At 43.4% G+C, this 72,089-nt stretch overlaps 1 protein-coding gene across 2 annotated transcripts; it reads left to right on the plus strand.

The window, feature by feature from the left end:
- Nucleotides 1–21,927: 21,927 nt before the first annotated feature.
- Nucleotides 21,928–49,534, plus strand: efr3a (EFR3 homolog A; the record flags this gene model as incomplete). 2 transcript variants are annotated; one of them, XM_079231734.1, is made up of 22 exons in its annotated part: nt 21,928–22,049; nt 22,504–22,654; nt 23,114–23,235; nt 24,313–24,462; nt 29,782–29,922; nt 30,080–30,158; nt 31,254–31,389; nt 33,959–34,126; nt 34,833–34,947; nt 35,586–35,637; nt 38,537–38,709; nt 38,805–38,880; nt 41,123–41,284; nt 42,780–42,911; nt 43,845–43,912; nt 44,641–44,768; nt 45,461–45,511; nt 47,592–47,671; nt 47,936–47,984; nt 48,305–48,408; nt 48,733–48,782; nt 49,429–49,534. In XM_079231734.1, exons 1-22 carry the CDS (start codon nt 21,943–21,945, stop codon nt 49,532–49,534), a joined length of 2,400 nt encoding a protein of 799 aa, XP_079087860.1. In that variant the 5' UTR covers nt 21,928–21,942. The 2 variants fall into 2 exon arrangements, with proteins under 2 accessions (XP_079087860.1, XP_079087861.1); XM_079231735.1 differs by lacking the exon at nt 45,461–45,511 and having other exon boundaries at nt 47,586–47,671.
- Nucleotides 49,535–72,089: the final 22,555 nt, after the last annotated feature.

The following is a 72,089-nucleotide window of genomic DNA, read 5'->3' on the forward strand; positions in this document are numbered from 1 at the left end:
AGGTCTATAGAGGACCAGGACTACACTGATGTCTATAGAGGACCAGGACTACACTGAGGTATATAGGGACCAGGACTACACTGAAGTCTATAGAGGACCAGGACTACACTGAAGTCTATAGAGGACCAGGACTAGTCTGAGGTCTAGAGAGGACCAGGACTAGACTGAGGTCTAGAGAGGACCAGGACTAGACTGAGGTCTATAGAGGACCAGGACTACACTGAGGTCTATAGAGGACCAGGACTACACTGAGGTATATAGGGACCAGGACTACACTGAGGTCTATAGAGGACCAGGACTACACTGATGTCTATAGAGGACCAGGACTACACTGAGGTCTATAGAGGACCAGGACTACACTGATGTCTATAGAGGACCAGGACTACACTGAGGTATATAGGGACCAGGACTACACTGAGGTCTATAGAGGACCAGGACTAGACAGACTGGTTCGGGACCAGTTAAAGCTCCCCCCAGTCCCTCTGTTGACTGGTGTCTGGACTCTTATGACTCATGTGTGTCACCACATTAGAGTATACACACAAATAGGATCTTCCATTCGGGCGTGGTGCCGCCGTCTGTCAGTCATCACGGTCATGTGACCGTCTGTCAGTCATCACGGTCATGTGACCGTCTGTCAGGCATCATGGTCATGTGACCAGCGGGCGCTTGGCACGCCATCTGAGGGCCAAAGCTGTTAATCAGTTCTCAGGCCGCAGCAAAGGTCCTTAAGAGCTTTAAAAAGCACAACCGCACACTTTCACACACTTTCATACACACACACATTCATTCTTCGGCCTCTTTGGGGAACTAAATGACAACATGTTCCCTCGTGTCGTCATTAGTGGTGTCACATGCCAATTTGTTTACTTCATTAAACTCATTGTGTGTGTGTGTGTGTGTGTGTGTGCGTGTGTGTGTGTGTGTGTGTTTGTGTGTGTGTGTGTGTGATGCAATCCGGTGGCCTTAACGAGATTAAGTGCAGCACGAGTGAAGCGTCAACTCGCTGAACTACACGTTAACCATTTGACCCTCCATTCAATAAAGGAAAGACACTGACATGAAATCATTATAATCCAATTAATATTAAAAATCCATGCATATGTTTTTGATTAAGAAGAAGATGAAGAAGAATGGTAATTGTTCATAATAATATTTTTATAATAATACATGTAATATTAATGATCATAAGAATACATGAAATAATCCTCATGATTCTAATAATAATGCTAATAATAATACATATGTTGATATATAATGTATTATATTTATTCATTTATGTTTAACTAAGTACATTTACTTAAGTACTGTACTTACAACTTGAAATACTTTTACCTAACTTCAGTATTTTCCATTGTATACTTTTTTATACTTCTACTGAACTACATCTCACAGGTTTCACACACACACACACACACACACACACACACACACACACACACACACACACACACACACACACAAATATATAATACAAATAAAGTAAAATCAAATAAATGGATATGAAAATAATGAATGATTTTTTATTAATTTTGTATCTGTAACCTGTGGTACTCTCGTGTACTCTACATGTACAAGTACATGTTGCGACGGATAAAACACACTATCCGCAGTTCATGAGCCTCACTGCGGCTGCTATAATTAGCCGTCTCTCGGCTCCTCCGCGGTCCTTGAACGCACCGCCGCCGCCGCCGCAGCAGCAGCACACACACAAACACACACGCACACGTACACACACTTCCGCGTTGTCTGTCACCGTAAAGCAGGAAGCACTGTAGTAATGTGTAGGAGTTAATCTGCCCTGCTGTTGTTTCCAGGTATGTCCCCGGCGAATGTCTCACTTTAATGTCGTGTCCCCTCTGGACACACGCGCACACTAGCGCACACACACACACACACACACACACACACACACACACACACACACACACACACACACACACACACACACACACACACACAGCTTTAACCGTAAACGAGGCGTTTCGCGGGTCTCGGCTGTGACGTAAAGGCGGAGGTTCGGCGGTTTGAAACGAGTGTCGCTAACGGGGTTTCTCGAGAGTGTTTTAACGAGTTCGTCAATTCCGATGCCAGGTGTGACGTCATAGCAGCGGAGAAGCTACATGGCGGCTAACTGAAGCCCCTGGACCAATCAGCGCACAGAAGAACTGCGGCACATTAGCGCCAGGATGCCAGCCGGTAAGCTGTGTGTGCGTGTGTGTGTGTGCGTGTGCTGTGCATGTGTGTGTTGTGTTCATTGTCGTTTTTTTTTGGGGGGGGGGGGGGGGCATTTTTTGAGGCTCATTGAAACAAAGACACGGATGAAGTTGGGCAGTGATGCGTTCAAGGTCTTCTGTAAAAAAATAACCTACTTTTGAGAATAGCCTCCTGATCTCTTGGTCCAGAGGTGGAAGAGAGGGGTACTTGAGTAGAAGTAGAAGTACTACGTCCTAGATATTACAAGTATTGCTTCGGTCAAATGTACTTGAAGCGTCAACGTTTATAAGTTAACGTTGAGCCTTTTATTATAAAATATTGTATTATTCTGTTTTTTTCATCACTAATAAATACACATACGTCCATTTTTATGTTTTAGTTGCTCAGTCATTTTTTTTGTTATAGTGGAGTTTAAAGTATCATAAAATGGAAATACTCGCGTAAAGTACAAGTATGTCAAAGTAGTCCTTGAGGAGTAGTACTTGGTTACAATAGTGCCAATATCATTACTAATCAAGAATGTGTTGATGATTGCTTGTTGAAGGATTTTAGCAAGAACATGTTCTGTCATTACTGTGTGTGTGTGTGTGTGTGTGTGTGTGTGTGTGTGTGTGTGTGTGTGTGTGTGTGTGTGTAAATTACATTGAACTTGAACTAGAGGTCAGTCTAGGTCGGTACAATCAGTTTGAAATAAAAAATAAAAAGTGACTCACTTGGTTCATGTTGAGAGGGAAGGAAATCCAGGTGTGTGTGTGTGTGTGTGTGTGTGTGTGTGTGTGTGTGTGTGTGTGTGTGTGTGTGTGTGTGTGTGTGTACTTTTAACTAAATGAAGCCAATCATATATGTGCACTTTTATTACTGATTCTCTTTTTCACATGAAGCCGATAATACTTTTGTACTTTTACTACCAATATTTTAACGACATAAAGCTTATTATAATTGTGCACTTTTACAACATGAAGCCCATAATACTTGTGTACTTTTACTGCTGGTACTTCAGCTCCGTGAATGAGAATACAACGTTCCTGATGAAGTTTTCAGCTTAGTTTCGGGTTCTCTGTTGTTCGTCACACATGATGTGTTCAAAGACCATCGGAAAAATGATAATCTGTAAAACAGTTTTAACAGCGGCTCTGAAAACATGCTTTTTCATTCGTGCCGGCAGATTTTGGGGGTTCACAGGGTTTTAACCCTTTATTCTTGTACACACGCCCAGTGGAGCGCAGGGCAAAGACACGAGAAAAGAGGCTTCAAAAAGTGTGTGTGTGTGTGTGTGTGTGTGTGTGTGTGTGTGTGTGTGTGTGTGTGTGTGTGTGTGTGTGTGTTCTATTTGGGGTAACCAGTTGCTGCTTACTGAGTTCATAGGATGAGAAAAGACATAGTGTATCATTGTCATTTTTAGAATATTTGTGGGCGGGGCTTCAAGAACCCTGCAGCCCGCTAGGCCTCGTGTCCGCTCTTTAATTACTCCCAGTGGTAAACTGCTGATTACATTAGCGGTAATGTGACACGTTCAGCATCGATCCCTGATGGGCCGATGCATCACTGTGTGTGTGTGTGTGTGTGTGTGGTGGACAAACACACTGCAGACGCTATGAACTGACTGTGATCTGGGAGCCACAGTTATCTAAGGAAAATTGTCTACTTGGGAACATTGTGTTCAAATAATAACGTAACAACGTACTGCAGCAACGTAGGCAGTGTGTAAAAATAAATAAATAAAAATTTAAAAAAGTACCGTGTAAAAACAAAAAAAGCAAAAGCACATTGTAAAAAGAAAAAAAAAGGTAGCTTGTTAAAAAAGGTAGCGTGTAAAAAAAAAAAAAAAAAAAAAAGAATGTTTAACTTTTTTAAATAGCCTACAAAACAAACGTGTAACAAAACAAACAGAACAAAGTATTGTGCTAAATAAAAAATTCATGCACATTTTTGATTCGCTGTGATTTTGCTTTCGATAGCCCGACATCTCTTGTATACATTTTAAAGAAAAGAACACAAACTGATGTAAAATACGACGAGCGCGTTTCTGTTACTTCGGCTCTCCGTTGACTCGCTGAGCGCATTAATCCGATTTCAATGTCGTGCTTCATCTTTATTTCTTGTTGCTGTATTTTGATCATGTGCTTTGATCAGATCACGCGACGATTCTGAATTTACTTTTTTTTTTGTCTTGTTTATTATGGGCACCATGAATGTAGACGTCATGATTTCCTTTTTTCTTTTGCACTTAACATACTTCTTTATAAATGTTTCCTTAAACAACTCAACTGAAAATACATTTTTGATCCCATTTAAAAATAAAAATAAAAAAAAAAGAAACCTTTTCGTTGAGTTCACTGATACTAAGACACTAATGTTACCTGGGTAACTGATTAAAACAGGGTTTAGCACACACTGATTGAGGTGTGTGTGTGTGTGTGTGTGTGTGTGTGTGTGTGTGTGTGTGTGTGTGTGGTGCTCACTCCTGGGTCTGTTGTGGTCTGGTGGCTCTCATTATCCTCAAAGTGTTCACCACCTTAATTAAGTCATTACGGAGACAAACCCGCCGCTCGGCTGCCGCTCCTCTTTCCTCAGACTGAGTGAAGCTCTGATGAGCTCACGGTTCGATGTGCAAAGATAAACGGGATGGAAGGACGCCTGCTGGGAACCCCTTTATTGTTTTCCTCATTGGGAACAAGTTGTCTTCATCTCCATCTGGAAGCGGTGTCTCTGTTTCCCCCGGTGGGACACTGCAGAACTGTCTAATGGGCAGTTAAAGTGACACTTCATTTATAGTGCAGGCCAAATGTCTGAGATAACCTCCAGTTCTTCATGTGTTAAAGCTGCATTCTCTCTCCTGACCACCAGGGGGTGACTCCTGGTTGTATAGAAGTCTATAGAAATGACTCTACTTCTCTCTTGATTTATTCCCTCAGTAAAATGATTGACAGGTCAACACCAGAGACGTATACAGCTTCTCTACGTCGCTCCTCCTCAGTCCATATATGGTCACTTCCTGTTCACCGGTTGCAATAAAACCAAGATGGCGACGGCCGTAACCCAAGATTTTCACGTTTCAAAATGTGTAGCGAGGCCGTAGCTCAAAGAGCCGATGAGAGCCCCAGTCCCCCAGCATGCATCTGTCTCCCAGTGGCAGATTCACTGTGAATGTTGATAACATGAACATTGAGCTCCAGATTCGACTTCCTGATGTTTTGCAGCTGCAACAATTCGTCCAGTAGATTGTCGGAGAAGTACTCGGCAGAAAAGTCCATTTCAGCCCCTCGATTATTGATAAATATGACGCTAATCCATAGAAATATTTCCCAGCTGTACATGTTGGTTAATTGAGTCACTTATGAAGCCTTTTCTTAGTGTTGTGTTCAGGTGAGCTGATCAAACGTAGGGCTTCTGAAGACGTCACGACATGCATCTCCACTACAGCTTTACTAACTATAATACAAATGCTTGCACATTGTCGTGGTTGGAATAGTAGTGGAAGATGAGTGAAGGACACATACCTGAACCCCTGGACCCTGGACCCTGGACCCAGAACCCCTGGACCCTGGACCTCTGGACCCTGAACCCCTGGACCCTGAACCCACCTCCTCATGAAACGAACCGTCCTCACTGTTCTAGAAACTCTCCTCACTTGCTAAAAATGTCCTCACGTCCGAGGTCTAAAAGCCCCAAACTGGTCCTCGCAGAGATAGAAGCTCAAGCATGAACACACACACCCACACACACACACACACACACACACACACACACACACACACACACACACACACACACACTCAGAGAGAGCTTTTTTTAATTCCTAAATTCCTTCAACAGCTCTCAGTCAATCTGCATAATTGCACTCCAATCAGGACGATTATAACACATTCAACCCAACACAGTTGTGTGTGTGTGTGTGTGTGTGTGTGTGTGTGTGTGTGTGTGTGTGTGTGTGTGTGTGTGTGTGTGTGACCTCATACCGAGGAGGTTTTCCGCCGCTTGGACTCGGCGGTGCATCTGCAGCCTCCAGCAGATCTGCTGCCGGCGAGGGGAAACATAAACACTGCAAGGTCAGAGGAGAGAGAGAGAGAGAGGGAGAGAGAAAGGGGGAGAGAGGGAGGGAGGTAGAGGGAGAGAGAGAGTCTGTCCTCAACTATCGCCTCCGACAAGATGGATTCAGAGAACAACGAGTCGGGTAGGAGGCTTTAAGTTGTTACTTTCCTGTGTGCGAGTGATGAGTGTGTGACACAGAGTAAGGCCGGGCAAACAGAGTCCAGGTCTGTGCCATTGATCCGCTCTCCGTCCAATCAGCTGCCTGCACCTCGAGAGCCAAACGGCACACATTGATTCTCACGTTGCCGTAACCGGTGGGGGGGAGAGACGGCTCATTGCTCCTGTTGTTGTTGTTGTTGTTGCTTTTATGAGTCGCAGGGCATGCTGAGTCTCCTCAGCAGCTGTTGCAGCTCATCATCCCCTACTGTCTTCAGGATGTGTAACGCGGTCAAGGTGTAACGGGCCGCTGTCCGTCCGTACAGACGTAGCGTTAGCACCACGGCTAACGGCTAACAGGCGGAGGTGGTTCCATTCGGTTACATTATGATGCGTTCGGGCTCCGCTTTGTGAAAATGAGTACTGGTTGAAGGTCAATTGTAATGTTCTCATGATGCGTTCACATGTAATCTAGTAAAATCCAGTGTGTTTTTTGCACCTCTGATCGCCAAATGTAGGAGAATAACTCTGGTCCACCTTAAGTGCGCCTAATTTTAAATTCAACATTGAAGTAGTGTTGAAGTATTATAAACGTTACTGCGGGCACAAAAGTTAAAGCTGCACTGTCGGAGACTCGGGCGCCGTCCGCAGGTGAACCCGAGCATGAAGGAGCGCCCGCGCTCGTTTTGGACTTTTGCATATTTTTGTGCATTCGTCCTTGAGCCTCAAACCGGCAGATGTTTTGATTGGCGGCAGCGCAGAAGGTCATCTGTTGCCTTTCACGCTCAATTAAGTCAAACACACACACATACTTGTGTTTGTACTTCTACACTTGTGAGGACTGACTAAATGTGTAACCCTTTAACTTTAACTTGAGGAGTGGAAACGCAGAAGTATGATGCATGAAACAAACACACTCGGACACACACACACACACACACACACACACACACACACACACACACACACACACACACACTTTCTCTGTTTGCATGCTTCTCTGACGTCTAATGTTTTTAAAGCCGAGTCCTGATCTTGAGATCGGGATTACTTGTTTCTGAAGTCTCTCTGAACTAATCGATCCACTCCGTCTCCTTCAGATCCAGAAGAGTTGATCGTCAATCCCCGTTAAATGGATTCACTCCGGTTTTAAAGACACAAGCTGTTTTATGATGCAATGACTTATTAAAGCAGATTGTGTCAAAATCTGATCCTCAGAAAGACAGAACAGGTTATTATTGAAACTTGATGAGGTATTGATCAGGTATCGATCGAGCAGGCCGAGATCCAGCAAAGACACCATAAACAATCAGGGTTTATTCCACGAAATATTGATTGCAGATTTTATGATTCGTCATACTTGTTTAGTTTGTGGTATTTAGGGAGAACGTGTGTTTTGGTTCTTTTAACCCTTTGGGGGCGGGGCCCGCGTCGATGCGTTAAACCAGGTGTTTATGTTTTTAATGAAATTATATCTTAGCAATAATACGTCACAGAGATATGGTTTCAAATCTGGCGGATATGGTTTCCACTTCTGCGTCTGAGCATCTAAACATGGACGTGTCTTACGACGTGTGCAAAGCTTCAGTGTGAGTCAGAAGATGCCAAGCAAAGAGTCCTGAGCAAAGCTATATTGGAGGGGACAGACGGCGCAGCTTCAGTGCCTGAAGGATTCGCTAACAAGGAGCTAGCCGGAGCTAACGGGCCAGATAGCTGGCTACAGCGTTTCTGTGAGACTGAACGGTGAGTAATCAACTGTTGTCCCTATCACCGTTAACTTTCTTACAGTGAACTTAGTACGACTAGTCGTGTTGGACCTCCATTATGTGTTTGTAAGACCGTAACCAACATGCGTTTGTTGACGATAGCTTAGCGTTTGCACGTCACTACAAAGCGCCATTTTGGATGTCTCTTACATGTCTACGACTGAACGGTGCATACTCAATTGTTGTCCCTATCACCGTTAACTTTCTTACAGTGAACTTAGTAAGCCTAGTAGCGTTGGATCTCCGTTAATCGTTACTACAGTAGTGTTTATGTCTATATATGTATGTATGTATATTTGTTTATGCTAACACGGCGCGAGCTAACGAGAGCTAACGAGAGCTAACGGAGATAGTTGACTACAGCTATGAACGGTGGGTAATCAACTGTTGTCTCTATCACCGTTAACTTTATTTCAGTGAACTCTTACTGACTTGTATTAATGTATTTTACAGAGTGGATTCAGAGCTGCGAGGGTCCAGAGGACAACATGCAGCTGCAGCAGTCTCCCTGTCCGTCTGCCTGCCAACACATCACCATAGCAGGCCTCAAAGCCAGCCACAGCTCATCATCCCCACCATATAATAATACGTTTGGTTTTAGACATTTATTTACATGTGTCTATCATTGTATTCATATATTCCACTGCTTTTGTGAACCTAAGACCTTTGGTAAACCAATTTCATCACCAAAACCGCTATACCACCGATATAAAGTTATGTTTTCACAACAAATATGAACAATTTCCAAAATCAAGATTACATTTTTCAGCCTTAGTCATATTTTCTCTTTACTCTTGTGCCTTGGGACAATGGTGCCTCATTATAGATAGCTGAGATTCTTCTTTAATTTTTGATATACAACACATGTATGTATCATATGCAAGTGACTTTAAAACGGGAAATTTAAAAATGATGTAAAATCAAGAAAATGACCCCAGACCCCAGAGTGTTAAGTCAAATGTGGTGAATAAATTGCAAAATCAAAAACTGTGAATTGTTTCTTCGCCTTTCAGCAGTTTAATTTAATTTAACCAGATCATTTGTGCGTTGTTGTTGTTTTTGATTAATCTTTACATAGTTTTCTTATATTTCATCTGCGCTATAAAAGGATGAAACAAGTTGTTTTGTGTACAACTTTCAGAAAGAAAATATTCAAATTTTAAAAAGCTGGAATCTGAGAAACCTTTTACAGATTAATTTTGATGGATCATAGATGGAACGTCTCAGCGATCAATTCACGACTTTTACAGAAACGGAAAGTTTCTCTCTGAACAACTTCGTAAATGTGAGAACTTTGGTTCTAAATCTGTGACTTTGGGTTGTAAATCGTTGGGCTTTGGGAACTTTACAGATCTTCTGTAGTAAAAGAATTCTCTAAATAACAAGAACATACCTCCAGCCAAAGCTTCCACTCAGCTGGTTCACAATGAGCACAATGTTCAGGTGTCCAACGGTCCTTGAACCTGACCTCACACATACGCTCCCTCAGGAAAAGAAAACAACCAAATCGAAGCTTGAAATCTGGACATTTCATTCTTCATGTCTCAAATAAACCGTTTGTTTTTGCCACATCCGGTTTAATAAAACATGAACTTCTTTGCTCTTCAGTGCAACCGTGAAGCCGCGATAAGAGATGACCCGAGTAGTAAAATATACAATTCTCCATCTGCTGAAGGTCCCTGAGCTCTCTGAGGATTTATGAAGAGGAATCTTCAGATAAATCCTCTCCTTCCTTCCTTCCCTCCCCCCCATTGATGAAAAGGCTTAGACAGGTAATTGTGTCTCCTCCCCCCTCGACGCCCACCAGCTTCAGGTTTTATCAGTCTAAGCTCTGAGCTTTTTCTTAATTCCTCTTCCGGCATTGAAAGGTTTTAACGATCCTCTTGAAACCGTCTCAGTGAAAAAAATCTTGGTCGATAAATCTGAAATCATATCGTCTTCGTAGTGGACTCCATCGTTTGGAGGACCGGCCTCGTCTCCTCCATCCATCCCTCCTTTCCTGCTTCCCTTCCCAACTCCCTCTTGGTCCTCCTACCCTTCTTCTTCTTCTTCTTCTTCTTCTTCTTCTTCTTCTTCTTCTTCTTCTTCTTCTTCTTCTTCTACCTTTTCCTGCCACTCTTATACCATCTCTCCCACCCACGTTCTCCTCTACCTCCTACATGCCCTTCTATTTTCATGGATCTCCCGGGTCGGCGGTTGGTCATTCTTCGGTGTTAGCTCCGCAACGGTGGCAGGCTGATGAAGAGAGAGCTTCTGTTTTAATGTGTTTCTAAAGGCCCAAATGTCACCGGATACACTCTCATGGTCCCTCCATGTGTTAAAGCTGCATTCTCTCTCCTGACCACCAGGGGGCGACTCCTCTGGTTGTATAGAAGTCCATGCTTCATGTGTTAAAGCTGCATTCTCTCTACTGACCACCAGGGGGTGACTCCTCTGGTTGTATAGAAGTCTATATAAATGACTCTACTTCCCTCTTGATTTGTTCCCTCAGTAAACATTGTAAACATGAGTTTATGTCTCAATCTCTAGTTTCAAGTCTTCTTCAATACAGCATGATGTTAATTTAGAGTCAAACAGACCATTAAGCAGGAGATGCTTTAGGGCGGGGCTACAAGGTGATTGACAGGTCTCTACGAGCGACGTATACGTCACTCCTCCTCAGTCCTAATATGGTCACTTCCTGCAGTCAACCTTTTTGCTCCATCCAGGCATCACAATGAATCAGGAAAACGCAAATGCAAAAAAACCCTGGAAAAAGGTTTTCAGTAAGTGTTACGTCTTCTTGTCTGAACGCAGTCGAATGAAGACGTCGAGGAGGAGAAACAATCATTAAGTCTGTTTTCAGACTCCTCTCACCTTCCCACCTGAGCGTTCCCAGAGAGCTTGAGTTTCTCGTGACGTCTTCCTCCTCCGAAACCCGAACCCTGGGATTTCATCCGACGTGGTTTCCATTTCCTCCCTTTGTCTCCCCGTCATGAATATTTAAATGAGAACCACCGAGCGTCCACCGCCTCCGCAACAAATCCACTATCTACCCTGGAATCTTCCTTCTGTTTGAGCTCGTTTATCACGGAGCGGCAGAGCGCCTCCCGGCCACCGGTCGGGTGTTTACAAGGCGGCGCTACCGGGAAGGTGAACGTGCTGAACGTGAATAATGGGACGCGTCAAAGAGTAACCTCTGTGAGGCTCACAGGGAAACAACCACATCCCCAGACCAGAATTCTTCTGTATATTTTTATAAAAGGGGGTATATTTGCCCCTCATTAGAGCACCAGCATAGTAAAAGGATCCGTGGGTGGGAAAAGAGACTACAAAGGGCCAGATGTATTTATTTACGTGCTTTTTTTATTAACAATGAGTATGAGGTTCAATATAAAAAAAAAACATCCGAATACAGATTTTAAAAAGGGTTTCATTAGACCTGAGCAATATATTAATCTAACAATATGCTATGAGACTAGATATCGTCTTTGATTCAGCTTAAGATCTTTCGTAAATTATGGTCCATTTAGGGTCAAACAGATCATGAAGCAGGGGATAATTTAGGGGGCGGGGCTACAAGGTGATTGACAGGTCGATGGCTTTGTGGAAACGTTGTCCTTTGAGAAATTCTGCAGACTCAGATATCAGACTCAGGTATTTCAAGGCGTTGAAGGTAGTTTAAGGCGTTGAAGGTAGTTTAAGGCGTTGAAGGTAGTTTAAGGCGCTAAAGGTAGTTTAAGGGGTTGAAGGTAGTTTAAGGCGCTAAAGGTAGTTTAAGGCGCTAAAGGTAGTTTAAGGGGTTGAAGGTAGTTTAAGGCGTTGAAGGTAGTTTAAGGCGTTGAAGGTAGTTTAAGGCGTTGAAGGTATTTTAAGGCGCTAAAGGTAGTTTAAGGGGTTGAAGGTAGTTTAAGGCGTTGAAGGTATTTTAAGGCGCTAAAGGTAGTTTAAGGGGTTGAAGGTAGTTTAAGGGGTTGAAGGTAGTTTAAGGGGTTGAAGGTAGTTTAAGGCGCTAAAGGTAGTTTAAGGCGCTAAAGGTAGTTTAAGGGGTTGAAGGTAGTTTAAGGCGCTAAAGGTAGTTTAAGGCGCTAAAGGTAGTTTAAGGGGTTGAAGGTAGTTTAAGGGGTTGAAGGTATTTTAAGGCGCTAAAGGTAGTTTAAGGCGCTAAAGGTAGTTTAAGGGGTTGAAGGTAGTTTAAGGTCGCCATAACAAGCAAGACTCCTGATTAAATGGAAGTTTTAGTCAGATGTACTCATAAAGAGAGTAAAAAAGGGTCCAGGTCGTGTTACTGTGAAAGAGCGACAACCTTCTGCAGAGTTAAATAAAGACACAAGAAAAGCCTTGTTCTTGGTTTCCTTGAGAGAACCCTCGTGCTCCGTCAGTTGACCTGCTGACCCCGGTCCAGAACTCCAGGCCACAGAGCGAACCAAACACACATTTTATTTTTCAAGCAGTATAAATTTAGACGTCCGTCTGGCAGGGAGAGCGGGGGGAGGGGTACGTTTATGGGTCATCGTCTGTTTTTCTGCCCTTCAAGGTTCAGAGGGGACGTGATGAAGCAAGTCGATGAGCCCCAGCAGACGTTCACAGCCACGGCTTTTTAAAACCTCCAAAACACTTCTAAATCTGAATGTATTATTATTATTATTTATTGGCCAGGTACGTTGCACATACAAGGAATTTGACTTGGTGGAAGGTGCATAAAAATAAACATAAAACACTTTTTTTTAAAATGTAATACAATTTAATAAAATTGTATTAGAGTCACATAGGCCATTTTTCAGATACATGTAGAAAGTGGGATGTTTCTTGTGGTTGTTTTTTCTAAATCTGGAGTCCTGTGTGGGTTTAGTCTGGGTCCGGTGTATTTATAGACTGAACATCACTTAATGTGTCTCGCTGGCTTCCTCAACCGTGATAACACCCAGCATTGAGCTGAAATGATTAATCTTTTTATTCGATCGGCTCATTGACAGCAAAGATGATGGCAAACTATATTCACATCAATTAGGTCGCGGAAGCTAAACTGCAAACAAAATTCTTCCGTCTGGAGACATGTCCCCTTTAAGCCCTTAAACCGTCCTCACGCCATTTAAATTTAAACCTTAAAGGGATAGTTAGCATGTTTGGGTGTTTTAGTTTTGTTTTAGGGGTTTTTGTTGCCTTACCTTGACGTCAGATGGCAAAACTCGTAACAGTTGAGATGAGATTCAGTTTAGTTCTGGACATGACCTCTATTGTATACGCTAATAACCTAACGTATGATTTATGGACATGACCTCTATTGTATACGCTAATAACCTAATGTACGATTTATGGACATGACCTCTATTGTATACGCTAATAACCTAACGTATGATTTATGGACATGACCTCTATTGTATACGCTAATAACCTAACGTATGATTTATGGACATGACCTCTATTGTATACGCTAATAACCTAATGTACGATTTATGGACATGACCTCTATTGTATACGCTAATAACCTAATGTACGATTTATGGACATGACCTCTATTGTATACACTAATAACCTAATGTACGATTTATGGACATGACCTCTATTGTATACGCTAATAACCTAACGTATGATTTATGGACATGACCTCTATTGTATACGCTAATAACCTAACGTATGATTTATGGACATGACCTCTATTGTATACGCTAATAACCTAATGTACGATTTATGGACGTGACCTCTATTGTATACGCTAATAATCTAACATACGATGTATAGACATGACCTCTCTAATAATCTAACGTATGATTTATGGGCATGACCTCTATTGGATACGCTAAGAACCTAACATACGATTTATGGAAATGACCTCTATTTTTTACGCTAATAACCAAACGTACGATTTATGGACATGACCTCTATTTTTTACACTAATAACATAACCTTTGATTTATGGACATGACCTTTTATTATTATTTCATACGATAATAATCTAATGTACGATTTATGAATACGACCTCTAATTCTTACGATTTAACGTCCCATTCATGGTCGCGACCTTGTTTTATGACGTGTTCTGGTTTCATCTCACAATTTCTAGAGATGAGCACCCCTTTTAACTTCATCGACTTATTGTAGGATTTTTGGACATGACCTAATTTTTACGTTTAAGGACTTATCGTAAAATTCATGGACAATATTTTTCTGAATATTCTTAAGAAGTTCATTCCTCTTTGAAAGTGTGCACTACTATTAATTTATCATCATATCAGGATCAATGATCATAAATTGACAATTCTTTTGTTTATTTCAACTATTGCAACTATTTCGGGGGACGACAAAAGTATCCATTGTGACGGCCGGATGTTTCCTTCAGTCCGCTCTCCCTGCACAGCCTTTCCTGTGTGAAGTCTTCCTCTTGCACTCGTTCACTTGGCAGAACCGAGCCGCGCTCACCGGGTTCTTCTTGCTCTGCTCCCTGGACAAAGGGAACCCGGTTTCCGAAAGAGATCCGATTGCCGCAAGAAGAGCCGACGGCGGCGGGTCCTCTCCGAGTCTCTTGAGCTCGTTGCCGTGTGAAGTCACGGAGACGTGGGAGGCTTCTCTGGCTTCTCTGTGTGCCGGATCACGTTTTGCTCTGAACACAGAGGCCGGTAACCCGAGCCCCTGCAGACCGGCCCGAATGCGCCCCGGTCGTCTTCTCTGTTCCCGGCTGATGACGGACACGTTGGCCCAACGCGTTGCTCGCCGGACAGATGATGTTTCCGTAGAGCGGTGCAGCCGCGATGCCGCCGGCCCGACCGGTAGAACTCGTCCCGTCGTGTCCTCGGTTTAGATGAGTGTCCGTCCTCTCCCCGTCATGCCGCCGTGTTGTGTCCAGCTGAGCCGGGGGATCCTGAGGAGGTACCGGCCGGTTCCTCCCGCCGAGGCCTGCGCCGCCCTCAGCTACAGCCGAGCCTCGGACCGGAGCGGCCTGCTGAACTCCGGTAGGTCGGACACCGGCGCCCTCGACTAAGCGTTTTAAAACATGCTAAATGTTTTAAATGTTCTTTATTTCTTTTTCTTTTGTTGTCTATCTTATGCATATTTCATTTTATGTTTGTAATTTTGTGGAATTTTAAAAATTATATAGGTGGAGGCTTCAAATAAGCCCAGTTGGCTTTTTGTCTCTTCCTGCACTGAATGAGTGATACTCATTTATCTCTGTTACGAGTTTTATTTTATTGTTTGAACTGTGCAAATAAATAAATAAAATGCATTCAAATTTAATAGAAATATGTAAAGAAAGGTGTTAAGCTATATAGACAATCAAAGTTTTCAGAGCCAGAAAACATAACTTTTGAAGAACTTATTTTTTTGTGTCTATCAAACCTCGGTACTTTTTGAGAACCAACAACAAACAATATGCCGGTTGCTCCAAATATTGGGACGCGTCAGTGAATGCTTGATCACATTTCATTTAGCTTTTTAATAATTTAGACCTAGTGTTGCAAACTTGAAGATTGTCATTTTAAATAAATGTCTTTTAAGGCGTCATTTGTCGCCGAAGGAGGAGAACACGATGATGGTTCATTAATATGAAAGTATTGCAATATTTACATATCTGCAGTATAACGACCTGGAGCTCTGTGTTGCTGTAAAAACATTTTACACAGCATAAAAAAAGAACTCTGCACATGATTCTGATCACTTGAATGTTTTCAGAGTCGCGTGCAGAGGTCTGGGCACAGAACTCCAGATTAATGAATCAATTCTATTGTGTTAAACATCAGTGTTTTGTGAAAGAACAGGTTAATATTCAACAAATATCAAAGTATTGTTTTGGTTTGCGTCCTGAAATGAAACTCAGTTATCGTGTAAACAAGGACGTGTTGGCGACCATAAAGAAGTGTTTCCCTTTCCAAGATTGTTCTGCGACGCATTTCAAATTGAAGCTTAAGAGAAAAAAACGTTTCCCCCAGCATGCAACTCTCTGATGAAAGCACGTGCGAAAGGTTGAATGTAGGTTTTAAAACGTTTCGCCTCATTGTCTGAACCAACACGCTCCAGGTCGCGGTGTGAGCGCTTTACATTTCATTCATCTCTCTCTGCCTCTCTCAGCCGGATGATGGATCTGATGCTCGGTAATGGCCTCTCAGCCGAGCTGAGTTGGTTTCATCGCGGTGTAATTCATCAGTCCGTGTGACCGCCGCAATCTCTCCATCTGAAGCGCTCTCTGCGCCGCGATTATGCAGCGCCTCTCTGCAGATCTACAGCCAGACGCGCGAGTTGATGCATCGCCTCGATTACAGTTCTGGAGCCACGCTGGTCTTAGCCAGAATGGGTTTTAATGTCATTTGGAGCTGCTGTCATTCATTTTAGTTTTCTGCACAAACAAACAAACAAGGCGACCACGAGGAGGGGGGGAGGGGGGAAACGCAGTCAGGAAGCATGTTTAGTTGTCAGAAGGATTATGGAGTCCCAACAGCTCGAAGAGATGTCTTCGTATTCGCTTGTTTTATCCAACTAACGGGACAGAATGTAGAATTTGCGATGATAACAACAACAAAAACTGGCGGTATATGCTTCATATGTTAAAGCTGCATTATCTCTCCTGACCACCAGGGGGCGACTCCTCTGGTTGTATAGAAGTATATGCTTCATATGTTAAAGCTGCATTATCTCTCCTGACCACCAGGGGGCGACTCCTCTGGTTGTATAGAAGTCTATGCTTCATGTGTTAAACCTGCTTTCTCTCTCCTGACCACCACGGGGCGACTCCTCTGGTTGTATAGAAGTATATGCTTCATATGTTAAAGCTGCATTCTCTCTCCTGACCACCAAGGGGCGACTCCTCTGGTTGTATAGAAGTATATGCTTCATATGTTAAAGCTGCATTCTCTCTCCTGACCACCAAGGGGCGACTCCTCTGGTTGTATAGAAGTATATGCTTCATATGTTAAAGCTGCATTCTCTCTCCTGACCACCACGGGGCGACTCCTCTGATTGTATAGAAGTCTATGCTTCATGGGTTAAAGCTGCATTCTCTCTACTGACCACCAGGGGGCGACTCCTCTGGTTGTATAGAAGTCTATGCTTCATGGGTTAAAGCTGCATTTTCTCAATTTTTTTATGTTTTTATTTGTTATAATACGTTTTATAACAAGCGAATAATCAGGATGGAAATAGAAAAAAAAGCCGTCGTATCCCCTCGTCCTTCGGGCCGATCCATCTGCTGTCCCTGAACGCCTCGCGCAGGAGGAGCCGCGGCCTCTAAGGGTTTTTCACTTCTGTGTGTGTGTGTGTGTGTGTGTGTGTGTGTGTGTTTATGCATCTTCACCCTTTTCCAGTGTGAAGGTTGAAACTTGTCAAGCTGTCATGATGCTGCTGTCGTGGGGAAATGAGCCAAAAGGGCCCGAATAAGACGTTCAAAGCTGTTTTTATTTTACTGCACGACATATTTACCGTCTTCTGTTCTCTGAAGCCTTTACCCACTGATACAGTGACGCTGGTTTGATTCCCAAAGCAACAAGCTGACACCCTTCTTTTTGGCATATGCTCATTACTTTTGCAGACTTTCCTTAATTTCTTGACAAAATCAATAATGGAATTTCTAAACCATGGCTGTGAAACCTTGAATAACCTTGAAATAACCAGATAGAACAATGATTTTGTTTCAGATTTTTTTTTTTTTTTTTTTGCATGTTTTAGTTCTGTTTTGCTTCCATCACACGTCTTCTCTCAGACTACAAGAGCAATAGTGCACATTCTGAACTTGTGGACAAAATGGCCGACGTGGAAGCATTCATGTTTTTATTCACGGCAGATTAGTACCCTTTCAAAATAAATGTCTCTGCAAAGCACAGACATGACGGTAATGTTACATAACTCGTTGGAAAAATTAAAATTCACCTGAAATCTTTGATGCTTTGAACGCCAAAAGTTGTCTCTTTTTCTCTCACTTAGACTTTTACAAAAAAAAGCCCAAGTTTGAATGATAAGTCAGTGAACGCACCACGGTCAGACTCTCCTTGGGGAGTCTAACTTATTCGCCTCACGCCGCCGATGAGGACTCGTCACTTCTGATGTGGTCTGTTTGGTCTTTGTGGTCTTTATGGTCTGTTTGGTCTTTATGGTCTTTGCAGGAGTGTGTGGCTGCTGTGGGCCGCTGAGGCCGCGGTACAAACGCCTGGTGGACAACATCTTCCCCGAGGATCCCAAAGTAAGTCCCTGCAGGATGTGATCTACCATTTCTGAGACAGACTGTACCTCGTGTGGCCTCAGGGAATTCTCCTTCCGGAGGTCTCCATGTCTTTATGTGTTTATATGTTCCATGAATTAATACCTGACCTATTGATGTTTAAAACACAATTTAGCCATAAATATTAACATAAACCATGAAGTAAGGCTTGCGAGAACTCGAAAACGACTCAGAGAGAGCTCAAGTTATGGAAATTATAAATTTTCGTTGCACTAGCTTGATGCTACACGCGATTAGCGTATCTTTCTGTAAAGCTTACAGCCTACAGATTCCGCCAAATCTCTTCTCAGGCAAAGCCTCAGCAACATTTCAACCACAAAGCCAAACATTGTTTTCCAGCGAAAAAACTGAAATATTACATAACTTTAGATTAAAACGATATTCCACACGACCTTGCTTGCATTCTAAATGACCAGCGAGAAAGTTGGGACATTTAGAGTCTCAGCAGATCTAATACTATGGATCACAACATGTGGAACTTGACTCATTTGAGTGGCTATAAGGACGGTCGGTCTCATTTGGATGTCTTTAGACGGCTCCCATAGGCTCGCACGGTTCAAAGGAGGGGTTTTGACTGGAATCGGCCTCAGAATGGCAGAGTTAGCGGCAGTTGATTGGAAAATCCAATATTTTATGATTTTGAGGGCACAAAAGCATCATTTTGGTGGATTTAGTGGATATTACTGCTGTATGTGGATGTATTGAACACCACTAGTGATATGAAGTGAAATAAATAGCGTTTAACATAAGAAAATGCCAATATCACACACTAATCATATATGCTCCATTTTAGAGATTGGCCTAAACTTCTGTTCTAAATTAATAACTACAAATATTTTACTTACGTCAAACTTTTCATAATAGTGTGCTATATTGTGCTATTTTATAGTAGAATAAAAAGCTTTCATATGCGTCATTTGAAAGAGGAAATTCATCCTGGAAGTCTTTTTTTTGTGTTCTATCATCAACCAATAAACCAGTAACACATATACTGCTATATACTGTACACTTCTTTCTAAGGCTGGGCGGTATGGCCAAAAATTCATATCACGGTATTTTGTAAGATTCTGGCAGTTTCACGGTATATCACGGTATTCTTTTTCCAAATAAACACATTCATTTATTGACGCCGAAAAGGATCGCCATCTTTATTCACCACTCGCTCGCAACTGGCCAGCAGCTGTTTTGATTGGTACATAGGGAGCTAAACCTGGAGGGATTTAGGACCCAGGGGAATCCCTTGACACTAGTCGCACATGCGCTGTTGTAAGGACTATTGTCATTCTTCAGCCAGCAGCAACATTTAATGTTTACAGTCACAGATACATATACAGTGGTCTGAGCTACTTGTGTCTCGCGGATAGAAGTTGACTCATGGTGTGCAAGAAATGACATCGCCAAAATGCATGATGGGTAAAGCCCGCCCACTTTGCTGCACAGGAAAAGACTTCTTCCTGCACAAGAAAAGTCTTCCTGTGTGGGCGGTGTCATTTACCCAGCATGCCTTTTGGCGATGTCATTTCTTGCACACCAATAGTCAAGTGAGTTAACATGAGACGTAAGTAGCTCGGTCCGCTGCTCCTTCAGCTTCCAGCTGTGAACATTAAATGTTGTTGCTTGCTTAACAGTGGTGACCGGTATGAAGGTATATAAAAAATTCATACCGTATGGAAAACTGAACCGGTATAACACAGAGCCCTACTTCTTACCTAGTCTCACAAGTGTTTTTTATATATTATACCTTTTGAAAATATTCAAATAGCCCTTGTGGTTGAGGAGATAATCTGGATTTAGTTTGGTTATGCAAACCATTCAGAATATTTTATAAAACACGGCAGAGGCTGAACGAGTTACCACTCAACTGCTCTTTATTTGTATTCTTCTTCTGGCAAAATGATCTTATGAATAGACAAACCTCACATGTACCTCATGGCCCAAACTAGATTCAAATATAATTACAGAATGCAATCTGTGCTCCGCAGACTCTTTAATCCTCTGAACCCCAAAGCAGTTTGGGGGCGTTTTGTTGTTGTTGCTCCAGTCACATTTTTATTCCTCTGTGGCCTCGTTATTCTTTTTCAAAATAAAAGTCCTGCTCCTCTCTGGAACTAGACCTATGATGACTAGAACAGCAGAGAACTAGAACACGTCTTTAGTGCAGAATAACTCAGTTGTGATGACATTAATCATTAAATAGAACAGAAAAAAAAAATATTCCCAAAATTTAGGAAAGTATTTTCCAAAAGTTGACGGAATTGACGGAATCTATAAATCCAACATTTGCCTGCAGTTCAGTCAGTTTCTCTGATTTGTGGTCTCAGGTGAATAAATCATGACGTCATAGTTTCTCTGAGGAGCTCAGAGTTTAATGTTTTTTACACAATCTGGTGAAAGTAAACGTTTTATCAGAGGAGATATTTATAATGAGAAGAAATTCATGAATATTTGGGTCGTTTTTTTTCTGACGGAAGCATTACACATGATGCGTTCAAGGACCGTCTGAAAGGAGGAAAATGTGACGGTAGTTTTCTTGAGGAACTTCTTCAACGTGACGAGTCATCAGCATCCGTTAGATTCCTCCAGCCGCGAATTAATCCGCTAATCGTGTGTGTTTTGTTCTCGTATTCACGAGGGAGCACACACACACACACACACACACACACACACACACACACACACACACATATATGTATATATATCTACTCGAGGGTTTCTAGTGGGAGCTAATGGGTGCAGTGGGAAATCGAAAAGCTTGAACGGTCGAGACCTCGTCAATTTAATGATCGCTTGCTGAGAGAAGAGAATGGAACTCTTCATGCACGACACCTGGTGGGAATGTGGTGATGTCATACGTTAATGAATGGAAAACACAACATATATCTCATATTTATTATTAAAAATAGTTCTAGTAGTTAAAAATAACTACTAGAACTCTTATGAATTCTCTGATCGATTTTTATTGTTTTGTGAGTAGAAAAAACATACATTTAATTAAGGAATTAATCTGCTTTTCTTTATTTTTCTTGTATGTAAATAAGTAGATTTTGTAGAGCAGCAAATACAATAAGTTGTAGAACCGTTTACCTCCGTTCTCAGTGATTATCTTCCATTGATCATCCTGTTCTTCCGATGTATGACATCACCACCGGAGTACCGATAGCAGAACCGGTGACTCTCAGTCTATACGGGGCATTGACTGTTTATTTTACATGTTCAATTTGGTCTAGTTTTCTTCATTTAAACTTCAGAATCTACTTAGATTTGACTTTGTCTCCATCAAAACAACCTGAATCCAGACCAGAGAAGATAAAATGAGATCCAGCTCGGTGGTTGACGCCTAAACTCGATGTCGCGAAACGGATAGGATTAGATATTTTTCTCCAGTTATAGTCGAACAAAACCCTCAATACTTCCCCTCGGTGTCTTTCAGCTCAGAGCCCATTGGTTCCTCCTGAAGGCGTAAATTAAATACAAATGGAAATAGTGGATTAGTTTTGGGGACTACTTTCAGCGGCGTGTTACTCCTCATGTGTTGCTGAGCAGTGAAGTCCGTCTGCTTCCCCTCAGGACGGCCTCAGTAAGTCGGACATGGAGAAGCTGACCTTCTACGCCGTGTCGGCGCCGGAGAAGCTGGACCGGATCGGAGCGTACCTCGCCGAGAGGCTGAGCCGAGACGTGGTCCGCCACCGCTATGGGTGAGCCACGCCCCTCACCCCTCAGAGCCACGCCCCTCATCTATCAAAGCCACACCCCTCATCTATCAGAGCCACACCCTTCACCTCTTAGAGCTACGCCCTTCACCTCTTATAGTCACGCCCCTCACCATCAGAGCCACACCCTTCACCTCTTAGAGCTACGCCCTTCACCTCTCAGAGTCACGCCCTTCACCTCTTATAGCCGTGCCCCTCACCTCTTAGAGCCACGCCCCTCACCTCTTAGAGCCACGCCCCTCACCTCTTAGAGCCACACCCTTCACCTCTTAGAGCCACACCCTTCACCTCTTAGAGCCACATCCTTCACAGCAGCATTTATCATTTAATATCAGAAAGAATAATCACAATAAAACATTGGACCTGTTGTTCAGACCAGTCTGTGCTGACCTTTTGACCCCGTTGACGTACGTGTGTGTGTGTGTGTGTGTGTGTGCAGCAATGTAGTGATCGCCATGGAGGCCCTGGACCAGCTGCTCATGGCGTGTCACTCTCAGAGCATCAAACCCTTCGTGGAGAGTTTCCTGCAAATGGTGGCCAAGCTGCTGGAGTCCAGGGAACCGGACCTGCAGGTCCTGGGGACCAACTCGGTAACCGTTAAAAACAACGTCAAATAATATCTGAACTAAGACAACAAAGAATTCTACAATAATAAAATATAAGTAAATCAATTAAATATAAAAAATTATAAATATGAATAAATACAAAAAGTATAATATATTAATAAATAAATAATACATTGATGAGAGAGAGTGCGAGAGAGAGAGGCTGACTGACTGGAGTTTATTTAGAGCCCAGAACATTTCAATTTGTCTGTTCAATCTTCTTCTCGTTTTCCTTTTTGACGTTGTGTGTTTGAGTCCCGGCTTCAGTGACGTTAACCCTCTTCTCTCTCTGCAGTATAATGCAGTCATTATGCCATAAGTCATGGAAAAAGTAATATAGGCAGGTTAAATTTCTTCCAACAAATGGATACTTTCTAAATCATTATAATATGTCATTCTTACATCTTCCTCCTCCTCCTCCTCCTCCTCCTGTGCTCGCTCTAGTTTGTGAAGTTTGCCAACATCGAGGAGGACACGCCTTCTTACCACCGCCGCTACGACTTCTTCGTGTCCCAGTTCAGCGCCATGTGCCACTCGACCCACGACGAGCCCGAGACCAGAACCAGGTGAGAGGACGAGCCGCTCACCTTTTATCCACTCGACCAGAAACACTACTCCAAATAGTCCCTTTTTCTAGTCTTTTTTTCTTTTTTTTCAAAGAATACAGAAACCTTTTTAGACTTATTCTTAACAGTTTTAAGTTAACATGAAGAACCCTAAACCCTAATCCTATTTATTGTTTGAGTTGTGTTTAGAGGTGTTACATGGGGATTATATATTATTGATTGGGGGGAGGGGATTTATACCATGATTTTCTCTTGATTTTTCCTGATATAAAAGTCCCTCTAACCAGGGTTCCTCCAAAACATATTCGTGTGTTAGAATGGCCCAGTCAAAGTCCAGACCCAAATCCCATCGAGAATCTGTGGCAAGATCTGAAAACCGCCGTTCACAAACGCTCTCCATCTAATCTGACTGACCTTGAGCTGTTTTGCAAAGAAGAATGGGCAAAAATCTCAGTCTCTAGATGTGCAAAGCTGGTAGAGACATACCCCAAAAGACTTGCAGCTGAAATTGCAGCAAAAAGGCGGTTCCACAAAGTATTGACTCAGGGGGGCTGAATAATTTTGCACACTGCACTTTTCTGTTTTTTTATTTGTGAATTTTTTTTAAAATCATGTATAATTTTCTTTGTACTTCACAATTGTGTGACACTTTGTGTTGGTCTTTCACAAATAAAAAAATAAAAAAATAAATAAATAAAATAAATAAATAAAAATAAAATATATTAATGTTTTTGTCGTGTAATGTGGAAATGTTCAAGGAGTATGAATACTTTTGCAAGCCACTGTGTGTATGTGTGTGTATATATATATATATATATATATATATGTATGTATGTATGTATGTATATATGTATGTATGTATGTATGTTTATTTATTTATTTATTTATTTATTAGCAGCATGGCTGAAAGAATAGCGATGGCCGTCACTAGTTTGGTCCAGAGAGAATATCTGGACCACTACTGCTAAATGTCACAACTGTTGTCCTGGAGAACTCCGGGTGAATGTAAAGCTCTGGAGTCAGTCCAGAACCAGGGTCTCGGTGTTGGTTCTGACGGTTCTGTGTCGTCCTGGTCAGGATCCGCGTGGCCGGCATCAAAGGGCTGCAGGGCGTCGTGAGGAAGACGGTGAACGACGAGCTGCAGGCGATCATCTGGGAGCCGCAGCACATGGACAAGCTGATCCCCTCCATGCTGTTCAACATGCAGGACAGCGAGGACCTGGACAGGTACATGCACACATGCACAAGTTATTGATCCTGATCAGGTCTGACCCCTTAGTCCAGGGGTCAGCAACCTTTTTTATCCAAAGAGCCATTTTGCCCTTTTTTTCCACCAAAAAAAAGTGTCTGGAGCCGCAAAAGCTATTTGATATCAAAGCTTATGAAGTTGTATATATAGTTATATTATATGTACAACAAACTATAGTTTGTTGTATTTATGAAATTATAGAACAAGAATAAAGACAATTGTTGACATTGTATTGCTATTTGACCTGTTTATAACTATCAAACTCTTATGAAGAGGAGAAAAAAATAGTCATGTATCGGCTACATTAAGGTCCATTAAATACACAACTAAGCAGACCTTGAGTCCTATCTATATATGTGGCTCATGTGGTAGAGTGTTCATCCTGTAACCACAAGGTAGCAAGTTCAATACCTGTTATCCTCACGTGAGGTTTACATTTTAAACGCATATCTTTTGCTACGTTTACACTGAGCGTCCTCACTACGCCGGACTTTTAGAGCACTGCAAACGTAAAAAAAAAAAAAAAAAAGTATATCTACTTTGCTCAGTTTGCTGCAGCAGTTGAGAAATCGCTCTTCTGCAGCTTGATTCTGTTCATCAGAAGCTGTGTGCTTGTTCTGGAAGAGTCTTTCAACATTAAATGTGTTGTTGTTTGCTAGCTCCTCGCCACATATCAAGCATACAGGTCAGCAGCATCGTTGGCAGTGAAAGCTAATTAATACATCCACGCAGAATTAAACTACCTTTCTCCGTTGATAGTTTAGCGAGGGCGGAGCTCTGTGAATCACGAGTAGCACCTGCAGGGGAAGCTGCTTGACAGCGACGTGACGGGATGTGATGCACATTTTAGTTAAAGAAATATTTAAACATTTATTTTTATTTTCAGTGACTCAATATTACCTCAAACGCCAAGATGAGAGGAATTCCCTTTGAAAGATTTTACACTGGGCAAAAAAAAAAGAAGAAGAAAATAAAAACGTTTTTTTTTTTTCAAAGCCTCAGGGAGCCGCAACAGACGGGCTAAAGGTTGCCGACCCCTGCCTTGGTCTAATGCTGTGTTCACACCAAAAGCGTTGCAAACATTTTCGCGCGAGTAGAATGATGTGAACGATGCGTTGCGAAAAATTCGCCTCATTCGCGCAAGTTTACATTTTATAATATTATATACATATATATAAATAAAATAATATTATGAACCCAAGGTCATTTGATGTTCCAACGTTTGTGGGACTTCCACAACAAGTATAAAGCATAACTAGTGGTTATTTCCATGGTGGATGGCGGAAATAGTAACTGTTTTTATGGAGATAAGTCACGAATATTTGCAAAGCTTTTGGTGTGAACGCAACATAAGGTTAACATCAGAGTAAATAAAGGTTCTCCTCCAGTATCCAGTAGAACATGTGATCATGTGACCAGTAGAACATGTGATCATGTGACCAGTAGAACATGTGATCAAACAACCAATCAGGAGGAACGCTAGTAAAGTTTGCTCATCTTTCCGTTCTGCTCTCCTCTCCTCTCCTCTTCCTCTCTACTCTCTCCTCATCTTCTCTCACTCTCTCCTCTCCTCTTATCTCCTCTCCTCTCTCTCGTCTTCTCCTTTCCTCTCCTTACCTCCTCTTCTCCTCTCTCCTTTCCTTTCCTCTCTCCTCTCTCCTCCTCCTCTCCTTCCTCATTCCGGTGGTTTCCATGTGAACAAAAAGATATTTTTGGACCCGTTTTTTTTTTTTTTTCCATTCTTTAAATCCTCCTTGTGTGTTTCTCTTCCTCCTGCTGCTTACATCTCTCTACCTCCTCTTCATCACATGTGAAGGAAGGAAGGAAGGAAGGAAAAGAGGCTCGGATCATTGTAAAAAGACTGAAGACTCATTCATTGTTATATTTTAACCTAAACCTTTGTCAAAAAGACAAATTAAAGTTAAAATTATCAGCTGTTTTTTGTAGTTTTCTTGACAAAATTCTGTTTGGCGGTTTTAGCATTTAAAAGATATACTAAGTATATGCTAAGTAATTAATTATTTGAGAATTTGAATTGGAAATCAAAAGTCCTAAATATACATCTTAATGTTTTTATTAAAATGTACGATGAGCCATATTTCATATATATATATACACACACTTATTTTAACTTATTTATATATATGATATATCATATAGGAAATATGGCTCATCGTACATTTTAATAAAAACATTAAGATGTATATTTAGGACTTTTAAGGGTCTGAAGGTCTGATGGGTAATAGAAACACAGATATTGGTCCACACATCCCTCCTGTCCTTTGTGAGCTGTGTGTTTGCCTCTCTGTTGGAGAGCCGCCTCACCATCAAAGCGTTCACCTTGAGGACGACCTTCACCGTTAAGAGCTCAATGAAAAAGGATTTTCGTCTTTCACACGGCGCCAGCTTTCCTTTGCACTAAGTCTGAACCCAGCGGGCTTAAATCAGTTTAACTGGAGATGCGTGAGGGCCCAGCGGGGCCACGGGCCAGACCTGGTTCAGGGTGAAGTCCACCAAATAGGGTCCTTCAGAAGACCTCTGAACCAGAAACCGCCACGAGGAACTTGGCCATCTGATCGACGCATGACAATAAACGACACACCGAACAATCGTAAAAGGAATCATACAAAAATTGAAATTGAAAATAAAAATTGACAGTAAAATATGATAAACAAACAAAGAAATTTAGATGAAGTTTACAGTTGACCTGAAATGATAATTAATAATAAATGTATCCGGTATAAGTATTAACTATCATCTTACTTCTGGCAGTGGGATTATTGTACGATTATTGCGATTATTTAGCAAAATTAAAAACAACGTTTTAAAGCTTTAAAAAAAAGCCTCGGACCTCTTTTGTACCTCGTGAGCACATCTCCTGCAGGTCGGTCCAGTCAGCTTGTCCGGTCCTCCGTGATTTTAAATGTGCAGCCCTCGCATAATCTAATAATAATCATAAAGTAGCTGAGGCGCATACGTCCCTTCAGCGCCTCAGGGACCGTCTCTGCATTAATGGGTTCTAATGGTTCTCCTGCAGCTTAATGAGCTGATAACTCCACCAGGTCTGTTGAGTCCAGAATATTAATATCTGACTTCAACTTCAAATCCGGCCTCCTCTGTATTTGGTATGAAGTCTTTCCAGTCATTCCTCTGGCGCCACATCGGGTTCTTCGGCTTATCCTCAAAGGAGAACCCTATATGGTAGAATCTTTTTTTAAATGTCCCATTTGGAACCCTGTCAGAGGGTCGCACCCAGAACCCAATATACAATTCATACCTCGAACCGTCTAAGAACCCTTCTAATGGTTCCAACCCAAATCCTCTCTGTGGGCTCAATCCAGAACATTTCCACCTTCTAAGGGTGCTAACACAGAACTCCACCAAGGGGGTTCTACCACCAACCCTTTTCATCTAGAACCAAACAAAAACAAACAAAAAAACTGAAAATAATGAAATGAAAAAAAACTCCTCACAGCTCCATTTTATTATTCTGACAGTGAAGCACTTTTAGAACAATAAAGGTCACTCTTATTAATATTTAATCAAACATTCTTCTTTTTTTACTTTGCCAGCCGTTGCATTAAATTAACCCTGCAGCCCTTGAACACAACCTGCTGTTATGGAGAGCAACAAGCATTTCATTTCACCTGAACCCTGTGGGTTCTCCCCGGAGTCCTGAAGGCCTCCAGGCCATCTGGGACCGGACTCGAGTCTCTCACCCGTAGAACATGTGACCCGTAGAACTACATGAGACCCGTAGAACTACATGTGACACGTAGAACATGTGACACGTAGAACATGTGACCCGTAGAACTACATGTGACACGTAGAACATGTGACACGTAGAACATGTGACCCGTAGAACTACATGTGACCCGTAGAACATGTGACCCGTAGAACTACATGAGACCCGTAGAACTACATGTGACACGTAGAACATGTGACACGTAGAACATGTGACCCGTAGAACTACATGAGACCCGTAGAACATGTGACCCGTAGAACTACATGTGACACGTAGAACATGTGACACGTAGAACTACATGTGACACGTAGAACATGTGACCCGTAGAACTACATGAGACCCGTAGAACATGTGACCCGTAGAACTACATGTGACACGTAGAACATGTGACCCGTAGAACTACATGAGACCCGTAGAACTACATGTGACACGTAGAACATGTGACACGTAGAACATGTGACCCGTAGAACTACATGAGACCCGTAGAACATGTGACCCGTAGAACTACATGAGACCCGTAGAACTACATGTGACACGTAGAACATGTGACACGTAGAACATGTGACCCGTAGAACTACATGAGACCCGTAGAACATGTGACCCGTAGAACTACATGAGACACGTAGAACATGTGACCCGTAGAACTACATGTGACACGTAGAACATGTGACCCGTAGAACTACATGAGACACGTAGAACATGTGACCCGTAGAACTACATGAGACCCGTAGAACATGTGACTCGTAGAACTACATGAGACACGTAGAACATGTGACCCGTAGAACTACATGAGACCTGTAGAACATGTGACCCGTAGAACTACATGAGACCCGTAGAACATGTGACCCGTAGAACTACATGAGACCCGTAGAACATGTGACCCGTAGAACATGTGACACGTAGAACATGTGACCAGTAGAACTACATGAGACCCGTAGAACATGTGACCCGTAGAACTACATGAGACCCGTAGAACATGTGACACATAGAACATGTGACCCGTAGAACATGTGACCCGTAGAACATGTGACACGAGAACTCCATGTAGTACAGGGTTAACCTCCTGTTGTACACCTTTATACCTCCTGGAGTAGACACACACAGACAGACAGACACACACACACGCACGCGCGCACACACACATACACACATAGACACACATAGACACACAGTCAGTCGCACACGCACACAGTCAGTTAGTCATACACACACACACACACACACACACACACACCTATCTGATTGAAGCTGGTCGATACTCTTTCATCTGATTTCTCTCCCTTTTAGTTTTTCAGCTGCTCTGATTGATTTATTTTCAGTCTTTAGTCCTTCGTTCTTCTCTCTCTCTCTCTCTCCCTCTCTCTCTCTCTTTCTCTCTCTCTCTCTCTCTCTCTCTCTCTCTCTCCCCCCTTATTTAAACATCTTCAGATGTGTATCACGGCAGCGATTCTGCTTTTATTAACGACCTGAAGCTCATTGTATTTTTCTTTGTCCTGCATGAGTCTCCCAGTATTGTGTTGTTGTTGTTTACGCTCTCTCACCTGTCCGTCAGGGCGGGGCATCCCGGCACGCCTTCGGTGGCGGGTCAGGACGGCGAGGAAAACCCGGCGGCGCTGGCAGAGAGCTGCTTCAGAGAGCTGCTGGGCCGGGCGGCCTACGGCAACATGAACAACGCCGTGCGGCCCGTGCTGGTGTGAGTGCACACACACACACACACACACACACACAGTCAGTGTGGACTTTGTCCATTAATGGATCTGACGAAACAAAGATCGACAAAGGAAACCATCCGTTGATGTTTTATTCGGTGAGAATATTGATGATGATCGTTGCTTTTCTTCTGTCTTCAGACACCTGGACAACCACCACCTGTGGGACCCCAATGAGTTCGCTGTGTCCTGCTTCAGAATCATCATGTACTCCATCCAGGTACAGTACACCATGTACTTACATATATCTGGAGCAGATGCACTTTCTACTTGATCTACTTTGTACTACGCCAGCGTGACTTTGGAGGTGCGTCATGCTCCTTTTAACATTGGAGCACACGTTTCACTATTAGCCCCGCCCTCTCTTGGATCTTGCTCCAGAACCTGTCAATCATCTTGACAAGCTGTCATCCGGCCTCAGGCGTCCCTGAAGCCACCGCAGGCAGATGGAGAACACGGCTGATCGCCGTGTTTCTCAGATCTACTCATATATTCTTGCTCAACTCCATTGTTAAAGTAATTTCAGGCTGGTAAGAATTCTGCCACAGGAAGTTCTTTATGTCCCCAAACCTGTCAACATCGCTGAAAAGCCTTTGATATCAATTTTAAACCAACTGTTTCATCCTTAATGTGAGCAAGTTCTCAGCAATCAGAAAATATACAATAGGATACAATAAGATACAATATGACAAGATAGAGAATATAACTTTATTAATGCTGAAATAAATTATTTTGTCAGAGTTTGATCAACGATAACAGAAGACTAACAAAGTCGAACATTCTGCTGTCAGGAGGAAACTAAGACGTTCGGACCATTTAAAATAAAGGAAAGAAAAGAAATCCCAAAAAGCAGCTGCCGATTTTTGGGATCTCAAACATGACGTGTTTGAGGGACATTAGGATTTGGTTTCTCAAGCAAAAATCTGTATCTCCCACATTCACAGGAGCAAGAAATGGACCCAGCATGCTTTGCTATTTGAAAAAAAAAGTACCTCAGTACCTGAGTATTCTCACCAGAGATGTGGTTAGTTTTTGTTTCTTTTAAAAAATGGACTGATTGCAACAGTTTGTCTAATTTGCAGAATTTTCACCCAATAGTATGAGAACATTTCCCCTTGTTAAAGTCCGCTGTCCAACATTTTCTGACTAAATAAAGTGAGTTGTGGTAGTTTGTTCCTTCTCAATATAAATATCTGGATTTACTTTCAGCGGACAAAGTGAGCTCTCACAATTTAGCTCCGTTGTTGTTTCCAACATGGCCTTAAATCCTCCTTTGTCTCTTTGTCGTCGTCTCTTTGTCGTTGTCGTCGTCCAGGCTCAGCACTCCCACCACGTCATCCAGCAGGTCCTGAACCACCTGGACACCAACAACAAGAACACGCCGCGGGTCAGAGCCGGCATCGTGCAGGTCCTCCTGGAGACGGTGGCCATCGCCGCTAAAGGCTCAGTGGGTGAGTTTACAGGACGGTTCCTGCTTTTGGACCAGTAAGAAAATACCTAAATATCATCCGTCTAACTTGCTTTGAAAGGTATTTATCTTCTGAAAACAAATCTCCCAACAATTCCATCGTTCCGGTGGAATCGATACACTTTTATTAGAAACTGGTCCAGAAAAAGAATACCTTCTTTCTGAATATATTAAGATATGAAAAAATACATGAGGTCCCAACTTTTAGCAATGCACAGTAATCGCAAGGAAGGCCCCAAGGAGGCTTTCTCCAAAGGAAGGCCCCGAGGAGGCTTTCTCCAAAGGAAGGCCCCGAGGAGGCTTTCTCCAAAGGAAGGCCCCAAGGAGGCTTTCTCCAAAGGAAGGCCCCAAGGAGGCTTTCTCCAAAGGAAGGCCCCAAGGAGGCTTTCTCCAAAGGAAGGCCCCAAGGAGGCTTTCTCCAAAGGAAGGCCCCAAGGGGAAGGAAGGCCCCAAGGAGGCTTTCTCCAAAGGAAGGCCCCAAGGAGGCTTTCTCCAAAGGAAGGCCCCAAGGAGGCTTTCTCCAAAGGAAGGCCCCAAGGAGGCTTTCTCCAAAGGAAGGCCCCAAGGAGGCTTTCTCCAAAGGAAGGCCCCAAGGAGGCTTCTTTCAAAGGAAGGCCCCAAGGAGGCTTCTTTCAAAGGAAGGCCCCAAGGAGGCTTCTTTCAAAGGAAGGCCCCAAGGAGGCTTCTTTCAAAGGAAGGCCCCAAGGAGGCTTGTTTCAAAGGAGGGACCAAGGAAAACCAAAAACCTCCACTGGAAGGCACCAAAGTAGCTGTGGTTCCTTCCCTGTCAGATAGATGACGTTCCCTAGTCCCTAGAACCGGTCCGCGATGCCGGGGTGTGTCTGCGATGTGTCTGCGACGTGGCAGCCCGTGTGGGGGCTACATTCTTGTCTGTGAATCGGAGTCTGGACCCCGATGCCTCTGAAACCCTTACCCGGAGCTTTTATCCCTTCCAGCTCAGCTCCCAGGGTCACGGGGTCATACACCACGATACGGGAGATCAGAATTACACTATCAAAAAACATGGGAGTTAATATACTTTATCTAAATTTGAGAAAGAATTAAACAACGTTATAGCTTTAGATCATTCTGGGTTTGTATGTAATTCCTCCAACCTGTGTTTTACTGCCTCTGCCTGGGGAAACAACAATAACAACAACAACAACAACAACCTTCCCTCTGGATAGGAATGATTCAAGAGTCCAAAAGAAGTGACTTGTACACCTTTGAAAGTGAAATCACGACTCCGCCCAATCTGTGGCTCGGTACAGTATGACATCTAAAGTGAATGTTTAGAGCAGTTTCCACAGACCCCCCCTCTCTCTCTCACACACACACACACACACACACACACACACACACACACACACACACACACACACACACACACACACACACACACACACACACACTGGAATTAACAAGCATCCTGGGTAATCATAGCATCTATGTTTTTACAGCAGAAACACAAATCCCAAAATGATGATCGTATTACCTAGACATGCTAAGATACACTACAAAATGCAAAGGTTATTTAATTAAATTCATGTATATATGTATATATATACACAATTTTATATTTATTTCTCAGACCTTAAACAGGATCCTCTCTTCTCTGGAGAGTCTTCAGATTGAAAATGTATTTTTAGCCGTAGACATGATTGAAAGTTGAGGTGGAAATGATGAAGGAAGGAGAATCCTCATTCATATTCCAGCTGCATCAGATTGTGACACAATGTTGGATATGAGATGCCTGTTGACGTCAACAGATCGTATATATTATTATTTCATTTTAGAAACACTGATGGACCACAGTCTGTGGGGGAGCTCTCTGGTTTAGGTGTGTGGTGCTGTAGATTAGTCGTGTGGTGCCGCGTTTCCTCAGTAGACTCTTTGTCGTGTTGCATTTTAATTTGTGTAAATGCTACGTATAAATGTTTACATTTCGTATAGATCTTTTAAATTCATTCAAAGCAATTACAATTAAAATACATGATCAATAATTATTTAATTAAGTTATTAATAATATACATGCATTGTATATTAATTATATTATATACAAAGTACACATATATATTTATATATATATAAATGAATATACATATCTATTATAAATATAAATTTATATATATATATATATATATATATATATATATATATATATATATATATATATATATATATATATATATATATATATATAAATAAATAAATTAAACGATTCCTTTAGTGTTTTTCAATCTTTTTTGAGCCGCAGCACGTTTTCCACATTCTAGCATAATACAGCATATATGGTAGGTAAGTATTGCGCTACCTACTGGCATGGAAGATTATTTCATTACTAGGCCAGCCACTATATTGCAGGCTCAGACGCTCAACAATGGAAAATTATTTACCGCAACTAAATAATATATTTGACTGAATCCTGCGGTTCAGTCTGACGTCATTGATCCCAACTTGTGGAAACCTTGAAGCTACTTCAGTGGAGAAAACCACATGTTCGTGTTTAATGACACAGAATCATAAAATAATAATGTGTGTGTGGTCTGCAGGTCCCACGGTGCTGGAGGTGTTCAACACTCTGCTCAAACACCTGAGGATGAGCGTGGACTTTGAGCTGGGAGAGAACTCCCGGAGGAACTCCAGCACCAGTGTTTCCTCCGGCCGCAGCAAAGAGAGCGAGGAGAGGATCGTCCAGAACGCCATCATCCAGACCATCGGTACGGCGGGCTCTCTACTTCCTGTGTCTCTACTTCCTATGTCTCTACTTCCTCTCTATCTACTTCCTGTGTCTCTACTTCCTCTCTATCTACTTCCTGTATCTCTACTTTCTGTCTCTTTACTTCCTGTGTCTCTTATTCCTGTATCTCTACTTCCTGTCTCACCACTTCCTGTCTTACCACTTCATGTGTCTCTACTTCCTGTCTCACCACCTCCTGTCTCTCTAATTATTTTCTCTCTACTTTCTGTCTCACCATGTCCTGTCACTCTACTTCCTTTCTCTTTATTTCCTGTGTCTCTTCTCCATGTCTCACCAGTTCCTGTCACTCTACTTCCTGTCTCTCCACTTCCTTTTCTCACTACTTCCTGTCTCTAATTACTGTCTCTCTACTTCCTGACTCTCTACTTCCTGTCTTTCTAATTCCTGTCTCTCTACTTCCTGTCTCTCTATTTCTTGTCTCACACTTCCTATCTCACCAATTCCTTTATCTCTACTTCCTGTCTCACCACATCATGTCTCTCTACTTCCTGTCTCTCTACTTCTTGTCTCACACTTCCTGTTCCACCACTTCCTTTATCTCTACTTCCTGTCCCACCACGTCCTGGCTCTCCACTTCCTGTTTCACCACTTCCTGTCTCTCTACTTCCTGTCTCACCATGATCTCTGATGTTGTTGAAATGAAAGCTGACTCATGGTCTCTCCAGGCTTCTTTGGAGGCAACCTTCCAGACTACCAGCGGGCAGAGGTCATGATGTTCGTCATGGGCAAGGTTCCGGTGTACGGGACGCCGTGCCACACGCTGGACACCGTGAAGATCGGGTGAGTCAGCGCCTCCGTTAGCCGCTAGCCGCACAGACGGCGGCCAATGAGAGCGCACGGCTCCCAGAAGCCCGTTCTCTCCAGACTGTGGAGACACACACACACACACACCCTCCTTCTTCTCCTTCTCCTCCCCCTTCTTCTCCTCCCCTTCTTCTTCTCCTCCTTCTTCTTCTCCTTCTCCTCCTCCAAAGTGAACTGTGTCCTCTCTTCACCTCCTTCGTCCTTCGTGAGTTCAGCTGCCGGTTCACCAGACGACCAAAAGAAAGAAAAACTCTCTTAATCCCCTCAGGCCTCAGGAGGGCGAGAACAGATAATCCCAAATCAAACGAGCACCCTCCTCCTCTTCTTCCTCCTCCTCCTCCTCTTCCTCTCTCTCTTTCTCCTTTTCGAGTAGTTGCCGGAGGAGAGAGATTTGTCTCTGTGGTCTTTACTCTTCCTCCCCACTTTATTATAACACATCCTCTTCCTCTGTGACGTCCTCTTCCTCTGTTCCTCTGTGACATCCTCTTCCTCTTTAACATCCTCTTCCTCTTTGACATCCTCTTCCTCTGTTCCTCTGTGACATCCTCTTCCTCTTTGACATCCTCTTCCTCTTTGACATCCTCTTCCTCTGTGACGTCCTCTTCCTCTCTCAGGCATCAGGGCACCAAGCGGATCCAGACCATGCTGCTCAGCTCGCTCATCATGGTGAGTCCCAAACATTTATATTTGATTATTATCGACATTTATATTGTGAGAAGTCATTTTTTGTGTCATGACATTTTTCCCCACTTCAATTATTTCTGAGAGCATTTAACAGTTCTTAAACACTTCAACGCTTCCTTCTCTCTCATTACCTTCTTCTGTGAGAGGCCCTCATCTCTCCGACACAAGGAGGCACAGGTGGCACCAACACACCCGGCACTGATGCGCACACACACACACACACACACACACACACACACACACACACTTGTATTCCTGCAGCATCCTCAGAGCGATCTATTACGGCGCTCGTCTGTCCTCGCCACCACCTGGCCTCTCAGATGGAGTATGGTGCAGCTGGAGGAGGGGTGAAAGGTCAAAATATTTACAACGCAGTGCAGATGGGGCTGAGCATAGAGGGGGGTGTGTGTGTGTGTGTGTGTGTGTGTTATGGTTCACATGGAATCCTGCAGACGGCTATCGTTTTAGTGGATGAGAGCAGAATGGTAAAGTTATTTGAGGCCTTTTGAGAACAGATAAAGCCTCAACTAAAGATATTGAAACATTTTGTCAGTGGCGGACGGTATCGTCATGCGTGTTTCATTTGTTGACCCCGTGCTGCCAGAAGGTGTTGATCGTACACCGTCTGCCTCGTTCCAGCTTTATTCAGGTCCATTCCAGTTGTTTCTCCTATTCCCCATCATATTATTAAATCATATATTGCTTCATCTCCGTCATCACATCCTCTAAAATATCACTATTCTAGACCTAGACCTGGTGGGGGTCCAGGCGTCGCATTGTTGCTTTACGTCATGAATGTCAAACTCAAGGCAATTATCTTTAGCCCGCAGGACAATATCTTATTACTATTATACTTGTTGTGGAAGTCCCAAACATGTCAGAACATCAAGCACCCTCATGTTTGGGTTCATAACATCATCCGTAGCCGCACACAGATCAGTGAATTTCACCGACTCCTCCAGGAACTGCGTCTGGCTTATCTCCGTAAAACGGATACCGTTTCCTTCATCCACCATGGAAATAACTAGTTCTGCTTTATACTTGTTGTGTAAACTCCACATACGTCAGTACATCAAACTCCATGGTGTCTGGGTTCATACTATTACCCGTAGTCCCACAACAGCGTCTGAATGACAGCCGCTGCCAACGCTACTTCTGGCGTAGCAGCAGCAGTTTGATTCAGCAACGGCAAGACGGCGGTGATGACGGGCGGAGCTTCTCAACGCTGATTCTCAACGCTGATTGGCTGACGCAACTATGACTCATGCGATTTTGTCGCCGGAGTTGGGAAATTTCAACTCTCGTCGCGCCGTGTCCTTCGCTCAGTTCGCCCCGCGTCAAACGCGTCAGTCGTGTCGCCCGGCGGAAATGTCGCGCCTTGCAACCTGTGTTACTCTGTACATTGACTTTGCATGTAATCTGGTCGCGCGACAAATCGTGTCGCGTCCGGTGTGAACACGGCATTAGTTGTGGCTTGTCAATTGTTGTTATAAAGTTAAAACCACAACTAAAGTTATAACCATGACTAAACTTATAATCATGACACTTCAGTAGCTCCGACCGCTGCCCTTTCAGCGTTGAGCTGTGAAAAATAAATCTTGCTGCCTGCCTTTGTAACGGCTATGCACGGCTCGCTGACAACACCGCTGATTAGTTGGCCGGCGCCGTCAATGAATCAACGTGTTTACTTGAAAAAAAATACTGTGAAACTGTTCTCCTTGATGAAGATGAACAAAACATCTCAGAGGAGAATCATCTTACTGATCAACATTGATGAACTTGCATCCAAGATGAGATGCCAAGTATTGGCTTAGACTAGTGAGCATCACAGAGCAGCAAACTGAGCTTTAGTGTACGTTTCCTTTTTGCATTTTCTTTCTTGAACCACAGGGCATGTTTGGTTTTTCTTTGGAGGAAATTATGTTTCGTCTGTTGGCCTGTGGAAAAATGTCTTCATTAGAAATTACTCTGGAAAAGCTGCAGATAGAGCCATAAGAAATTAATGTAACAGATTTTTCATTTATTTAATGTTTAATGTTGTTTTTATAGGCAATAACTTAAGCTTTGTTAGTTCCAGGTTCTATATGTGCAATAAGTTAATTTCAATAAGTTTTGCAATGAACATTAAACCAGTCCGGCCCTTGACTTGTACAATTTTTATTATTTTGGCCCACTGTGTATTTGAGTTTGACACCCCTGCTTTACGTTGTAGCGTTGCGTTGTAGCATTACGTTGTTGCGTTATGTTGTTGCGTTATGTTGTTGCGTTACGTTGTTGCGTTACGTTACGTTGTTGCGTTACGTTACGTTGTTGCGTTACGTTGTTGCGTTACGTTGTTGCGTTACGTTGTTGCGTTACGTTACGTTGTTGCGTTACGTTGTTGCATTACATTGTTGCGTTACGTTGTTGCGTTACGTTGTTGCGTTACGTTGTTGCGTTACGTTGTTGCGTTACGTTGTTGCATTACATTGTTGCGTTATGTTGTTGCGTTACGTTGTTGCGTTACGTTGTTGCGTTACGTTGTTGCGTTACGTTGTTGCGTTACGTTGTTGCGTTGCACAGAGGAGTCATCTAACGCAACACAACAGAATGGCGTTGGCGCTCCAGGGAGCCCGTCGTTCCTTTGCAGCTCTCACGCTGACTTGTAGGTTTTGTATAAAAGCTTAAACGTGTCTTCACTCGGGTCTCATGTTCGCAGCGTCTGTTCCACTTGAGAAAACTCCCCATGATCATAAATCATCGGCTCAGTGTCGTTGGAGAGGAAAGGTCGACAGTTTCCGCTGCTTCTGAACGCAACCTTTAAGTGCTGTTTAGCCAGCCTCCTCCCTGTGGATTAATCGCATCACGCTGTGATAAACCCCTCCCCCTCTCTCTACCTCAGGTAACCTCTGGCTTTAAGTCCAAGTCCATGGCGGCTGCGTTGCCTCCTCCCTTCCTGGATCCGCTCTTCTCCATCTCGCTGATGGAGGACAGCGAGCTGAGGCAGCTGGTGCTCGAGATCCTGCACAACATCATCGATCGGCACGACAACCGTGCCAAGCTACGCGGCATCAGGTACAAAGTACAAATGAGCATGTTCCCTGTTCCCTGTTCCCTTATACTCCTGTACCGTTCCACTGACTTCTGCTTCTTTTTCTGTCCTGATGCAGAGTCATTCCTAATGTCGCAGCATTGAAGATTAAAAGAGAGAAGATTTCCAAGCAAGACGTGGCGTTCATGAAGAAGGTAGAAACTCCAACGAATGAACACTTTGAATCTCAGCTCTTCGTTATCACCTGAGGACAGAAAGGAAAAAAGCTCAACAGCGGAGCATCAAACAAAAACTCTAAATGCTCAGTATGCTCAAAACACTCACATTTCGGACAAAATATGGTTCAATACACACTTCCATGTGTGACTCTGTGTAATGACCATCTACAACCAATGTTTCTCACTAAAAACTCTACTTTTGAGGTCACCTTTATTGAATAAATCAAACCAAATATCATCAACTGAACTGAGAGTCAAGGAGCTGCAGTAAACTATGAACCAGGTCCTTTATTCATCAAATAATGGTTTCCACTTCCAGTGAGCAACAAGTGAATGAAGATCAACTAAGAGGGCACTCGGAGAGTCTCTTCCAAAGCCTGGAGGGTTATTCTCAAAGCTGCTCCACAAAAAGTTCAATAAAACAACGCGGAATACAAAGGATGAGACGCTACAGCTATCAGCACTTGACATTTCCCAATAAAAAACAGGGCCCCCAGTGGTTGAACCTGTGAATCACACCTGAGCTGTAACCTTTCCACCAAACACCTGAACAGAACCCCCGCCGGGAGGAAACCGTCCAGTCGCATCACGCTCAGAGCCGACGGAGGTCGTTAACGCTGTTCTTGTTGTATTCATTAGTGCTAAATGGAAGTCAACGGCCTTCACTTTCCATTAGGCTCCGTGTCGAGCAGATAAATGCACAAACGACGCTCTGACGGCGCGCTTCTGTGTTTTACTTTGTTTCCACGGGGAGTTAATGGGTTTAATGGGGAGCCAGTGCACGGCGCTGTGGCATTTTCATTTATGTCACGGAGGATGGAGCTGCTGTGACATTCAGCCCTGTTTTGTTCTCTAAAATATCAGCAAATTATGAAAAATAAATTCGTAACCTCAAGGGGACATTTTCAAACGTATTGTTTTGTCGTACCAACGATCCAAAATACAAATATATACTTGTTTAGCTTATTCGTTGCAGCAGGAAAACGCTGATCAAATTCTACATGATGATACAAACTGGCTCGCCGGTTAGCGACACGCTAGGTGGTTAGCTGCGCGCTCGAACGTTTGCGACACGCTCGCTGGTTAGCGACGCGCTCAAATGTTAGCGACACGCTTGCTGGTTAGCGACGCGTTTGAACGTTAGCGACGCGCTGACGTGCTGACCGATTCTTTTTTTTTTTTGCTCAAACACTATTTGATTAAAACTGATCCTCATCGTTCTCCGATCTTTTTTTTATCTTAAGCAAAGGGCAGAAGGATCCTGAACAAAGTGTCAGGTAGCTCATTAGTGTATCTTGTGCCTGAGCACCAGATATTTGGCAGACTTTACAGCGGTATCCCACAAGGCCGCATGTCTCGAGCCTTCAGGTGATGAGCTGGATCAGAGCTCTCAGACCCGGGTGGCCGATCACGGCACCAGAACTCTCACCCCTTTGAAGGGTTCTCTTTTTTCTGGGTCATGTTCACGACCCCCATCGCTCCAAAGCTGTGGTCTGGAGGTCGTAGTCGCTTGTCATTGGGACGACGGTGGACCTGAGCGGTCAAAGAGGCAACCGAGCTGAAGGGAGACAGCTGTTGGCTGGAAGTGATTCTCCATGACCAACGGCGAGAAGTCTCACTCGTCTCACCCGTACTGGCAATAAAGTCTGTTCCTTTCAATTAAATTCATTTGTTTGGCCCAAAATCACAAAGTTGCCTCAGGGGGCTTTAAGTCTGTCCAGCATACGACGTCCTCCATCTTTGAACCCTCCCATTGGAAAAGGAGAAACTCTGTAGTTGCACCAATAATAGCAGAACAATAATGGATGATGCCTACTAATCAGGGTTGTTACGGTCATGGAAAACCTGGAAAAGTCATGGAATTTTAAAGTGGTTATTTCCAGGTCTGGAAAAGTCCTTGGAAAAAATAAAATCCCCAAAGTTTTGTAAAAGTCATGTAAATGAAAATAAAATAATGAATATGCTTTTAAAAGAAAGACTCAAAATATAAATGAACCCTGATTTAATAATTTATCGATATCTCTGAATAATAACTAACTACAAGCGTTTTCAAAGAGGAAAGTCTACTCTTAAATGAGTCCCGGACGGAAGCTGGAAGCTTGCCATCACTCCCCGGCAGCCATGGCAGCCACAGGGTTAATCGCCACCAGACGTACGCGTTTTAAAGAGTATGTTTATTCACCATCTCTCTGTCCTTCCTCCTCCCTCTCTTCTCCAGCACGGCCAGCAGCTCTACCGTCACATCTATTTGGGCTGTAAAGAGGAGGATAACGTCCACAAGAACTTTGAGCTGCTCTTCACCACGCTGGCGATTCTGACCATCGAGCTGGCCAACGAGGAAGTGGTCATCGACCTCATCCGGCTCTCCATTGCCCTGCAGGTAACGGTCGTTATTAATCTCAGAGCTTGTTCCTAATGACCCAAAGCAAAAATACCAATTCTATAAAGTGAAGTTACAATGATGTGCTAAAGCTGCATTCTCTCTCCTGACCACCAGGGGGCGACTCCTCTGGTTGTATAGAAGTCTATATAAATGACTCTACTTCTCTCTTGATTTATTCCTTCAGTAAACATTGTAAACATGAGTTTATGTCTCAATCTCTAGTTTCAAGTCTTCTTCAATACAGCATGATGTTCATTTAGTAAATTATGGTCATTTAGAGTCAAGCTGTGTTTACGGCGTCAGGTGGTTTCATATGTTCAGGGTTCATCTTCAGCAGCAGAGTCCTAATGTCATGAGACTGGAGACTCCATGCAGGTCCAATAAAATCTCCCACATGTGTAGACGGAAGAGAGGTGTGAACACACACACACACACACACACACACACACACACACACACACACACACACACACACAAGCCAGCTGCGTTTGTGTATCACGCTGAGGTCTTTGCGCTCCGAAATGTCACGAGAAAAGCAACCATCAATCCAGAATGCAACTAGAGGTGATTCCTCAGGAAGAACACACACACACACACACACACACACACACACACACACACACACACACACACAACTGCTTTAATGACATCACTTAGCTGATACGAGTCAGCGCTCAGGGTTCAGAGGACGATTCCTCTCGTGCAGCAGCTTCTGCTTCTCCTCTGATTGTGTTCTCTCACACACTGTCAGTTGAAAGGTCGTCGTCAGGGTAACGACACCCGGGGGTGACACGGCGAGCACGGTACGAATATGATGAATATGATATATATATATATATATATATATATATATATATATATATATATATATATATATATATATATATATATATATATATATATATATATATATATATCTATCCCTATACGGGGAAGACCAAGGACACGCTGGAGGGATTATATTTCCCGGCTGGCCTTGGAACGCCTCGGGATCCCCACGAATGAGCTGGAAAGTGTTGCGGGTGAGAGGGAAGCCTGGGTCGGCCTGCTGAACCTGCTGCCACCGCAACCTGACCCCGGATAAGCGGTTGAAAATGGATGGATGGATTATTCCCACAGTGGGGACTTTTTCGGAATCAATGCAGCAACAGGAAACAGTAAAAAGAAACAAGTGTTATAAATAAACTATAAAAAAAAACAGTAGGAATCCACAGTAACTGAAATATTATACAGACATAATTACTATTCCAGTGTATTTATATATTGCACAGTGTATTTATATAATACACAGGTGTTTAGGGTGCTGTGGTCTACTGAGAGTTCAGCTGGTTGTGCAGCCTGACAGCAGCAGGAAGGAAGGACCTCTAATGAGGACGACTGCAGCAGATCTTCACCGTTTATTAAAACTGCATTTTGTTGCTCAGATCTTCACGATTAGTGTCCGACAATGTGACGAGAGAATGAAGACCTGTGTGTGTCTGTGTGTGTGCAGGACATGGTTCTGGCCAATGAGGAGAACATGCCGATGCTGGTCCGCTGTGGCATCATGGCGCTGGTGGCGGCGTACCTCAACTTCCTGAGCCAGATGATCGCCAACCCTCCGTTCTGTCAGCACGTCAGCAAGGTGCTCCTGAAGCCTGAGAGCGTGTGAATGTTGCTCAACGCGCTGTGAATGTTGCTCAACGCGCTGTGAATGTTGCTCAACGCGCTGTGAATGTTGCTCAACGTGTTGTGAATGTTGCTCAATGCGCTGTGAATGTTGCTCAACGCGTTGCTTGACGTGTTGTGAATGTTGCTCAACGCGTTGTGAAGTGTTCCTCAAAACTTTGCTCAACGCGCTGTGAATGTTGCTCAACGCGCTGTGAATGTTGCTCAACGTGTTGTGAATGTTGCTCAATGCGCTGTGAATGTTGCTCAACGCATTGCTCGACGTGTTGTGAATGTTGCTCAACGCGTTGTGAAGTGTTGCTTAACGTGTTGTGAAGTGTTCCTCAAAACTTTGCTCAACGCGCTGTGAATGTTGCTCAACGCGCTGTGAATGTTGCTCAACACGCTGTGAATGTTGCTCAACGCGTTGCTTAACACGCTGTGGATGTTGCTCAACGCGCTGTGAATGTTGCTCAATGCGTTGCTTGACGTGTTGTGAATGTTGCTCAACGCGCTGTGAATGTTGCTCAATGCGTTGCTTGACGTGTTGTGAATGTTGCTCAACGCGCTGAGAATGTTGCTCAACGCGCTGTGAATGTTTCCTCAACACTTTGCTTTACGCGCTGTGAATGTTGCTCAACGCGTTGTGAATGTTGCTCAGCGCGTTGTGAAGTGTTGCTCAACGCGTTGCTCAACGCATTGTGAAGTGTTGCTCCACGCGTTGTGAAGTGTTCCTCAACACTTTGCTCAACGCGTTGAGCAACATTCACAACGTGTTGAGCAAAGTGTTGAGGAACACTTCACAACGCGTGCTCAACGTGTTGCTCAACGTGTTGCTCAACGCTTTGCTTAACGCGTTGTGACGTGTTTTTTAACGCGTTGCAGTTGTAACCGTTTCTCCTCTGGACAGGTCATTGAGCTGAGGAGCATGGACGCTCCGTTCCTCCTCCCAGAGCACATCTTCAGAGACAAGTGTCCGTACGTATCCGGAGCTTTCACGAGGGTTCAGTCTGATGGGCGGAGCTAAGGCTCAAACCTCTTTAAAAAACTGTGACATCACTTGTCGAAAGTAACGGACCTTTCTGCTCTCACGTGATACATCACCAAACCTAACAAAAGTCTAACAGCCGCACAAACTCCAGCTTCAAGAATAACGCGGCATCGTATGATGAGTGTAAATTACAGAAAGTTGGAATTGTTGTTTCCGACGCGTGTGATCCAAAACATTTTCAATAAGTCCAGAGCATTATTTATGTCTGACAAAATAGTGTGCTTCAATCGATATTTGTTGCCGTTTAGCCTTTGAAAAAAACACAGGTTTCACTGCAGTCAAAGAACGGTTTGCTGTGATATTATAATAATAATAATAATAATAATAATAATAATACTAACGTCATATTCTGAGTCTCGTTTACTTATTCCTTTATTAGATAGATACTCAATTTAATCAAATTGTTGCCAGTTTTAAACTGTATTTTATTTGGGAAAAACCAGTGGGTTTGTATTCTTTTCTTCATAATGTATAAATAAATGACCTTTTAAAAAAAATGGAATAATCTCGGTCAGAGATGCAGAGATTTCAAACACTAAATCTGGATGAGAGCTTCTAGACGGCTCGGCTCTATTTCATTTGGATTATGTAGACACCCTTAAAAAAAAAATTATATAAAAATCCATCACCCAAATCCTCTCCCTCTTCTTCCCAGACTCCCAGAGTCTCTGGACAAAGAGGACCGGCTGCTGTACTTCCAGACGGCCGACATGGCCGAGTGTCTGGCCGGGCCGGGATACAACGCGGAGCGGCTCTCCATCCCCTATGTCCCCCAGGTCACAGGTACGCCGGCCTGCACTCGTGCACCGTAGAGACGGGGTTCCAGTCCAGGTCTGAAGTCTGCAGCGTTCAGTTTTAGAAGGAAGCTGGCGTCAGCGCCACATAGGGCTGTGCGGTATGGCCAAAAATTCATATCATGGTATTTTGTGAGATTCTGGCGGTTTCACGATATTTTCTTTTGAGTAAACACACGTTCATTCATTGACGCCGAAAAGGACTGCCGGCCAAGTGAACAGCTGTTTGTACGTTGGTACATAGAGGGTGTTAGGAAGCTAAATATGGAGGGACTGTTGCCGCTCTCGGTGGAGGTTTAGCTGGAAAGGCTTTGATGGATTAGCAGTTTAAGAGTTGTTCATTGGGAGGAAAACAAACTTTAAGAAACCCCCCGATTGTGTGATCAGGTCTTATGATCGTCCTCTCTGGTGGTTCAGAAGGACGGCGTGAACCTCTGGAAGCTTTACGGTATACAAACAGTAGATTAAAAAGGGAACGCTTCATCTCCGGGACTCATTTTCTTTCATTTTAAAAAATATAGCTTTGGAAGTCAAACTTTAGAGTCAAGGAATATACGATCACCTTCTTTTCTTTTCTCGGATAGAGCGCTTTCGGGGTGAGAAATGTCCGTTTCCTGGCTCGTTCGGTCTAACAAAGCATGTGCTTTGTGTTCTGTCTCCCCTGCTTTGGTCAAACATCAGTGCTTTACACAGTAGGGAAGATTCTCCACCGCTGCAAGCAGACGTCCAGAGGTAACGCTAGAGAGTAGAGCTGTAGAAGAGTCCTCCGTGGAGTCCTAGAGGCACTATGCCTTCATAGCTGGTTAGTTCAGCTGGCTGCAGACTAGCTTTGTGTCTGCAGCTTTGATAGTTCTGTTGTTTGGGGAGAAACCAGCATGATATATAATATATCCTTCCATGCTTCTAAAGACTTAAAGATGCCATCTATATTTTGTTTTAGGACTCTGCTTTGAGTCCTAGTTTCTGTCTGATGTGTTTTTTACTCAAAAAAAGAGTTATACCACCTTTTTTGAAAATGTTCTCCATTGAAGAACCCCAAACTATACAAATGTGAAGATGGTTTATTTCTAGTTTAACCCGGCAGTCCGTCACTGAAGGCCGTTCATCCAAAGCCTTTCTGAATAGAGGACTTTATATTCATACCACAGACCAACAACCAGCAAATACAGCTCGAGGCCTCCCTGTGTCGCGATGTTGCTCCTGTAGCATGAAGCCATTTTATTTTGACTGGTTTTGAGTACAATCTTTAAAAGACGAGATAGGATGTGTCTTAGTTCCTCCTGCTGCCTTGTGTCCTTAAGTATACGTTCCCCATACGACTAAACTTAATTGTGAATTACGCTTTGACAGAACTTTGACAGAAATATTTCATAATAATAGTCTGCGTCGGGATACTTTCACCACGTGAAACCAAAGGTTCACTTATTTTAATCCTACAAACGTACGTAGCCATTTAAAGACGAACCATGATGTTTAACGCAAAACGTACTAGAACATGCAGTTGAGTTGTATGGGAACGTAGTAATGTAAGAGACGGGTTTTCCCATTGAGCTAAAGCGGGAGTAGAACCCACAACCCAGCAACCTCTAGAGCCCTCTCAGGTTCCACAGGATCCAACACGATCCATCCCAATCCATCCAACCCAATCCATCCCAATTCATCCCAATCCGATCCATCCCAATCCAACCCGATCCATCCCAATCCAACCCGAGCCATTCCGATCCAACCCCATCCATCCCAATCCACCCTGATCCAACCCAATGCATCCCAACCTGATCCATCCCAATCCAACCCGATCCATCCCAATCCATCCTGATCCAACACGATCCATCCCAATCAACCCAATCTATCCCCCTCAGAGGAGACACCCTTTGTATGGTTTCCAGTCGTAGCTCTTGTGTGCAACACCAGAATGGTTTCATCATCTTTACAAATATTTTTGTTTGCATTGCATCTGGAAATGTGGCGGTGAGTATGCGTGCTGCCTGTAGATGTACGTTTGTAGACCGTGAATATGGGAGTATAATATCTATATTATGTATTGAGTAGTTTTGGAGTAGTCGTGTTCCTGGTCGTAGATTAACGCCATTGCTGGAGACGTGGACTTTTAAAATTGGGTCCGGCTTCAGTTTTTTTATTATTAATCCAAAACAGAACAAATTATTTTTGCCGTTTGGGGTGAAATCCTTGATAAATTGTTTTATAAAAACAATGGAATTGAGTTGTATCGTACGCTTCTGTGTGGATTTATGCACAACAGCTGACTGAAGAGATCCATCATGTTGTTCTTTGATGGCTACTGACGGAAACTCGTCTAGTTTATAATTGGAGAGATGTTGTTCTGTCGTCTTAATTAAGACATCTGGAGAGCTCTTCTGCTCCCGACATGGCCACCGGAATGATCGTTGCTTTGTGCACATAAAAATGTTTAACTGCAGGATTACGGAAAAACTACTGTCCTGATTTATTTGAAATAAAATACAATTTAGGAGTGGATCTGAAGCCCCTCTATAGATCATTAGAGCTCATGTTTTCATGGGGTCATTGATCAACTGATTTTGAGTCATGAGAACGCTGCTGTTTGGAAACTTCTAACACAAATACATTTTCTTCGTTTGCTGCTTTGAAAAAAAAAAACGTGATTGCACTTTACAGCACCATGAATCTCTACAATGGTAGTGAAAAACATATTGCATATTATCTTAAAGCTGGCGTTAACCCCCGGTTGGCTTGTCTCTCCTCCTCCTTTGTTCGTTCTCTTCTTCTTCTTCTTCTTCTTCTTCTTCTTCTTCTTCTTCTTCTGCAGATCTAGATCGTTTCACCAGGAGGAAGAGCTTCGTGGACACAATCTCCCTCCAAGTGGACATCATGTCCAACAGCCTTCCAGACAAGGTCGGTGTCACTTTGAGAAGCACACACAGATTTTTCTGTGGAGACAATACAATAATATTATAATATACTCTCATAAAACCATCAAGCTATGAGGCTCAAAAAGGTGTAACATTTAAAGGGACAGTGTGCAGGATTTAGTGCCATCTAGTGGTGAGGTTGCAGATTGTAACTGGCTCCTCTTGTGAAGACGCTCAACGTTTTGCTGAAAGTCTTCAGTTAATCCCTCTGTGTGTTTTTTTATTTTCACATTTGATTTCTCTGCAGTCCCAGCTAGCTGAGGAGATCACGTTCGAGACCCTGAAGAAGGCCATCGGTGAGATCTGAGACACTTTTGCTTTTGGCCATTCGCTGAAGACAAAGACAATATTGTCTTTTTCTCAGGAGCTATTAGACAAAAACATAACTGTAATATCACCACAAGGCAGAAACAATCCAATTTTTAAGTTAATACACAGCTCACGTGTGGCCTTTTTATTATTACATATTAAATACAGTTTTACTCTTCTGCTCTTTGACATGAATATGAATATATTCTGCTGTCTCCCAACAGTGTTTCTAGTTGTCTCAGTGTGTCAGTCATGATGTAATACAGTCAAATGGAATTAAACATAAAATGGCACACAACATTTCCAGATACCACCGGCCTGGAGGAGCAGGAGCGGGAGAAGAGGCGCCAGGTGATGGAGAAGTTCCAGAAAGCTCCGTTTGAGGAGATCGCTGCCCACTGCGAGTCCAAGGTATTAATGGATTACTATTAATGTTACGTTACTGTTAGCGTTAAATTACTGTTAATGGATTACTATTAATGTTAAAGTACTGTTAATGGATTACTATTGATGTTAAATGACTATTAATGTTAAATTACGGTTAAATTATTGTTAAAGAATTATTATTAATGTTAAATTACTGTTAATAAATGACTATTAATGAATGACTAAATCATTATCTTTAAATTACTATTTATGTTAAATTACAGTTAATTTTAAATGTATGTTTATTAATTAGTATTAATGTTAAATAACTATTGATTCATGACTGTTCATGTTAAATCTCTTCTGCAGGCAAACATGTTGCACGACCGGCTGGCACAAATCTTCGAACTTACAATCAGGTGAGTCGTCTTTTATCAGGTAACTTCGTAGATTGCTCGTTTTCATAATCGCGACTTCAGGATTTAGATTCTCCCGGCGCATATTCAGTAGTTTTAGTTGTGTAGTTTATTAGTCTTTTTGTTCTGTTAAAGTTGAGTTTGAGTTCATCATCAGCTGTACATCTATGCTAACATAGCATGCTAACAGGCTAAACACTAGAACCTGCGTGGAAGCATGCTAATATGCTAATTCAACAACTACTTTTTGAATTCATACTAGAGTTTGCGTATGTGTTGATGTATTAACTATTTTCTGTATTATATTGAATTTACTCATTTTTATTCAGCTTGACCACACAGGCCTCCTTCAATGGCTAAAGTCTAAAAAAGCAGTGGCTGTAAAGGATTAATGCCGACATTGTTTTTTGTTATCTGGGCTCTCTTTAAAGACACCAGACTCCATTCACAAAAACACAGCAGGTTGCTGCTCTGCAGTATCCATCGCTCAGTTTGTGAGTTACTGAGTGACTTTGGTGAATCTGAACTAACCCTAAAACACCAAAGTCGCTCAGTAACTCAAACAAAGAAAGCGATCGACCAGTTATCTAATTGGGAATATGTAAACCCCTGATTTAACTAATAATAATGAGTAACATAACTTTCCCAGGCCTCCACCCAGCCCGTCCGGAGTGGTCTCCATCTCATCGGGACACACTCAGCACCAGTCCGTCCCCGTCTATGAGATGAAGTTCCCGGACCTGTGCGTCTACTGATCACTACTGATCACAGCTCCACAAACCCACAACCACTCGATCACAATCTGAGTCACTTTCCTCCAATCAGAGGAGTTGCTGAAAAAGTTGTTTTCAATTTGACATGAAGGCGAATTGTAAAGAAATGCCACATCCTTAATCTCGTGTGAAACTCTTCTCCAAATCTCCAAAATTCAAACCTGCATCATTACTATAAACGCAACTAGTGGTTTTCTCCTTTTAAGCTGCTCAATTGAGCTTAAAGCAGCTTTTATCCCCACCAGCTCTGAGAGAGCTGAGCGAGTCACGAACCTATGAGTCTCCACAAACAAAGAGGGATGAACAGCTTCCACTCTAATGCCAGTGTGTGGATGTGGATCAGATGTTGCTTCCCAGCATGCCTCTGGTCTAACATCCCCGCTGGTCGAGCTGAAGCTTCTCACCTCGTACATGCGCCGCAGTCTAAAACCAACGGCTAAAACCAATTTTAGGCTTAAAAGTTGCGTCTGGTCTTTTTTTTAGGTACGAAGCTTCTTCTCCTTAACGAGTATCTGTCCTTATTTTCAGTTGGTGTCAGTGTCACAAATATGTAGAAATGTACAATATATTAGCTGTCGGATAAGAAAACTGAGATAGTTCATAGAAACTGGGTAGTTTTAGGTCCACTGCTTCACTGAGTTCCATGTGGGGAAATGAACCGAAAGCTGAACTGATTTGTTCGGCCAGAGAGAGTTTTGGTTCTCGACGCTGTCCGGGAGAAACGTCTCGCTCGTGGTTGGTGATTTCACTCCAGATGTTGCGTTTTTCCATCGTTCCAGAAGCTCAAAGCTCGCGTTGTCAGGCGCTCTTCCTCACTGATGAACCAGTCGACTACAAAGTGGTCGATGGGGAGCGATCGCCAAACAACGTGTGGCAATATATGTTAAGGAAATCTACATCACCAGCATGGATTGATTGTGTGTGTGAATACAGATCTAGATTATCAGCCAGCAGTAATGTACGATTGCATTGAATCCAGACTTTATTGCAATAAATCCAGACTTCAATGCTTTGGATCCAGACTTTATTGCATTATATCGAGACTGTATTGCATTGGATCCAGACTGTATTGCAGATGAACATTGCTAGCTCCATAGGAAGATAACGTCCCCGTGCTGAGCCGCCAAACAAACCTCTGATTGGTGGATTATGTCTCCCAATAGCAGAACTGAACATCAGTGGGTGCTACCAGACCCCAGAGATGTGAGCAGCGATTCAGGAAGATTCAGTCCAGATCTGCCCCCTAGTGGATGTACTTTGAACCCCATGTACACATGAAGTCGGGCTAGCTTTTCAAAGCATACGCGTTGTTAGAATCCAGTATTTCAGCGCTCTTGATCTGCTTTGCACGTAAATGCAGCTGTTTGGCTGCAGGATTCTACCAGCAGCATGAACGAGCATTTCTGTGGAGTTGGATTTGATGACTTTGAACAGTCGGCCCCATTTCGACCTGCAGCTTTGAACTCCTCACAGCTTTTGTTGGCAGCTTTTGTTGGCAGCTTCTGAACAAGCGGCTCCGTTGCCAAAGTCTGACCTTGTTCCGCTCCAGCTCCATGAACTCAAAATCTAAAAATACCGAATGTTATCGGAGCTGCCGAGCGGCTAAATGTGGAGTTTCATTGCAAAGGAAAAGACCAGCAGCAGCTCATCAAAGTCAAACCCCCTCCCACCGAATCCGCCTTTAGACACTCGGACACCGAGCAGCGATATTTTGGGGGATTAAATCATCTTTGCTTATTCGAGAGTCCCCACAAAGCCACATGCTGTCTCCGAAAAAGAGGTTCAGGGGAAGGCGGTTCTGGAACTGGAGCCTTCATATCTGCTGCAGAGCTGCAGCTGTGATCTGTAATAACAGATGGTTATCAGTATTTCCTCTGATCGGAGCTCAGAGTGGAAAGAAAGATCCCTGCAGTTGGAGGCGGATGCCTGCTGCCATCGTTGGAGCTGAGCAGCTGTGCGGAGCTCACGGTTCAGGTCCGAGGCCGGTGTTTGTGTCTCACTAGAGCTGATTGGTTTGTTTGAGCGGATCCTTAGACGGGTTCCCGTTGTGCAGAAGTAGACGGTGAAAGATGGAGGAAAGTGGACGAAAGAGACGGAGAAGAAACCGTTGCAGGTGTTGTGGTGTTTTGGTTGGTTTCAGATGGTTTTGTATGTTAAAGGTTGTCCTGTAGAGAGGGAGTCCGACTGAGCTTCGGATGGAAATCACCAACATGAGCCGGAGACGTCCGGCTGGTCATTTGTCTTCATCAGGAGCCATTTTCGGCGCTTTGCTAACTCGGCTAACGGTACTTCTAGCGTTGGTAGAAGTACCGTTAGCTGAGTACCAGTAACCATTAGCCGAGTACAGTTAGCCGAGTTAGCAAAGTGACAGAAAGCTAAACAATCGCAAGATTCCTTTCGTAGCTTTTCTGGAGCTTTCGATCATCAAGCCGATGGACTTCAACCGGAAGTCACAGACATTTCTTTTGTCTTTTTAAGCTAGAATGTAGTTTTTTGAAATAGTTAGCTTATCAGTGTCTCTGCAAAGCTACGGAAAGAGGGGTGTTGTGAGTAACTCCAGGTCGCCTCGCACGGCTAAACGAACGTGCCACGCGACTCGATCGGTCAATCGATATTTGAACAAAACTAAACGGAACCCTTTCACCTGCGTGCGGCCCGGAGAACACATCTGAGCCATTTAGTGAAGACCACGACCCCCACAATGCTTCACCTGAGACACACCGTGTTTGTCGACAGGTAGGCCGGTTCTGACTACCTAGAATTTAACGTGGGGATGTTCGGGATAAAGTTCCAACTCTGTTTGTCAGAAAGGGCAGAAGAATAATAATAATAATAATAGTAGTGAATAATAAAGATGTTTTTTCCTCTTCTGTGCATATCGGCGCTGCGTGCCCGTCTTAGCTTCACATGCGTTAGCATCACAGCTCGTACGTAGAAACATGAACATGAACACATGAGCTAACGGTGCCACACCGCCGGAACACAAACCACCTCAACGAGTCGTCTTTTTGTCGTCTGCGTCCTGAAATCTGAATTCTTCTTCAAACTGCCGCTGATTGGCGGGTTTGGTTTGACCAGCAGAAGTTTGGAGAACGTGACCACTTCCTTTATGAACGTGTCATCATAACAGTATATCATATATATATATATATATATTTTTGTACATTTTATGCATCACGTGCGGATACATTGTTGCCTGGTAGAGATTAGGAGATTGCTCGTCGATCACGTTCATCAAGACGAAGACAAAATGCTGATTTTCTTTCTTTTCAAATTTACTTTTGTTGTTGTTTACTATGAAGTCGGCGGTTCAGGGTTTCAATGGGATCGTGCAGTTCTTACGGGAGAAATGGTCTCATTCATGAAAATGTTACTTGATTATTATTTTTGTTATAGAATCCATTGTGTCGTTTTAAAATATGCTGAGAAATGAATGAATATGATGTTGATAGTTATTTTTGCACAGATGAAGTGGAGTAAATTTATTTTAGCATCTAAGATTGATTATTTTTGTTTTTTCTTCGGGAAGTTGCAGCTTCGGCTCCAATCGTTTCTGCTTCGGATTCACTGAAATAATTTTACATTCTAGCAGTTAAATATCTTTAAGAAACCACCAAGAAACAGCCTCAGAACGGGACTGGAACCAACCTTGTGGAGAGAACTCGTTAAATGAGTTATTAACAGCAACGTGTTGTGGGTTTTTTGTCTTTAAGAAGCAAAGGAAGTAAAATCCGACACTCGGAAGAGAATAGGGTTCTACGGCTGGTCCTCATCGGGGATCCCTTTATGGTTCCTGATAGAACCTTTTTATGTAAAGGTTCTAACGCTGTCTGAGGGTTCTCACTAGACCCCAACGTAAAAGGTTGTACCTGGAACCATCTGTGAAAAGTTACACCCAGAAATCTCTCTGGAGGTTCCATCAGGAACCCTTTTATAGTCCAAGCATTTCCTCTAGAACCTATTCCCAAGTGGTTCTTCTGAGAACCGACTTTATATTTCAATGGCTTCATTTAGAACCCACCAGCGGGGTTCTGCAGAGAATTCAAGGGTTTCCTCTAAAACCCACCCAGGCGGTTCTAACAAGACCTGTTTGAGGAACCGGTTCAGAACCCTTATTTCCAAGAGTGCCATTCGAGAGCAGGATTATCCCCCCGAATAGAAATAAGATAAAGAATATGAATAAGAGTCATAACTTTGAGTGAATCTGGACCTGAAACGACTTCCTGTCAACGGTCGAGGCTGTTCAATAAAGTTTAAAATCAGAAATCAGCCGCTTTTTGATCGTTTATTTCATAGATTTTGCTTGAATAGTGTATTAAAAATAATAACCGTCAGAATGGAATATGATGTTTGCACTTTTGATCACTGTGTACCCGTTACTATAGCAACGAATGACTCGGCACAGTTTTAGTGCGGTACGACTTGATCGTCAGAGGTATTTCACCCAAGGCCACCCACCAAGGTCACCCCACCCCAAGGTCACCCCACCCCAATGTCACCCCACCCCAATGTCACCCCACCCTCCCAATGTTCAGTCTGTAGGAACTGTGGTGATCCAGAATGAGTGAAGCTGAAAGGTCTCTCCTGATTCGTGGAGAGAGGTTCCGTCTGGCTGCTCTTTTTCAAGATGGACTCTTTGGAAAAAAAATGAACAGAAGAACAAAACAGAAGAAGAAGGTGAAGAGCTTCTGGTGTGTTCTCATGTTTGTGATGCAGCAGTTTGTGTTCTAGCCAACGGTTCTCAACGGTTCCACTTGTACAAAACTCCAGTGCTAACTAGTTACGATAAGGACCATTGTCCTTCATTGATGAATCCATTGATAAGCTCCATCAGTTACTCTCAACCCAAAGGTCCTCTTACTGGCTCCATCGCCGATGAAGACCATTTGATGTGTTTGAAAGCCTTTGAACTGATCAATAAAATGAAAATATGAAGAAGAAAAAAGCCCAGCTTCCCGCCGCTCAAAGTGTCCTCAGATTTAAACCCAAACAAACACGATTTATAATCTTGAAAAACGTTTTCCTTGAAAAATGTGTTTTCCTGAATTAATCTTCTGTTTGTCGTTAATATCAATGAACCTGTAAATGATCAGAACGTCCCAAAAAGCTTCTTTAAATCTGTCTAACCTCATGTGGACTCTGGAGGGAACATGTGGAACCAGCAGGGAACCGGTGTGTCGCGCCTCAGAGGTTCAGAGCCTCAGACTCACCTCCTCATCATAAACGTTGATGTTCAGACTCAAATAAAATGTTTCTATCGAACCGTCTTCATCGTTTGGTTTTATTCACAAGTTTTATTTTTCATATAAATTTTGCTTCTGTGAAGAAATCAAAGTAAACATTTATTTTTTAACGTTTCTTTAAATTACAACTTTATTTATGTGGGAGATAAATGAGAATACATTTGCTTCTAGTTTCTCTCCTCTTCCTCTTCTCCTCCTCCCTCCTCTTCCTCGACCCCGGGCCCTGCTGGTCTTCCTCCTGGTCTCCCTGCTGGGCTCTGCCCTGCACTCGGCCTGTGGTTGTGGGGTTGAACCCCGCTGGGTGTCGGTGGGTCTCTGCTCTCCTCGCTGGAGGGAGGAGGAGGTGAAGGAGGAAGAGGAGGAAGAGGAGGAGTGGAGCTGCCAGCTGATCCAGCCGGAGGACGCTTTGACCTCTCTTCGTCCTTCAGGTTTTCATCGCTGCAGAAAGACAGAAAGATATTTATGAGTTTGAGCTTCAATCAATTCAGTCAACGAGTAAAAAGAGAAATGTTTCATGTTTTATTTTATTTAGAACAAACTTAAAGGAGTTCAAATCTCTAGTTTAGTAGATTTCATCTGTTTTTTAACTCTTTTGGTGGAATGAATACAGACATGTCAGTACTCAAAAGTACTCAGTGTACTTTGTTACCATGCATGTAGCATTTTATAATAAGTACACACTATGTATCATTAGTAAAGCATGAGTAAACACTTAATTCATCATTTATAAAGCATTGTTCCAACATGAACACTCATTAGTAACTTAGTATGCAATTCATAAACAGTTATGAATGTTTTATTCTTTATTAATAAGCTTGACTATTGTGCGTTTCATGATTATGTTTTCATACTTTATAAATGATGAATTCCTCATTAATAAATTAAGTAATATACTTTACAAACCAATTATTAAGGACCTATAGATGATGGTTAACATGTGCTTTATAAATGTGTTTTAATACTGCAAACCATGATTAATTCAGGTGGTTACTACTCGTTAATTAAGTATTTAACCATTAGTGCATCATCTATAAGTCCTTAATAATTGCTTTGTAATATGCCGCAAAATTATTCAGCCCCCCTGAGTCAATACTTTGTGGAACCGCCTTTTGCTGCAATTACAGCTGCAAGTCTTTTGGGGTATGTCTTTACCAGCTTTGCACATCTAGAGACTGAGATTTTTGCCCATTCTTCTGTGAAAAACAGCTCAAGGTGAGTCAGGTTAGATGGAGAGCGTTTGTGAACGGCGGTTTTCAGATCTTGCCACAGATTCTCGATGGGATTTAGGTCTGGACTTTGACTGGGCCATTCTAACACATGAATATGTTTGGTTTTAAACCATTCCATTGTAGCCCTGGCTTTGTGTTTAGGGTCGTTGTCCTGCTGGAAGGTGAACCTAACCAGTGTTAAGTTTCCACCACACATAACGTTTTGCATTTAGGCCAAAAGTTCAATTGTGGTCTCATCTGACCAGAGCACCTTCTTCCACATGTTTGCTGTGTCCCCCACATGGTTTCTGGCAAACTGCAAACAGGACTTCTTATGGTTTTCTTTTAACAATGGCTTTCTTCTTGCCACTCTTCCATAAAGGCCAGATTTGTGGAGTGCACGCCCAATAGTTGTCCTGTGGACAGATTCCCCCACCTGAGCTGTGGATCTCTGCAGTTGGTCCAGAGCCACATGGGCCTCTTGGCTGCATCTCCTGTCAGTGCTCTCCTTGTTCGGCCCGTAAGTTTAGGTGGACGGCCGTGTCTTGGTAGGTTTGCAGTTGTGCCGTACTCTTTCCATTTCCGGATAATGGATTGAACAGTGCTCCGTGACATGTTCAAAGCTTGGGAAATCTTTGTATAGCCTAACCCTGCTTTAAACTTCTCCACAACTTTATCTCTGATCTGTCTGGTGTGTTCCTTGGACTTCATGGTCCTGTTTGCTCCCCAATATTCTCTTAACGAACCTCTGAGGCCGTCACAGAACAGCTGTATTTGTACTGGGATTAGATTACACACAGGTGGACTCTATTTAGTCATTCGGTCAACATTCAATCATTCAGCAGTCATCAGGCAACTTCTGGAGGCAATTGGCTGCACTCAGAGAAAAGGGGGCTGAATCATTTTGCACACTGCACTTTTCAGTTTTTTATTTGTGAAAAAAATGTAAATTCATGCATAATTTTCTTTGTACTTCACAATTGTGTGACACTTTGTGTTGCTCTTTCACATAAAATTCCAATAAAATATATGTATGTTTGTTGCGTGTAATGTGACAAAATTTGGAAACGTTCAAGGGGTATGAATACTTTTGCAAGCCACTGTATATACTGCGTCCGGACTGAATTTAAACCAACCTATTTTCAGGCCCTTCCCTCGAAAATGTCATCCCAAACTAAAAAGGGTGTATCTCTGCAACCACTAGGGCTATTTGAATAATTTGGGTCTTATAATGAAAGGTACACATGTGAGATTTTGTCCAGATGTGTAAATATCAGTGTATATGTGACTGGTTAAGAGTAAATGAAGATGACACACAGCAAAAAATGAAAAGGTTTCAGGTCCGCCTATAAAAAACTCAATCACTGAAAACTGAAATCACTTTCAGGATGATTATTTCTTTGAAATGATGCAGCTGTAAGGTCCAACTCTAACCCAAATCATCCACCTGTGGTCTGGAGCATCTTCCTCCTGTTCTTAATGTGTGACCTGTCCAGACGGAGGATTGATTGTTTGATACCAGGGACAGGAAGGTAATTCATTTGCATTTGCAACAGCTGCAGAGGTGAAGAGACTTTAAGGGTCTTTAGAAGATAAACTGTAACTAAGAATATAACATTCCCATTACACTGTAACTATAGCACTGAATAACAATTCCTTCTCGGTAAAGTATTTTGTTAGCAAACACAGGAGGGCGGAGTGAGGAAAGCATGAATGTTATGGAGCCATTTCAAAACCTGAGACAAAGAGAGACTCCGCCCCTGTGGAACTTTTAGCCAATCGTATGCCGTAGAAATGAACCAATGAGAGGCGAATGAGCCCAAAGTGCTGGGTTTAAAACCCAAGGTTAGCTTCCTGTTGGAGGTCTTCCAAGCCGAAGCCAGACAGGAACGGTCTGTGGAAGCGAAAGCTTAAAACTACCCTCAGCTGAGTAATGTACACTTCTCATCATTGAACTTGAATTAAAACCGTTTATTATAACTCATCGAATTCTGGACTTCTATTCGCACGAGCAACCACGTTTTGTTTTTAACTCTAACAGTACCAGACCATGTATTTCACCTGTATATAACTTATATTACTTCAATACATCCAAATTCAGCAGTTTGGGTTCTGTTGTTTAATATATTTGATTATGATTTACAGTTTTAAATAACAATCTCCTCACCTGTGCTGGTCTGGCCGTGGTGCCGGTGTGTCTCTTCCCGGCGCCTCCTCGCTCTCCTCGCTCTCCTCGCTGGACTGAGGAGGAGGAGGAGGAGGAGAAGGTCTTCCTCCTGGTCTCCCTGCTGGGCTCTGCCCTGCACTCGGCCTGTGGTTGTGGGGTTGAACCCCGCTGGGTGTCGGTGGGTCTCTGCTCTCCTCGCTGGAGGGAGGAGGAGGTGAAGGAGGAAGAGGAGGAAGAGGAGGAGTGGAGCTGCCAGCTGATCCAGCCGGAGGACGCTTTGACCTCTCTTCGTCCTTCAGGTTTTCATCGCTGCAGAAAGACAGAAAGATATTTATGAGTTTGAGATTCAATCAATTCAGTCAATGAGTAAAAAGAGAAATGTTTCATGTTTTATTTTATTTAGAACAAATTTAAAGGAGTTCAAATCTCTAGTTTAGTAGTTTTCACCTGTTTTTAACTCTTTTGGTGGAATGAATACAGACATGTCAGTACTCAAAAGTACTCAGATAGTGTACTTTGTTAAGTTAAAGTAGATTTTACTTAAGTAAAAGTACAAAATAACAAAAAAATAACAAAAAGCCTTTTTAAGTCAATAAAAAAAGAAACAACTTGAGAAAATGACCCAGCCTGATATTCACAAATAGTAATATGTAAAACTATTTATTAATATGTTTAATAGTTTATTAAACCTATTCAAAACCCTCGAACCCCTAAGGGATAGAGACCTCTTTTTCCCTGTGTTCCCTGAGTCATCATAGGAACCCCAAATTAATTTCAATACTTGTGTTTATTTATATGTATTTTTTCCAGCAAAGTCAAATCTGCAAAAAAAAATCACTTTTAAAAGATATTGCGAATTTAACTATAAACATCCAGCATGATGAGCAAGGTGGATCAAAAAGGACTCGAGAGAGTCCAGAGTTTAAAAACAAGTATTGTTCTGTGCCTTTACCCTTTGGGGCGGGGCCCGCATTGATGCGTTAAACCAGATGTTTACGTTTTTAATAAAATGATATCTTCGCAATAATACATCACAGAGATACAGACCCGGCGCTATGGGCGGGCCTTGGGGGGCCGGGCCCGCCCTCGGACTCGGCTGGGCCCGCCCTGGACGGACAAGCCTGTCAGTCACTTATCACACGTAAAAAAAAAAGCGCAACTCTCTGTCGCCGGCGACAGGAGCTGTCACAGGAAGTAATATGCAAACAGGATGCAAAACTAAGATTACCGTAACTCCTCAAATATTTACGCCATCAACGTAATTCCAACGGATTCTGAACGCTAAGAAGCGTAGCTTTCCAATGCCATGCGGTACATTACGGTAATGGTATAGAAACGGCGGTGAGCTTGTCTGTGGGGGAGGGGTGGCAGAGAGCAGGGAAGAGAGTTTGACTGGCTTTTCACTGCCTTTTGAGTGGTGTTTTCTTTGGAAATAATATGTTGTGGTTGTAAATACTAGTATTAGTATAGTTTCTGAGAGTTCTGCCACTTGCTGGCCCACCTAAACTCCTCACTAAAGGCCACTTTTCTGTCCACACAAACACAAAGAAGGACAGTGGGATAAGGACAGGCAGAAAGTCATTTTGGGGAGGAAACACTGTACTAGCTGCCTGTAAAAGTCTGTCTGGATGTTTGAGGAGGGCAATAATGGGTTCTGTCTTCAGCTGGACCGGAACTGCTTCAGGGAGATGAACACATCTCTGAAACGCCTGGACACGGAGACATATAAAAGCCTATAACATGGACATTGAATGCTCTATGCAAACAAAACTGCTTGAGAAGATGTAAAATAGGTTACATTTCATTTCTGTAATTTCAAAAGCTTTGGTCATGTTAATTTTCAATTGTTTAGTAGAGAAACATGATACAAATTCAAATACCTAGCCTTTAATAAATAGCCGTTATAACATATAATAATGACAAATACTTGCCAGATTTTTACATTTCTCCTGAAAAAAGGAGCAAAATCATTTTGATCACAGACAGTCGATGCTCCACAAATGAAAGGCCAACCTGATTATGCTTTCGAGAAAGACTTAACAAAGAAGTTCAGGAGTGAATGGAGGGACACTGTCCTACGCAGATTTCACTTGGCGGCCAACCATCATCTCCCGCTCTACTAATAATGAGTTATCTGGTTTTATCCAGCCTGCTGGCCCTATGGACTATGGAGGCTAAATGATTGGTTGTAGGCCTATGTGTTTGTTCTTTCTTGGAAAAACAAACAAACATGTAATGCAAAGCAATGTCTTCTTAATTTCTGTTGTAGGCTAGCTGTTGGTTGGCCCTTTTCGTCGTTGCTGCATGCTGCGCTCTGTTTCGGACAAACACCGGACAGTGTGTTGTTATCGTTATTGTTGTTGTTAATGTTGTTGCTGGATGTGTTAGCCTAATCATTTTAGACCTTTTTAGGCCTATTTTTTTAAATGTCTTGTTGTGGCTGAATCTGCTATCTGCTGATCTTTCAATACAATATATTGTGGGACTTATGTGTTGCTTGATTGCTGTGTTGATTGATTGCCATAGTTCTACGGTCCATGTCTAATTCTATTGGGTAGGCTACCTGCTCAGCTGGCTTATTTATTAGCTTGTGAGATTCTAAATAATACCATATGTCACCTTTTTGTGGCGGAGTTCGATTATAGGTGAAAAGTTGAACTACTATGCTACCATAGGCTGTAAAAAAAAACGTGCCCCCCCCCAAAGCAACGTAAGGCCCCCCCGCAAATCAGTGCCTGGCACCAGGCCTGCAGAGATATGGTTTCAAATCTGGCGGATCTGGTTTCCACTTCCGCGTCTGAGCATCTAAACATGGACATGTCTTACGACGTGTGCAAAGCCTCAGGGGACTGACGGTGCAGCTTCAGTTCCTGAAGGATTCGCTAACAAGGAGCTAGCCAGAGCTAACAGGCCAGATAGCTGGCTACAGCGTTTCTGTGAGACTGAACGGTGAGTAATCAATTGTTGTCCCTATCACCGTTAACTTTCTTACAGTGAACTTAGTACGACTAGTCGTGTTGGACCTCCATTATGTGTTTGTTAGACCGTAACTAACGTGTGTTTGTTGACGATAGCTTCGTAGCATAAGCACGTCATTACATAGTGCCGTGTTGGATGTTTCCTTCCGTGTCTACGACTGAACGGTGCATAATCAACTGTTGTCCCTATCACCGTTAACTTTTTTACAGTGAACTTAGTACGACAAGTAGCGTTGGACCTCCATTATGTGTTTGCAAGACCGTAACTAACGTTTGCTTGTTGACGATAGCTTCGTAGCGTTAGCACGTCACTAGATAGCGCCATTTTGGATGTCTCTTCCGTGTCTACGACTTTCTTACAGTGAACTTAGTAAGCCTAGTAGTGTTGGATCTCCGTTAATTGTTACTACAGTAGTGTTTATGTCACGTTTGGTGCTGCTAGCACGCCGCGAGCTAACGAGAGCTAACGGAGATAGTTGACTACAGCTATGAACGGTGGGTAATCAACTGTTGTCCCAATCACCGTTAACTTTATTTCAGTGAACTCATACTGACTTGTATTAATGTATTTTACAGAGTGGATTCAGAGCTGATATACCACATGAGTAAAGTTATGTTTTTTTACAACAAATATGAAACATTTCCAAAATCAAGATTTAATTTTTCAGCTTTAGTCATATTTTCTCTTTACACTTGTGCCTTGGGACAATGGTGCCTCATTATATAGATAGCTGAGATTCTTCTGTAATTTTTGATATACAACACATGTATGTATCATATGCAAGTGACTTTAAAATGGGAAGTTTAAAAATTATGTAAAATCAAGAAAATGACCCCAGAGTGTTAAAAACAACATCACAGACTAATAGTGCACCTTTTTAGAAAAATTAAGACCTAAAGCATCTGCAACAATAAACACTTTATTTTTCAGTTAACGAATATAGAAATGACCCACTTTGTGTTAAGACAGTGTCTCATTCAGTCGACCCTCATACCAAACTGATCAGCTGTTTCCTCATGTGCCATATGAGCGGTGTACGCAGCGTTAACGGACCAATGAGAGCGTAGGGTTTTGAATCGCCCGCGGAGAGAAAAAAAACAAAAAAAAACCTTGCTGTGTTTGTAAAGGTATCGATGGTATCATGTAAAGCAGTTTATTAACATGTAAAGCAGCTCACCTGTGCTCGTCTGGCCGTGGTGCAGGTGTGTTGGTGGCCTCCTTGCTCTCCTCGCTCTCCTCGCTGGACTGAGGAGGAGGAGGAGGAAGAGGAGGAAGATCAGGAAGAGGAGGAGGGGAAAGCTGTGGTTTGGGCGGCCGGCTGGGTCTCCGGCAGGAGGGGGCAGGGCCTCGGCACTGCGTTGCCGGCAGGCTGTGGTTGAAGTGCGCCGCCGCCAAACACTCAGCCGTCGCTTTGTCACATACACACTGCAGCCGGTCACACACACTGACGCCCTGACCTGAAACACCATTATGACCCATGTTATGAAAGCAATATTAATATGACATGTTGTTATGACGCAATATTAAATGACACATGTTGTTATGAAGGCATATTAATATGACACCATATTGTGAGGTCAGACACTGATCTGGTAAGCGTATTACGTCACTTCCGGTTTCACCGTGTGTGTGTGTGTGTGTGTGTGTTAGCCGATAACGTACTTGTCTCAGCTCCAGCTAAACCGAGCTAATTGTGTGATATTCTCCAGTACAAGCGCCTGATCACCTGCTGTACATCTTTCACACCTAAACACTCAACTCTCTTCTTCTTTTAGTGACTCAAGGCTTAAATCTAACTGTCCTATTTTTCACTGTGTGAGTCTGGATGTCTTGAGGAGTGTGTGAGTCTAGACGTCTTGAGGAGTCTGAGCCTCGTGCCGTGTACTCACACCGCGGCTTCCCGGCCTCGCAGGAGACTCTAGCGCTGAGCTTCCTGTCGGCCCGGCAGCCCATGAGGCCGATCTGCTGCAGGCAGCACCGGTGGAAGAAGCAGCACCTGAGGAAGAGCAGCTCATCATCATCATCAGCCTGACGTCAAAGCGTCGTGTGTCTCGTTTCCTGTGCTCCTCACATGCAATACTTTACAAATGTGGAAGGAAAAGCATGCAAGGAGACATGGAATATAATAGTAATAATAATGCTTTCCAAAATATATAATCAGCTACAAAAAAGAAGCGTTGTGTTTCTCGTTACCTTGGAACGAGCCGATTATATATATATATGAATCACCACCTTAAAGTGGTGGAGGAGTTTGAGTGGCTCAGTGATCCTGGGAGCTATGTTGTCTGGGGCATCAACCCCTGGTAGGGTCTCCCAAGGCAAACATGTTAAGAGCGGTCCAAAAAACCCTGATGAATAGCAGCACACGGTCTAAAGTTACCTCGCCCGGACAAGGGAAACCGGGGCACCCTCCCGGAGCCAGACCCAGGAGGGGAGCTCGTCGGCGAGCGTCTGGTGGCCGGGCTTTCGCCCATGGGGCCCGGTCGGGCTCAGCCCGAAGAAACATCATGGAGCAGCAGTCACCCTGTGGACCCACCACCCGCAGGGAGAATAATCGGGGTCGGGTGCTATGTAGACCGGGCGGCGGGCCAGGCAGGAGACCTGGGCGAGCCGATCAACCGGCAGCATAGACTAGCTCTAGGGACGTGGAACGTCATCTCGCTAGCGGGGAAAGAGCCGGAGCTGGTGCAGGAGTTGGAGCGTTACCAGCTAGATATAGTTGGGCTCACCTCCACGCACAGCACGGGCTCTGGAACTAAGCTCCTGGAGAAGGGTTGGACTTTGTCCTTTTCTGGAGTTGCCCAGAGTGAGAGGCGCCGGGCGGGAGTGGGGATACTCACGAGCCCCCGGCTGAGCACCGCTGTGTTGGAGTTTTCCCCGGAGAACGAGAGGGTCGCCTCCCTGCACCTACGGGTTGCAGGGAGTAAGGCTCTGACTGTTGTCTGTGCTTATGCACCGAAAAGCATTTCGGAGTATCCGGCCTTCTTAGAGTCGGTGGGAGGGGTCCTGGAAAGGGCGCCGCCTGCCGACTCCATAGTTCTCCTGGAGACTTCAATGCTCACGTGGGCAATGAAAGAGAAACCTGGCGCAGGGTGATTGGGAGGAACGGCTTGCCCGATCTGAACCAGAGTGGTGTTTTGTTGTTGGACTTCTGTGCTAGCCACAGTTTGTCCATAACGAACACCATGCTGGAGCATAAGGTGGCTCATAAGTGTACCTGGTACCAGAACACCTTAGGCCGGAGATCAATGATCGACTTTGTAATCGTATCATCTGATCTGCGGCCATATGTCTTGGACACTCGGGTGAAGAGAGGAGCAGAGCTGTCAACTGATCACCACCTGGTGGTGAGTTGGATGAGATGGCGGGGGAGTCAGCTAGAAATACCTGGCAAGGCCAAACGTGTAGTGAGGGTGAACTGGGAACGTCTGGCAGAGGATCCTGTCTGGGAGGTCCTCAACTCCCACCTCCGGAAGAACTTCTCACAAATCCCGAGGGAGGCTGGGGACATGGAATCCGAGTGAACCATGTTCAAAGCCTCTATTGTGGAGGCGGCCGCTCGGAGCTGTGGTCGGAAGGTCATCGGTGCCTGTAGTGGCGGCAATCCAAGAACCCGGTGGTGGACATGGGGGGTGAGGAAAGCCGTCCTGAGATGCTGAAAGCGCTGGACATTGTTGGGCTGTCTTGGTTGACACGCCTTTTCAGTGTCGCATGGGGGTCGGGAACAGTGCCCTTGGACTGGCAGACCGGGGTGGTGGTTCCCATCTTCAAGAAGGGGGACCGAAGAGTGTGCTCGAACTATCGTGGTATCACACTGCTCAGCCTCCCAGAAAAAGCTTATGCCAGGGTGCTGGAAAGGAGGCTCCGACCGCTTGTCGAACTTCAGATTCAAGATGAGCAGTGCGGATTCCGTCCTGTCTGTGGAACAGTTGACCAGCTCTTTACCCTCGCAAGATTACTGGAGGGGTCCTGGGAGTTTGCCCAACCAGTCTACATGTGCTTTGACCGGGTCCCTCTGGGGTTTTTGTGGGGGGTGCTGCGGGAGTATGGGGTGCCGGATCCAATGGCACGGGCCCTCTGGTCTCTGTACGCCTGCAGTAGGAGCTGTGTTCGTATCCTTGGTAGTAAGTCAGACACGTTCCCGGTGGGTGTTGGCCTCCGCCAAGGCTGCCCTTTATCACCGGTCCTGTTCATGACCTTCATGGACAGGATATCTAGGCGCAGCCAGGGGGCCGAGAGGATCCGGTTCGGGAGTCTCGGGATCGCCTCTCTGCTGTTCGCGGATGATGTGGTCCTGTTTGCCTCCTCAGACCGTGACCTCCAGCATTCACTGGGGCGTTTTGCAGCCGAGTGTGAAGCGGCAGGGATGAGAGTTAGCACCTCCAAATCTGAGGCCATGGTGCTCTGCCGGAAACCGGTGGATTGCTTCCTCCAGGTGGGGACAAACTGTCTACCCCAAGCGAAGGACTTCAAGTATCTCGGGGTCTTGTTCACGAGTGAGAGTAAGGTGGAGCGTGAGATCGACAGGCGGATCGGTGCGGCTGCAGCAGTAAAACAGGCGCTGTACCGGTCCGTCTTGGTGAAGAGGGAGCTGAGCCGGAAGGCAAAGCTCTCCATTTACTGGTCGGTCTACGTTCCAACCCTCACCTATGGCCACGAACTCTGGGTCGTGACCGAAAGAACGAGGTCTCGGATACAAGCGGCCGTAAGGAGCTTCCTCCGTAGGGTGGCCGGGCTCAGCTTTAGAGATAGGGTAAGAAGCTTGGACATCAGGGGGGAGCTTGGAGTCGAGTCGCTGCTCCTTCGTGTCGAAAGGAGTCAGCTGAGGTGGTTCGGGTATCTAGTCAGGATGCTTCCTGGAAGCCTCCCATTAGAGGTTTTCCAGGCTCGTCCAGCTGGTAGGAGACCCCGGGGAAGACCAAGGACACGCTGGAGTGATTATATCTCCCGGCTGGCCTTGGAACGCCTCGGGATCCCCCAGAATGAGCTGGAAAGTGTTGCAGGTGAGAGGGAAGCCTGGGGTCGGCCTGCTGAACCTGCTGCCACCGCGACCCGACCCCGGATAAGCGACTGATAATGGATGGATGGATGGATATATATATATATATATATATATATATATATATATATATATATATATATATATATATATATATATATATATATATATGATGTTATCTACACAGTAAATTGTCAAATTTGTCAAAGTAAATTTTACTCTAATTGAAGAAAAAAAATGACTTTCAAATATATAATATTTGGTCCCAGTCTAAATAGTCAAATCTACTCTTGCCTCAGAGTTAATAATTCAGAGTATTTTTCTATTTAGTGTTCATATTTAACTGATGATATATTTACTAAAATTGGATTACATTCTATATAGAATAGCGAGAGGTTTCATGGCGGCGGAAACGGAACTTAAGGAACCGTGGTGAGCGTGGTCACGCTGTTTTACTCCGATAGATTTTATTCTGAATGTTTGCTCCTACTCTACTGGCTACAGCTAGTAATTACACTCCAATAAGATTAAATATTCTACGGCAGCCCAGAACGAAAAACGCTGGCTCTAAATGGGGACATTTGAGTTTGCACGTGGGCCACCAGAGGGAACCAATGGGACCCGGTACGCTGTCCTATCCAGACAATCGACCAATCAGATCTGTGTATTCCGAAGAAGCAAAAGAGTGAGCTCTTTAGAGCAAACGTTCCCACTCACATCCGAAGTGAAGGCACAGAAAATAAAGTCGCTACTTTAATATTAATTATATATTGATGTCATTAATAACTGTGCAACTCCGACATCATGTTCTTCTGGACCTTTGCATCTCTTTGATCTTTAATAAATTACTACCGTGTACTTCCAAGTTTCAGTTGGTTGCAATCTGCAACCTCACCACTAGATGCTGCCAACGCCTCCACACTGCGGCTTTACACTATATATTTATTACATGAGAGAAAAAACTACGTTTTAAACTTAAATTCGCTTTGTTTTTGGAAGCTCGACATTTGTGTGTTTGTGTGTTTTCCGCATAATAAACACAATCCATTGTGTCCTGGTTTCTTTCCCCTCTCTGTACCGACCTGTCCATCTGGTCCTGGGGTCGACCCCCGCCCTCCTGTCCGCAGTAGCATCCATACATCTCGTACTCGTGCGGGCATCGACCCGTCAGGCAGCGCAGCATCTCCCCCAGGGCCGGCATCTCCCGCCAGGCTCGCCCGTCGGCGCCGTACAGGGTGAAGGGGCGACTGCAGTCTGGGGAGGAAACAAAGGTTTTCATTCAAAAACTCCTGAAGCCGTTAAAAAGTGTAAAGTGACATTTTATAGAAGGAAACCTTGAGGGAGTTCCTCTGGTTTACCTTCGCCGCCCAGCGCCGGTTGTGTGTCGGTCAGCCCGACGGACTCCAGCAGGGACCAGGCGAAGAAGGGCACCGTCCTCCTCTGAGCCGCCGGCCGGTCTGCAGCGCACAAACACAACGTTCACGAGCCGAGTCCAGTTAAAGGAGCAGTGCGTGAGGTCGAGTGGCCTCTAGTGACCTATAGTGACCTCTAGTGGCCTCTAATTACCACTAGTGGCGTCTAGTAGTGGCCTCTAGTGACCTCTAGTGAACTCTAATTACCACTAGTGGCCTCTATTGGCCTCTAGTGACCTCTAGGGACCTCTAGTGACTTCTAGTGACTTCTAGCGAGGAACTACTCTCATCAATACTTATATGAATATATATATATATATATATATATATATATATATATATATAGTTGACGCTGTGCTTGTAAACGCAGCAGCGGTGGGCGTCTGAATTGGGTTTTGCTTTTGTATACATGTTCACAGATGAACTAATAAAATATTGTCTGTACACCTATACAGTAACGAGGCTCGTATCCTTCACTTCACACAGTGTCCGGTTCATCCCCTAAATGTTTCACACGGGTCCCCTCAAGAAGACGTGTGGTATTTTGACGGCTGTTTACAGGACATTACCGCCATACACCTGCGTGGGCGCTGAAAAGAAAAGTATCTCTAATTATCCACTGAACGCCTCTTTATTGGGAAAATGTGCATTTACTGTTATGGGCTGATCATTCTTCTGTCGTTAGATTACTTCACTATATAAATATATTTTATCTGCAAACCATCTGCGTCTTCCTCCTGCGAGCTGTGTGCCGGCTCCTCCTCTTCCTCCTCCTCTTCCTCCGCTGTGGAGGAGGCGCTGACCTCCGAACTCGGCGTGACGGAGGGCACTTTTGCCCCGAGTGTCGTCTGAGAGGCGCTGCTCATCCAAGGTGAGGGTGAGGATTGTTCAGCTGCATCTCCTGAAGCGGGCGGTGAGAGATGATCAGAGCTCAGTGTTATTAAGTTGTTAAATATCCATTTAGTCATGGAGAGAAATATAAATAAATGTGTGTTTTCTTTTGCAGAACTTCTGTAAATGTCTGCTTCATTTGGATGGAAATGTGACTTCTGGTTGAAGATGATTAATGTTCTAGAAAATGGAGTTAAAATTTCCCAAATGCACATTGAGACAATTTTATCATCTTTCATTTCACTTCATTGCAGCTTTTGTATGGCCTGGCTCTCCTCTTTATGGTCCTGTAAATACTTTTATACCCTAGTCTGTTGAAAAGCTGAAACATTGTATTTACTATCGTACCGGTCAGCAAATGTACATCTCATGATTCATTTTACTGAGCTAAAGTATTATATCAGAATTCAGTAACTATGGCTGCCAACATGATCTTGTATTGATGTTGAAATAAGAAGATATGATCAGATTTTACTTTATAGTACAATTTAAAACTATTTTTGGACAGAAAAAAACCCAGAAACATGTAGGAAACCGATTTATCCGCATGTGAATCTGCTGCTCTTAAAGGCGCAGTGTGCACGATGTGTTGGCCTCCAGGTCACATGATGCAGCCGGTTGTCTGCGCGGACACGTGTTTACAAAGCAAACGTATCTTTGTCCTAAACGTGTGTCGCTCCCACGCAGATAAATATGTAAGATGTGAGTTCTAATCATCCAAAATTAATCTTTTGTTGCAGACAGTTTTAGGTTTCGAAAATACGAAATTTGCACTAAATTAATTACTAAAAGTATTTAACTTCACTTAATCAAAGTCAAAATTTGCAGAGATACTGTTAACACATAGTGCTATTTTAAAAGTGACAATATGCATAATCAAAAAGAGAAAATAAACCCCTGAAGTTTTTTTCTTTTTCTTTCCTGTGTTCTATCATCAATCAACAAACCACATATACTGCTATATGAACCTATTAACTGGTCTCAGAAGTGTTTTCTGTATATTATCCCTGTTGAAATTATTCAAATAGCCCTTGTGGTTGAGGAGATAATCTGTATTTAGTTTGGAGATGCAAACCATTTGCAATTTTTGAGAAAAATGTCTGGGGCTCAACTGGGGCTAAACGAGTTCTCAAAGCCCATAACCCTCCGCTGCAGAAACAGATCTCATATTTCTGCACGGGGAGAAGAAATGAAACATGTTTTCTGGAGAACGTGATGAGTAAAGTGGTTCTGACCAGTTCTGCAACAGATGCAATGTTTTACAGACGCTGCTGAAGTTTAGTTACTTCCACTACCTCGCTGTTTTCGCCATATGCTCATTTCCTTTTACACACATCTTCATGGTTCCTTCCCGGTGAAGTGCTGCCTCACCTCGGCTCAGCGGACGCAGAGGAGCAGCAGTGAGTCGAGAGCCCTCCCATCGGGAATTGGGAGTCGCGGTTCCAGTCGGGTTGGTTCCCGCCTGGCCGGTTCCCGCCTGGTCGGTTCCCGTCGAGTCGGTTCCCGTCGGGTCGGTTCCCGGCAGGTCGGTTCCTGCTGGGTCGGTTCCTGTTGGATCGGTTCTGGCCGGATCGGTTCCCGGCTGTGAGCGTGTGGTTGGGAGTCTCGAGGTCCCCCTGGGCCTCGTTTCGGGGCCTCTGGAAGAGGCTGTAGTCACAGATTACTGGATGAGAATAAACTCTTTAAACTTTATTTTTCTAATGACAGATACTCTAGATACTCGACTATTCCACCATACTTTTTTTTTTTACTTTTCAATTTTCTATGACTTTTAAAAGAAATTTATACTATAACTTTATTTTGGGGGAAATATTACACTATTGACATACAATCCCTTTGTTCAACATCCAACTATGTAAAAAATAAGGAAACATAAATATAGTAGAGCATAAAAGTTCATAGAAACCTTTTATTCTAAAAATAATTTCATAAATGTCGTATGTCATAAAACCATCATAAAAAAGTCATAGTATAGTAATTTCAAAAAAGGTTGAACTATAAAATTATTAAATTATATTTTTTTAATCCATAAAAAGTTAAAGGACAGTAGGTCATAACTAAAGTAAAAAGAAAAGTCACATAATAACTTTCTGGAACAAACCTGCTGACTTTTTATGTAAAAACAAAACCCCACCAGCAGTCTGACCTTCAGTTGACCTCAGCAGACTTGCGTTGTGGTCGCCGGCTCCCTGCTGCGACGCTGCAGGTGTGACTGTGGAGGCCACGCCTCCTCCACCTGTGAAGAAGAGGAACACGACGACCTTCATAAACTCAGACACTAAAACATTCCACTTCTTTAAACCAGACATTAAAGAAAATGACTTTATTACAATAAAAATGATAATTAAAAAAAAGGTTGCTGTTGATTGATGTGTGCAGCGAATGTCCCGTCCTCAGGCCACGGCCCCTTTCAAAGCCTTTAATGACATGGAGAGGAGAATAACTGCTTTAAACACGTCCACGTTCTCCACTGAACAGCAGGTGTGTGTGTGTGTGTGTGTGTGTGTGTGTGTGTGTGTGTGTGTGTACAGAGCACTGAATGTTTTAATCCGCCGCTGAAAACCGAGTCACAAACAAATGCTCTTTTTCTTGCTGCTTGTTGGATAAAAAGTACAATGACCGACAGTTTTTAGTCTTTTTTTTTTTTAAACAACAACAGCGACTATGAATATCTTCTTAAAGGGACACACGCAGGGTTCAAGTTGAAGGTGTGTTCTGTTAAAGTAGAAGGTGTGTTCTGTTAAAGTAGAAGGTGTGTTCTGTTCAAATAGAAGGTGTGTTCTGTTCACGTCGAAGGTGTGTTCTGTTCAAGAAGAAGGTGTGTTCTGTTCAAGTAGCAGGGCGAGTTCTGTTCAAGTAGAAGGTGTGTTCTGTTCAAGTAGAAGGTGTGTTCTGTTCAGGAAGAAGGTGTGTTCTGTTCAAATAGAAGGTGTGTTCTGTTCAAATAGAAGGTGTGTTCTGTTAAAGTAGAAGGTGTGTTCTGTTCAAGTAGAAGGTGTGTTCTGTTAAAGTAGAAGGTGTGTTCTGTTCAAGAAGAAGGTGTGTTCTGTTAAAGTAGAAGGTGTGTTCTGTTAAAGTAGAAGGTGTGTTCTGTTCAAGTAGAAGGTGTGTTCTGTTCAAATAGAAGGTGTGTTCTGTTCACGTCGAAGGTGTGTTCTGTTCAAGTAGCAGGGCGAGTTCTGTTCAAGTAGAAGGTGTGTTCTGTTCAAGTAGAAGGTGTGTTCTGTTCAGGAAGAAGGTGTGTTCTGTTCAAATAGAAGGTGTGTTCTGTTCAAATAGAAGGTGTGTTCTGTTAAAGTAGAAGGTGTGTTCTGTTCAAGTAGAAGGTGTGTTCTGTTAAAGTAGAAGGTGTGTTCTGTTAAAGTAGAAGGTGTGTTCTGTTAAAGTAGAAGGTGTGTTCTGTTCAAGAAGAAGGTGTGTTCTGTTAAAGTAGAAGGTGTGTTCTGTTAAAGTAGAAGGTGTGTTCTGTTCAAGTAGAAGGTGTGTTCTGTTAAAGTAGAAGGTGTGTTCTGTTAAAGTAGAAGGTGTGTTCTGTTCAAGTAGAAGGTGTGTTCTGTTCAGGAAGAAGGTGTATTCTGCAAAACGCTGTTGGTTTTGGTCCTTTCATTTCATTTGTTGACGAGAAGAAGAAAACAACA

This window comes from Taurulus bubalis (assembly GCF_910589615.1).
Source record: "Taurulus bubalis genome assembly, chromosome: 1".
Taxonomy (NCBI): Eukaryota; Metazoa; Chordata; class Actinopteri; order Perciformes; family Cottidae; genus Taurulus; species Taurulus bubalis.